The 60,948-nt window shown below is 38.8% G+C and overlaps 4 protein-coding genes across 5 annotated transcripts; 2 read left to right on the top strand and 2 right to left on the bottom strand.

Annotated features, from left to right (window-relative positions):
- Positions 1-231: 231 nt before the first annotated feature.
- Positions 232-23,908, top strand: LOC122667575 (zinc protease PQQL-like). Its single transcript, XM_043863906.1, has 22 exons — positions 232-337; positions 371-624; positions 1,652-1,898; positions 1,985-2,110; positions 2,786-2,923; positions 3,024-3,158; positions 3,266-3,523; positions 3,592-3,729; positions 3,965-4,034; positions 4,142-4,355; positions 6,674-6,779; positions 8,682-8,915; positions 19,889-20,053; positions 20,168-20,317; positions 20,402-20,493; positions 20,589-20,670; positions 20,789-20,872; positions 20,983-21,099; positions 21,253-21,363; positions 21,480-21,560; positions 22,800-22,991; positions 23,794-23,908. Exons 2-22 carry the CDS (start codon positions 416-418, stop codon positions 23,869-23,871), a joined length of 3,027 nt encoding a protein of 1,008 aa, XP_043719841.1. The 5' UTR covers positions 232-337; positions 371-415; the 3' UTR covers positions 23,872-23,908.
- A 5,291-nt stretch (positions 23,909-29,199) lies between these two features.
- LOC122669498 lies at positions 29,200-39,999 on the top strand. Its single transcript, XM_043866269.1, has 3 exons — positions 29,200-29,495; positions 29,968-30,132; positions 39,425-39,999. Exons 1-3 carry the CDS (start codon positions 29,226-29,228, stop codon positions 39,779-39,781), a joined length of 792 nt encoding a protein of 263 aa, XP_043722204.1. The 5' UTR covers positions 29,200-29,225; the 3' UTR covers positions 39,782-39,999.
- A 3,426-nt stretch (positions 40,000-43,425) lies between these two features.
- LOC122669667 (60S ribosomal protein L31-like) lies at positions 43,426-46,085 on the bottom strand. Of its 2 annotated transcripts, XM_043866490.1 has the most exons (3): positions 46,027-46,085; positions 45,525-45,645; positions 43,426-43,865 (listed from the first exon to the last, which is right to left on the bottom strand). In XM_043866490.1, exons 2-3 carry the CDS (start codon positions 45,605-45,607, stop codon positions 43,586-43,588), a joined length of 363 nt encoding a protein of 120 aa, XP_043722425.1. In that variant the 5' UTR covers positions 45,608-45,645; positions 46,027-46,085; the 3' UTR covers positions 43,426-43,585. The 2 variants fall into 2 exon arrangements, with proteins under 2 accessions (XP_043722425.1, XP_043722426.1); XM_043866491.1 differs by lacking the exon at positions 46,027-46,085 and having other exon boundaries at positions 45,525-45,657.
- A 3,672-nt stretch (positions 46,086-49,757) lies between these two features.
- Positions 49,758-55,435, bottom strand: LOC122666821. Its single transcript, XM_043862898.1, has 4 exons — positions 55,089-55,435; positions 54,746-54,851; positions 50,829-50,972; positions 49,758-50,154 (listed from the first exon to the last, which is right to left on the bottom strand). The coding sequence occupies exons 1-4, from the start codon at positions 55,358-55,360 to the stop codon at positions 49,894-49,896; spliced, it is 783 nt and encodes a 260-aa protein (XP_043718833.1). The 5' UTR covers positions 55,361-55,435; the 3' UTR covers positions 49,758-49,893.
- Positions 55,436-60,948: the final 5,513 nt, after the last annotated feature.

The raw sequence follows: 60,948 nt of genomic DNA, 5'->3' as shown, positions 1-60,948 counted from the left end.
TTTTCCAATCCCTTAGTAATCCTTTCCTATATTTATTAGTAATAAGAGTTAAATTTATAAATGAAATGGAAAATAGTGTAAATTGTACAAGGATAATCTAGGTATTGTAAAATATAGGGGAGAAAAAGAAGTGAAAAGTTGCCTTATTGAAGAATCATCAAGGAATTATTCTATGGAGGAGTTTTAAAAAATATAAATTGAGTCTAATGGGCCGACAAAATTTATCCAACAGAAAACGTTTTCGATTGAACTGATCTTTATTTTTTTATTTTGATTTGCTCAGGAAGAGCGAAAGATTGGAAAGACACATTTTGAGATTAGCAAAGCTTCAGAGGAGGGCAGAGACGCAGAGTTAGATAGAGGGAAGTTTTAGCAGAGCAAGAAATATCTTGGAGAGCAATCGGGAGAAGCCATTATGGATTTGCTTCCAGCGGAGACTTCGCGAGTAACACAGAGGCATGGATTCAGGTCGCTGAAGCTGGTGAATGTATCGATGGACGATGTTCTCGGTGAAGAGCCCGTTGGAGTGGACTATGGTAGGCTAGACAATGGTCTATATTACTACGTTCGATCCAATCCTAAGCCCAGAATGCGTGCTGCTCTCGCTCTTGCTATCAAGGTCGGGTAAGTGCTTTGCTTCTCTTTTCTCTTGAAGTTCTGTGCTAGTACTTCTCCTGGCGATTGCTTGCTTTCTTCTTAGTTTTTTTTTTTTTCTCTCGTGTTGTTGAAATTTGAAAATGGTCCCTCTCAAACAATCGGTTTCCAATTGGTAGTTGGTAGGACAGTGTTTTTTTTTCCTTGTAATTCATTTCGATTGATTTTCTTTTACTTTTTTGAGTTTTGGGTTGTTTGTGAAAACCATGATTGGTTTTCCTCAAGTTATCTGTGGACATTAAAGCTAAATTTAAAGAAAAATAAAATAAATGTCAATATCCCTGATAACTACGTTGGGCATTTCTCTCTGTATCCTATCTCTTTGGTTTTCAAGAGCTAAGAATACCGGAGTGTTATTTCCTGGGATATATAACTCATCCTACCTGAATTCATTGTTGTTCATTGTTCTTCAATATATTCTGTAATTGAGTTTTTACATAAAGACTGGAGAACTTATTCTTAAATGGTTGATGGAAGGAAGCTCAGTTTAGTTTATCGGATTTTGTATTTCTCAATAGACTTAGTTTACTCTATTTTACCTTAAGGCTTGGGTATGTGGTGGTATCACTACTCTTGGACACAGCAGACCACCTGGTTTCTCCCGTGTGAACTGCAGTTTATTAATTTGGGTTCCTTTAAACGGGCAGTGATTAAGGAATTATGTTTCAAATTTTATATAAAAATCTATTGTGGTGTTTGTTTGTCTATACTGCCTGCATACTAGTACATACAGTGGTAGCTGCACTTAGTTGGAAGCATTGTTGTCACGGTGTTTTGGTGATTCAAGGCGTAGGAGGGGTCCTGGACGCAAGGCGACACCACTAAGGCACCCACCTAGGTGACCAAGGCGCCTGGACGCCTAAGGCATTGCCTAGACAACTATGGTTGGAAGTTGGAGACGAATTCTGTTTGGTCAAGCTAGAATCTATTTTCTTTGTTTTATGAAACACTTCTTATTTGATTGATTAAGCGGGCGATTTCATTTGGTTCATGGCAGTTCAGTTTTGGAAGAGGAGGATGAAAGGGGAGTTGCCCATATAGTCGAGCATCTTGCTTTCAGTGCCACTGAGAAATACACAAATCATGACATAGTCAAGTTTCTGGAAAGCATTGGGGCTGAATTTGGTGCTTGTCAGAATGCCTCAACATCGGCTGATGAAACCATATATGAGCTTCTTGTTCCTGTTGACAAGCCTGAGCTTTTGTCTCAGGCCTTATCAGTCTTGGCAGAATTTAGCTCTGAGGTAGCAACACTAATCTGATGCTAGCGACCCATTATGATTTCTACTTTGTGTTTGCTCAGAGCATCTGTACTCACCTGTAAACGTAGGTTCGAGTTTCAGCAGATGATCTGGAAAAAGAACGCGGAGCTGTTTTAGAAGAATATAGAGGAAGCCGCAATGCTAATGGGCGAATGCAGGATGCTCACTGGGTTTTAATGATGGAAGGTTCTAAGGTACTGCTAAAAATTCTCCATGTCTGTTGTACTCAATGTTTCAATTTTTTATGTGCTCATTTAATCTTATTTCCACAATTTCTGGATGCAAACAAATTAGTTTACTTGACCATTGGAGAAATAATGTCTCTCTTATGTTGTACTAGCGTCACCTGCTGAGAATCTGAAGCCTATTATCTAGCAGCTATCCATATTTGATCACCATTATCATTAAATTGACATCTTTTCAACTAGGATTCATCCCAGATAGGTATCTTTCAAATTGTCCATGTTAGCAAAGGAAGACAAAGGATGATTCTAATTTTTTATTTCGCAGCATATTGAGTTTTAGATTTTTTCGCATTGAGATCAGTTAGAATTTTGCAGTGTAGTGACCCCAAATAGTTGGGATGAAACTCTGGTTATGATGATAATAAAATTAAATTTCACTTTTGTGTCTTAGTTAAGATTAACCTGGATAATTAATATGCATTCATGCAGTATTTGAATGCTTCTTTATTTGGAATTATCAGTAAACGTCATCTTGGGTCATCATATACGATGTAGAATTGTACGGTGCTGTCTGTCATGGTGCATCTTTGTTTGGGCTAGGACTTCCCTTCCATGTTTGATGAGTGCTTTCTACTTTGCACCATGTTTTTTTCTTTTCATTTAGGACTTGCTAACTTATTGCAGTATGCTGAGCGTCTACCAATTGGACTCGAAAAGGTGATCCGGACGGTTTCGCCTGATACTGTCAAGCAATTTTATCGTAAGTGGTACCATTTACACCATATGGCAGTGGTGGCTGTTGGAGATTTTTCTGATACACAGGTTTATCTTTTTTTCTTTAGATTTGCCTTTTAAAATGCAATGGTAACAATTGTACCAATTCAGCTTTCTAAGCAGTTATCCTCTTCCTTTTTGGGTGCAGAGTGTAGTTGAATTGATTAAGACTCATTTTGGACAGAAAGTTTCTCCTTCTGACCCTCCAATTATACCTTATTTCCCTGTTCCATCCCATGATGAGCCGCGATTTTCATTTTTTGTTGAATCTGAAGCTGCTGGGGTCAGTAGTCAGGGGTTCCCTAAATATTTTAGTGTATCTGGCTGTGGACACAGTTACATATGCAAACATCACTTCTGACTTTTCTCCCTTGGATTGGCTTATAACAGTCTGCAGTGATGATCAGTTGTAAGATGCCAGTTGGAGAGCTGAAGACTGTGAAGGATTACAGGGATTCACTAGCAGAAGCAATGTTCCATTGTGCTCTAAATCAGAGATTCTTTAAAATATCTCGTAGAAAGGATCCACCATACTTCTCATGCTCTTCTGCTGCTGATGTTCTTGTTCGACCTATGAAGGCTTATATAATGACTTCAACTTGCAAAGAGAAAGGGACTATTGAAGCTTTGGAATCAATACTGATGGAGGTATAATGCTAGCAATACATGATGGTTAACTAGCTTCTCCTTTGTTCTTACTGTTGCGTTATGTTTAGGTTGCAAGGGTTCGGCTTCATGGGTTTTCAGATCGTGAAATATCAACTGTCCGAGCTTTAATGATGTCAGAGATTGAATCTGCCTATTTGGAGCGTGACCAAATGCAGTCAACAAGCCTGCGAGATGAATATCTGCAGGTAATTCAATGCCATCTTTTTTTTTCGTGTCATGTCCATGATTAGCAGATTTTACTCTTTTCACATTTAAAGATGCTGCATCCATCTTATTGCCTTTTCCCTCTCTCCTACTTCGTATCCTGATTTCCCGACAGATCCAGTATTGTTGTCTTCTTCTTTATTTGATTGATATAAAATTATGATTGTAGAGAATTAAAATCCTTCTATAATAAAATTATTATCTCTCATATGGCAGCATTTTCTCCATAATGAGCCTGTTGTTGGAATTGAGTATGAGGCACAGCTACAAAAGACTATCTTAACTCGTAAGCTTTTATTGTTATACTTTCTAGATCTATTTACAATTTGTTATCTTTCTATAGACACAAATTTTGCCATTTATTACTGTTTTTTTCTCTTTTTCTTAAAATAGAAATATCAGCGGCAGAGGTATCCAAGTATGCTGAGAACTTCCGCACATCATGCAGCTGTGTGATTAAGACAGTTGAACCTCGAGCTACTTCAACAGTTGATGATCTTAAAACTGCAGTGATGAAGGTCAATTCTCTTGAGGAACAAAGAAATATTTCCTTGTGGGATGATGAAAACATCCCAGACGAAATTGTCAGCACAAAACCAGATCCAGGGTAAACATTAACTGTAGAATTTTATCGCATACTGGGACTCCCATTTTTTAAATATTTAGACCCCTAACCACGTGATTTGAACTTCAATTATATTGGGAGGTGATAAGTTTAGTTATAACTAGTTACATCTGGTATCAATAACTAGTTGCTATGACAGACTTGGATGGACATTAGTGGGTCCATTAGATAGAGGACCCCCTCCCATCTCACAGGTCAAGGTTCAACTCAAAACCAATAGGAGAGGAAGTGCCTCAAAAGTGAGTTTAAAGTTTCATTAGATAAAGAGTATCCTTTTATTGTATCTGTAATTTTCGGAAGCTTTTAGTTTTGATCACTTCAGGCACTTGTTTTGAGCTAGAATTTGACCAGTGAGATTTGTGTGGGGTCCTATATCATATGGACCTATTTGACATCCATCCAAGTCTGCCACTTGGCTGGTAGTCACAAACACAAGCATAACTAGGCATTGCTACGTTTAGCTTTTCCCATTCGATCATCTTGTTCCACTTTTGTCTGTTTGCATTAGCCTATGGAACTTCATAGCCTTGTACCTTGTCAAAGTTGATGTTTGCGATTTTTATAAAGTGTGAGATTCCGCAATGATTCTATCTTGGTTTTGACCACAGCTCAAGTTGCTTTCTTCCCTAGACCTTACTTTGTGCCATGAATTATTGCCAGTTCATTTTTCTTCTTCTTAATTATATCTCCATCGACTGAAGGTACCTCCTGCATGTCTCTGACCCATTATTATCTTCTTCTTTTCTCGTTTTGTTTCACCAGGTTCCATGCCTTTCTCTGATAAGGCAAATTTTTTAAATTTGTTGCAGTTACTACTTTCCCTGGTTTCTGGTGGTTGAATTAGGTTTTAGAAAAGGAATGTAATGTAGTCCTAGATAGGTAGGAGACCTACTAGGAGCCAAACAACAGGATCAAATAACAAAAGGGGCTGCTGGTTCGAATGGACAACACTAGGATTTAGGTCAATTCCTAGGGTTTGGGTTGGATATTGGGAAAGGGGTTTATAGGGTATTAATGGGCAGGTCTAGGGGGTCAATATGGTATAAAAAGGTTAGGATTTGGATGAGTTTTGAAATTCTGTAATTTTGGGCAGAATTGAGTTTTAGGGTTTTGGGTTTGGGTTTTAATGGAGCAAGGAGATGAAGTGGTTAGAGTGGGTGTTTGGGGCTGAAATTTGAATCGAGTCTCTCTTAGGGTTTGAGGAAGACTTGATCAAATTTTTAGCAGGTTCTAATGGTTAGATTTGGCTGGGCAGAATTCTCACGAAAATCACCTTGTATGTGACCTTCTAGAAAGAAGAAGAATAGTTGCAGAATTTCTTACTTGTTACAGGTCTTCAATGGCAGCAACTTTGAAGATGAATAATGGGGTCTCCCGATCTTCACAATGCAAGGAGATAAGTAGCAGCCCTCCCGATCTTCACGATGCAAGGAGTCGATTGGAGATCCACCAATCCCTTCCACCTTGAGATCCACAAGGATATACACTCACAAGAACAGCAGCAATGGCAGCAAGCATAAAGCTAATTTTTATTAATCAAACTCGTGTTCTAGGCTTTGCCCCCTTACAACCTTATATGAAAGACTCAAAAATAGACTTCTACTCTAAAAAGGAAAGGCCTAACCCAATCCCTAACCTATTAGATAACTTAAACTGATTAGGAAACTAAAATAGACTCAAAATAGAGTCCTAATGACTTAAAAACAACTTAAACTACTTAAAATAAAGAAGATTCCCTACTAGCCAATAGGATATAAGAACCTCTTAGCCGATAGGATCACTTCACTTAAATTAGACCAATTGAACCAATTGGATGCAACCAATTCTAAACCGGTTCAATCTAAAAATAGGAAAATAAACTAAGTATTGGGCTAATCCCGTATGCAACCTATATGCCCCTAGTTTAGGCTCATTAAAGTGGCCTAATACATAAAAAACCCTTGGGAACAAAGGCCCAACATGTATATAACCCAACCCCAGGCCTATTTCTAAAGAAATAAGCCCTATTTGGTGCTCATTCTGCATCAGAAGGCTAATGAATGCTGTGAATCACATTTATTATGACTAGATTCACTCGATTTTTAGGATCTGTAATTTAGATTCTTTCTGCGGTGACTTACTCACCAGTTGTCATCGTCATCTCAGTCAGTAGCCTAGTTAAGCCTGTAGGATCTCAAATCAATTTTAGGTGCTTTCATTCTTTGTGTTTCATGTCTTCTTCATTTGACAGAATTTTCTCCTTATTCCCTGTAACCCCCCCCCCCCCCAAAAAAAAAAAAAAAAAAAAATCCCCACTTCAGAGGTATTTTGCAGCAGCATGAGTTTTCAAGTATTGGAGTCACAGAGTTACTTCTATCAAATGGCATGAGAGTCTGCTACAAGTGCACAGATTTTCTTGATGATCAGGTACTAATTTTGTTTATTTTAGAAAATATACATGGATACGTTTTATAATGCACCTCAGCAATAAATCATATGTTTGATTAAGATTACTCACCTAAAAAGAGAACTATTGAATAATGGAAGGATATGTTTTTTTGGTGTTATTGAATATACAGTGAGAATGGATACTTACATGATTTCTATAGCTTGCTTTGTTATTGCATGAAGATTAGCATGCACTTATTGTAAGGGACATACATCATATCTATATTGCCAGGACATAACTATTTCAGGTCCCAAAATATCATCTTCTGAGATTTGTAACGCTGCTTATTTAGTATTTCCTATCTCATTGATTTCCTTTCCTTTACTCTCTGAGTTAATGTATAGAAATCTAGCAAAAGTTATATGGAGTACATTTGAAATCATGTGAGGAACTCTTTATGGTAGTTACATAAGGGGTAAAAAAATAAAATAAAAGACAAAAATGAAAAAAAAAAATCCAGAATCTCTCTCTCTCTCTCTTGGGGTGGTTATTAAGGAACTACAACTAATGCCTAACTTACTGATGTTCATTCATTAACTCTTCATCTTTCCCTTCTCATGGCTTTTTGCATTGATACTTTGGTAACGAATGGCAGGTGGTATAAGCAAATCCAATTTCTAGTGCAGTTCTTATGGTTCACCATTTATGACGAGAACTTATGCAACACAATTTTTTTTGGGTTTATGAATTCCATTATCAAGGTTTACCAGACAGTGGTTAGTGGTATGATTGTGCATTTCAGAGGATTACATTAGTGAATGTGTAGAGTGCCTGGGATATAAATAGGTGAACTGTTAAGTGAACTTATTGAGGGAAAAGTCTTAGAGTCCACTGATTCAACCCCCCTCAGTGGCCATCACTGTTCACAATTAATAGATAGATGATCAACCAAATCAACTAAACAGAGAAGAAACCATCTGGCAGTAGCACACTATTTGATATAAGCTCAGCAGTACCAATCTGGCGGTAAAACAGAGGAAGTGGAAGAAAATCGAGCAGGGTAACCTCTCTCAGGTTCGGGTCTCTCGCTCACTCTGTATCTTACAGGTATTACGCCAAAGCACTCAGCAATATCAATATTCAGAATCGTCTCTGGTTAATGAGCCTTACAATGCTATTTATAATAACTGAAATCAAAATCCTAGTCTAAATAGGAGTCCTATCAACTAAGTAGCTGTTACAGCTTAAACATTAAATAAACTATCCTAATTGAACTAGGAATGAAACAAAGCAATTAAAACTATGAGGATTAAGCTCCACAAGCTGGCTGGCTTGATAATCCCAATGAACCTGGTCCACCTTAGGCCAAGGTTCTTGTTGGTTCGAGTGGTCCAATCTACATCAACAAGACAAAGACCATTACATGGTGTAAACCCAAAAGCAGCCAACAAGGTGTTCATCATTGTCATTAAAAGCTATATTTTAATCTAGATTGCCGTTTATACAAATAGATATCGGTTTTACATGGATTTGCCTTATGATGGCCTTTATTTATATAAAAAGTTGGTTGAATTAGTAAAATCAATCAAGTACTTGATCATGCAACCACATGTTTCTTTATGGTTGATGCTTAAAATATCAAAGGAGACATTCCTAGCATCTTTTCTTGTCTGTAGGGTGAAATTTTATTTTTTGTAATGTGCATGTTGTTTTTTGACACATTCAATGAAATCTTTCATCTTTTGCGGATCGGGTGAATAAACTTTTCTTCATTTTCTTTTTCAGAAAATAATTTCATGAGGTAGGTATCTTTTTTGGCTCTTTTTTTTTTTAATTCATATTTATCTCTTGATTGGTTTGCTTCATGGGGTTCACATATGGGCGTCTATCTGGCATCTCTCTTTTTTTTTCCCCCTTATTCATACTTATCGTTTGATTAGGTTCTCTTCACGGGTTTCACTTATGGAGGTTTATCTGAACTCTCAGAAAGTGAGTATTTCTCATGCTCAATGGGCTCCACCATTGCTGGAGAAATAGGGATATTTGGTCACAGACCATCTGTGCTCATGGATTTGCTTGCTGGTAAGAGAGCTGAAGTTGGCACTAAAGTTGGAGCATACATGAGAACCTTTTCTGGCGATTGCTCACCTTCTGACCTGGAAACTGCTTTGCAGGTTGGATGCTCTCTTCTCTCTCTCTCTCTCTCTCTCACTTTGTGTGTGTGTGTGTGCATGACACAGCACCGACATAAAATCCTTTTTAAGGCTTGTACTTATTAGATGACTTAATAAATTCCTTTCTTTTGCTCCCCCTCTTACATTCCTGATTATGTGCATCCTATCCTATGCAAATATCTTACTGATTTGTTACATTTGAAACAGCCTTTCTTAGATACTTTTGTGTTATCGCAATATGTACAACTGTCCTAGTACCAGATGAAGAGAACTGTCTTTTTTTTAGACCCAATATATGGGTTGGAACTGCTGGTGGAGCCGGTGCCGAACTCTTGTTTGAGTCTTCTGTAGCTAAGCCTGGCATTGAATTTTAAATTTTGAAAATGATCCTAAATGTAAATTTCACAGGCTGAAAAAGAGGCAAGTAAGACAACCAAGGTGTTTTGTTACCCAAAAAATTGTGAAGTTCATAGGGAATGGGAGGTGAGTCTGCATGATAACTTGCATCTTACAGAATTTTTAGAGAAATGAAAGAAAAAACTCTAATATGTGCAAACTCACTAACCTGAATCTGAGACATGCTCAGAATGTTTAAATAATCTATTGGTTGGGATGTCAATTGTCAAATTCCTTTTTTCAGATTTTTACATTTTTTACCATCAGGTTTGTAGATCTCTTGGGATTTCACAAGCCTGTTGATTATCACAATCGCTTGCTCACATGACTAGTGCTTTAGCTCTATCTTGTAGTTACATAACTGCATAATTGATCATTGAACAAATGCCTACTATGTCAAGGGGAATAAAAAAAATGCACAAGGGTAACCTGATATTGTTTTCCTGATGTCGACTGGAGTGTGTGGCAGTAGGTTCTAGCCTAGACACACTTGTCATTGTTGCTCTTTAATGGTTCCCTTCATATAAATTTAGACAATCTTTTTTACAATGTATCCATTGCTCATTTAGAAAGTACAACTTGGTAAACTTAAGGGCTATCTCGATGTGGTGGGCCTTTTTTTTTGATAATGAAGCCATCTTGACTTGTATACTATATATATCTCAATATGGCTGGGTTTAGAGAGTTGCTCGGTTGACCTGAATGTGCGATGGTTAGAAATTCCCTGTGGCAAGAGCAATCAAACCAGACAAAACGTATTGTCCTAACAAGTTACAACAACTCGAGTCTAGAATGGAATTATTTGGTCCACAGGCTAACAACAGCCTAGAAACTCTATGGTTAGCTGATCACCAATTGCATTAACTAATCTATTGGTCAACCTAAAAGAGATGTACATAGAATGAGCATGCAGGTGATTACATCTATAATGAAAGAGAACCTTTTGGTTTAGATCCTTCTTTGATTAATCATCCAAGAAGTGAATCACATACTAGTCCCTTCAACTGGGAAATTCTGCAGTCCAAGATGGCAGCAGTGTTGCATTGAGGCCTTGGAGAATGGAGAGTGCTTCTGATTATGTAGAAAACCAAATTCCATGAGGACTGTATAAGGCATATATCACTATACAAAACTATCCCTGAAGCACCTCAAGTACCAGATGGACACAGTTCCCCATCGAACACTTGCCTAAGTTAAGCTTGATGTAAAAATGATGTCAGAGGGAACCAAGTAGATGCTGCAATAGAGGGATATTGTCCAAGGCGGGATTGAAAAATTGAAGGCTCAATCCCTTATAATAACTTCAACATCTCCATATAGCTTTGAGAAATGGTACCATAAGGCAAACATGAGGGATGTTAAATAAAGTGGGAGAGGAGAGCCCATGAAATACCACTTGGGGATCCAACCCAAAAGCTTAATCTATTAGATGGAGATAGTCCAATGGTATATGAAAACACATCCAAGTCCTAGATAACTGATGTGGGACTATACCTCTATAACTCCCAACATATAAACAATCCCCTCACGTATAGCTTTGGCATACACGTGGATATATATTTTAAGGACGACTACAAATGGACATAGCTCTTATACAATGTGACAAAATAAATAAGAGAAACCAGCAAGAGGGAGAAGAAGAAGAAGACGAAGACGAGAGATGGAGATCCACTATTGGTTATTGTATGTTTGTTGGTGATAATCTTGTCTAGTAAAATCTGTTTTAAGAGTTCTTAAAGAGGTTTTGTTGTAATATGGGGTATAAGGATAGATTTGTCATTAGGGTTTCTTAATTGTTGCCCTAGGGGCATTACTGTACTTGTACTCTCTATTACTTTATTATAGATAAAGATGGCTAGTGTCAAAGTGATACAAGTCAGTTTTCTCCCAAATCTCAACATGGTATCAGAGTGGAGATCCATACTGGGATCAGTGCCCTAATACCAAAACCATAGCAGTCAATCCACCTCCCTCCACCCATCTCTCTCTCTCTCTCTCTCTCGCGTCTTTCTCGCCTCTCTCACCTCCTTCCCACGACTTGCCTTCTTCCATCCTCGGTGGAGATTTTTTCCCGAGGGTCTTTGTCTTGGTTGTTTCCCATGATTTAAATGAGATCTCTAGTGTTTTAGTTTCAAGTCTGGTTTTTTGGTTGCTGCAGTTGATGTAGCATGTGTTTGTGATTACTTTGAGATCAGTAGTCATGGCTGACACAGAAACTTCTGCTACAGCAATTGTTTTGGAACGAGGGTGTTACGTGTGTGGATGCCATGTGTTCCATATTCCATATTAAGACATGTGTCAGATGGTTATAGTAAGTTGTATTGATGTGGGAAGGTTAGTAAGTGGGTTAGTGGGATTGGTTACATTAGACGTGTGATAGGAGTAGTTGTATCCTATTAGAAGTGATAACGTTGTAACGGCTAAGGAGCCTATTTATTAGTAATCCATAGAAAAGAGAAGAAGCTGTTGAATCCCCTAATTTATCTCTTAGAGATGAGGTTTGCTTCCTCACCCAAGCTAGACGCCCTTGCTTCGTCCGTAAAGCAAACTCCAAATCCCTATTTCCTCTCTCTTTGTCTCTCCCTATTATTTCTTTTTTTCTTATTTATTTGTAGATTATCCTTGCATGTAATAGAGGGAGTCGTAGATCTCATGGTGACTTTCCCTCATTTTCTGTTACCTCCATCAAGTTGGATGGGAGCAGTTACTTGATGTGGTCGAGATCCTGCTTTATATCCATCAATTCTCGATGTTGTTCCAGGTATCTTATAGGTGAATCTGAGTAGCCTACGACTGCTGGTGCACCCCAGAAGAAATGGAGTTCTGACAACTCCCTACTTATGTCTTTCCTATTGAATTTGATGACCCCTACTATTGCACGGGGATATCTCTTGATGGATACGACAACCAAGATCTGGAAGGCTGCCAAGGACACATATTCTCAGGTAGGGAATGATGCGCAAGATTTTGAGTTGAGAAAGAAGATCCATGAGACAAAGCAGAAGGAGATGTCTCTTTCTCCATATTATTCTGAGTTAAGAGGTATGTGGCAAGAGCTGGATTTTTATGATGACTTTCAGGCTGTTTGTTCTGATGCTACTGCTTTTAAGAAACGTGAAGACAAGCTCAGAGTATACCTGGCTGGTCTAAATGTGGAGTTTGATCAGATACGGGCACATGTCCTTATCAATGATCCATTCCCATCATTAGAACAAGCTTATTCGATGGTTCAGTTTGAAGACAGCCGCTATTTTATCATGCTGCAACCTGTCACTTAGGAGTGATCTGGCTCTTTATTCTGGTTTGGCACTCAGCCCCGTGGCAGTTCTACACATTCAGGTGACCGCCCTACTACTGGTAAAGAGTTTGTGAAGTGTGAGTATTATGGTAAGGAGCGTCATACTAAGGAGTATTGCTGGAAACTTCATGGGAGACCCAACAATCCTTGTGGACGAGGTCGTGGTCGGTCCGATCAGTCACATGCACATCACGCTGAGTCTTCTGATGCCACTGCCCCTACTGGTGCCTCTTTATCACAGGATGAGTTACTGATGCTACGTCGTCTAATAACTAAGTTAGAGCCCTCATCCTTTGCTGCCTCTATACCAGTGACATCTGACTCTCATTCTGCTAATTCAGGTATCTTCTTTGGTGGTCATTGTGCATCTGTTGCTTCCATTCCTTGGATAATCGACTCAGGGCTAATAGATCACATTATTGGTTCTTCCATCCATTTTTTCCAGTATTCTCCATCCTCAGGTAAAGATAAGGTTAGGGTTGTTGATGGTTCCCTCTCCTATATTTCAGGAAATGGTACCGTTCAATGTTCTTTCCTGCTGTCCCTATCATCAGTATTACGTGTTCCCAATTTCTCTACTAACCTTTATCTATTAGTAGCATTACTAGGGACCTGAATTGCAAAGGCACTTTTTTCCTTCATGTTGTGTTGTTTAGGACTTGGTGACGGGGGCAACGATTGGCAGTGGTAAAGTGAGTGGTGGTCTCTACCTGCTTGACAATGGTTCCTCTTCTGCAGTTTCTCTTGAGGCACATCACACTGATTCCATTTCTACATTGTCTGAGATATACCAGTGGCACAAGCATTTGGGTCATCCTCCACTAGGCACATTAGCTAGAGTTTTTTCCTGATTTGTTTAAACGGTGTAATTTAAACAATTTCTTTTGTGATGCTTGTGTCTTTGCCAAGCAAACTAGAAGTGTTTATTCTCTTTTAGATAATATAAGTGCCGTTCCTTTTGCTTTGATTCACTCTGATGTGTGGGGTCCTGCCTGCTATATTTTTTTCATGGGATATCGATGGTTTGTTACTTTTATCGACTGTCATACTAAACTTACTCGGGTATATCTGTTGCAACATAAGAATGAAGTCTTTCATTGTTTTCAATTATTTCATAATTGGTTCAGACACAATATGATGCCAAGATCAAGATCCTTCGTACTGATAATGAGGAGTATGTAGATGGTTCATTCTAGTCCTATCTTGCTGGTTATGGCATTATCTATCAGACCAACTGTGTGGATACTCTTGCGCAGAATGGGGTAGCCGAACGCAAGAATAGGCACTTGTTAGAAGTGGCCCGATCCCTTATGTTTGAGATGCATGTACCAGCTCAATATAGGAGTGAAGCGGTTCTTACAGTAGCATACCTTGTCAATAGGATGCCATCTAGAGTACTGGAGTCTTGCTGTCCTATTGAGGTGCTTACTGGATCATCTTCTTTTGTGCTTCCTCTTAAAGTTTTTGGTTATGTCTATTTTGCTCGCAACCATTAGCTTCATGGGAAACTTGATCCACGCGGTCTTCAGTGTATTTTCATTGGGTATTCCACTACATAGAAGGATTACAAGTGTTACCACCCACCCAAGGTTTAAAGTATCAGTATCGGGTATCGTATTGGAAAGGTGATTTTAAGAGACGTATCGTATCGTATTGGAGAGTATTAACCATATCGGGTCACGTATCGACCCTATACAGTTGATACTTTTTAAGTATCGTATCTGTGTCGTATCGTATCGATACCCTAAAAATAAGATACGCATCGACTAGTATCAGTGGATACGTTAAGATACTTAAAACTTTGCACCCACCATCTCGTCGTGTGTTGGTAATAATGAATGTTGTCTTTGTGAAACCAAGGCTTATTACCCTATGTCGGCACCTCTTTAGCGGGAGTCTGCAACTCTAAGGGAAGATGTGCCTTTGGTGGCTTCTCTTGATAGCAGCCCAATATTCCAGGAGAAGGATAGTTTGGTTGAGGGAAATGACAGACAATGTTGGAATTGACTCTTCGCTTTAGGGGGGGCCAATTAGCCAAAACCTCTTCAGTTTTTTCTCACTCTCGTTCTTGGTGGCAAGTTGATGCCTTGATGGTAGTGCTGGTACCATTGCACCACCTATGCAAGTTGACACCACTACCATCACTATGCGTGGCCAATCGTTTTCTTCTGATCAAGGATCCAACACTCAGTCAGGTAATTCTCTTCTTCCTAGTAATATTACCCCTTTTCTTGATCTTACTCTCGAGTTACCCATTGTTGTTCACAAGGGACGTAGGACTTGTACCCAACATCCTTTTTCTCATGTTGTGTCATATAACTATTTATCTCCTTCCTAGTTCCTATCGTGCTTTTTTGGTCCTTTGTTTCTATCCCTCAAAATTGGCAAGAGGCTTTATCAGATCCTTAATGGAAGGAGACAATGAATGAAGAAATGAGGGTGTTTGGAAAGAATGGCATATGGGATTTAGCAACTCTTCCACCTCATAAGAAACCTGTTGGGTGCAAATGGGTGTTTACAGTTAAACATAAGGCTGACGACATCGTGGACAGGTACAAAGCTAGGTTGGTTGCTAAAAGATTTACCCAAATTTATGGGATTGACTACCAGGAGACCTTTGCTCCAGTTACCAAGATGAACATCTTCAGAGTTATCATGTCTTGTGCGGTTTAACCTAGGATGGGCGCTACAACAACTAGATGTTAAGAATGCCTTCCTCCATGGTGATATTGAGGAGGAAGTCTATATGGCTATCCCTCTTTGTTACTCTGATAAAGCAACTCAAGGAAAGGTCTGCAAGCTGAAACATGCATTGTATGGGCTGAAGCAATCTCCCAGGGCCTGGTTTGGTCGTTTTTACAGGGCTATGGTGTCAATGGAATACAAACAGAGCATGCTGATCACACTCTATTTATCTGGCGTGTTGGTGATCGTATCACTATTCTCATAGTATATGTTGATGACATTGTGGTCACAAAGAGTGATCCTACTGAAATAGCTAGACTGAAAGCATACCTGGGTTACTGGGTAAGGAGTTGGAGATTAAGGATCTGAGCAAGCTATTGTACTTCCTTGGCATTGAAGTAGCTCAATCTACTAGGGGTGTTTTTCTTTCTCAACGGGAGTACACTCTTGACCTTTTTTCAGAGATCGGGATGTTAGGGCGTAAGCCTGTTGACTCCCCTCTAGAGGCTAATACACACTTCAAGGGCAAAGATGGTGAACCGGTTGATAAAGGTAGATATCAGAGATTGGTTAGCCGTCTCATTTATCTATCCAATACTCGCCCGAACATAGCCTATGCGGTCAGTTTGGTTAGTCACTTAATGCATGATCCCTACTCCTCTCACATGGAGGCAGTGTACCGATATTTGAAGTTTGCTCTAGGGAAGGCATTCTTTCTTTGCCCCATGATCACATGCGTGTGGAGGCATTCACAGATGCCGGCTGGGCTGGGTCTATAGTTGTCAAGGGCGACGCCTAGGCTTCTAGGTGCCTTGGTTACCTAGTTGGTGTTGCCTTGATTTTTTACCCTCTCCAACGCCTTGGGTCGCCTAGACGCCGTGACAACTATGGCTGGGTCACCGGATGATCTACGCTCCACATCAGGCTACTGCACTTTTTTTAGTGGCAATCTTGTCACCTAGCGTAGCAGGAAACAGACTGTGGTTGCAAGGTCTAGTGCTGAAGCTGAGTTTAGAGCCATGACACATGGCATTTGTGAGTTATTATGGCTTCAGGGTCTTCTCCATGATTTGAGAGTTCCAGTTTAGGTGCTAATGATGTTGTACTGCGATAGTAAGTCAACTATTAGTTCAACATGATTGTATGAAACATGTGGAGATTGATCGACACTTTATCAAGGAGAAGTTGGAGTAAGGTCTTATTTGCATCCCTTTTGTTAAATCTGGTGATCAATTAGCAGATTTTTTACAAAAAGACCTTAGTAGTAAAGTTTTTCATCCAATTTTGAGCAAGTTGGGCATGTGTGACATGCATGCACCAACTTGAGGGGGCGTGTTGTAACAAGGGGTAAAAGGGTAGATTTGTCATTAGGTTTTCTTTATTGTTGCTCTAGGCAAGGTTTAAAGTATCGGTATCGGATATCGTATCGGTCGGGTGATTTTAAGAGGCGTATCGTATTGTATCGTATCGTTTTGGAGATACGTATCGAACAATACAGATACGCATAGAAATGGTCAAGATACACATGGAAATACACTTTTGGAACAAAAAACAATATAAATAAGCAATATATAATAAGTGTCATGCATAAAACCTAAAATGGTGAATAATGTATAACCAAACAAGTGCATTAAATTGAAATTGTTATAAAAGATGAAATTTTTTACATGTTGTAATCGTCTATAGCCATGAAGAGTATTGGATGATGCAAAGGATGATGTTGTAGCACTCCTTGATTCGCTTTTTTAGTTTACAAGTGTGAAAAACCAAGATTAAATGCAAGATTTTAAATTCTTGGTTGAGAGTTTTCCTTCATTTTTTCGTTAGATTAAGAGTTGTATCGAGTCTGTAAAATGGCTTTTTTTTTTTATGGAATGTAACGATGGTATCGGTACGTATTAGTATGTATCGGTAATGTATCGATATGTATCGAGCCGTATCAGTCGATATGTATCAATACATATCGATACGTATTAAACCACCCACAAAACCTTTTACTGGACATATCGGTCGTATCGTATCGTATCGGTCTGTATCAGTCGATTCATTTCGATACAATTCGAGATAGATCATTTTTTAAACAAAGGAGATGTATCGGTATCGATCGATACCGATACGTAGCGGTCCGTATTGTATCATATCGGTCGATACTTTAAACCATGGCTCTAGGGGCATTACTGTACTTTACTCTCTATTATTTTATTATAAATAAAGGTGGCTAGTATCAAAGTGACACAAGTCAGTTTTCTCCCACTCAACAAATCTTCTTTGTAGCAATATTGCTGCTTGGTTTCTGTTTTTGATTGACCATGAGATCTGAACATTAAGAATGAAGGTTGATCTACACCTCAATCATCATACCTCTCTTCTACAAATTGTTCTTGAAGTCTGCTGAAGATTAAAGGACTTGCGGCTTCTGGTTCTTTCAATCAACTTATCTATTTAGATTGAGATTTCGATCGAGCACTCCTTATAGAGCTGAGAACATCTTATCAAAAGAATAGAGATAGAAGGGTTTGATTCCCAGATATGATGTTTCCTAGTGGCAGCAGGAATACATCAAAAACAACATCCCCAAATCGATTTGAGGAGATCAAAGATCAAGAACCAGCAGCTGCAGGTCCTTTAATTTTCAACAGACTTTAAAAAAACTTGTTGAAGAGACATCTGGTGATCAAGGAGTAGATCAACCTTCATTCTTTATGTTCAGATCTCATGATCAATCAAAAATGGCAACCAAGTAGCAATAGTGCTGCAGAGAAGATTTAAGGATTAAACCTCTTTAAGGACTCTCAAAACAGCTAGACAAGATATATGAGTTAAACCTGCTCTGATACGATGTTAAATAAAGCGGGATAGCCCATGAAGTACCACTTGGTGGTCCAACCCAAACGCCTAAGCTATTAGGTCATTAGGTGTATTACCCAATGGTATCTGAAGACACATCAACAGCTCAGCCTTATCCCAACTAAATGGGGTTGGCTATATATGAAGACAAATCCAAGGTCCCAAATAACCGATGTAGTACTGTACCTCTATAACTCCCATCATCTCAACAGGGGACAATATTCAGCACATTCAGAATGCATGAAGAGGTGGTTATCAGATTCCCTGTCTTCCTTATCAGATTAGGTGAGCATGGGAAATAATCTGCCAGTTATTTCACCTCCTATCTCACTCTAACTTCAAGGGAGCTCCAAAGCTGGATTGAACCTTGTCATCTTACAAAGGACCATAGCAATTCATCTCCACACTCATCTACTCGAGAGGTGATCCTCTTACAATCAATCATTCAAAAGTCTGACCTGAAGAGGCACTACCTACAGCATATCTCAAATGGTGCAAGAATATGTATACAGGGCAATTTTTCTGCCTCATATGGTAGAGAAACTATGTTTTCCAGTGAGTCTTAGTTATGTTTAAATCTTAAATGTGTTTTATATTGGGGAGTCATAATTGTACTAGATTATTTGGTAGAGGCTTATGCTAACTTTTGATGTGCCATTAATAGGTTTCCTGGTCAATCAATTTTATTTATTTATTTATGCGATTTTCTTATTGGCACCCCCTAAGGTGTCAATAGATTTGTAACCTTACTTTTTTGCCCCTTGTTTCCCGAAAGTTATTTAACGTAGTATTTAATGAATGGGTAAAAGGGGTTTTCAAAAAGTTAAAGTCATTTAATGCATTAAATGTTTTTACCCTTGTTTTATTCCCAAAAGTTCCTATGTGAAATGAAAGATTTACCCTCATTGGAAAAACTACATTAAATGTTTTTGGAAATAAGACAGGGGGCAATAAAATGTAGGCATCAAGTTCTAAATACACCAATAGAGGTGTCATTTAGACACTTCCTTTATTTATTTATTATTGTTTTACCTATTTAGCAGTTAGTACTGATATTTTCCAGAAAGAAGAAGAAGAAGAAAGCCATGTGGCCAGATTTCATTAACATTAAACAAAGAGATTACAAGATAATAAATATTATAACTCTAGTGGTCCCAAAAATAAAACTACCCTTAATGAAATAATATAAAAGAAAAGACATAAAAACCCCTACACTCTAGTCTCGGTTACTGTCCACGCTACAGTACCATGAACAGTGATGCTACAGTACCGACTTCTGTAACAAGTACGTTCTTGTATCTGTTTTTGTTATTTTACCTGTTCTCCCATAATTAATACATTACCACTTTTCCCATATTGGTAACCAACGTGGACCAACTTGCAAATTCAGAAGCTACATGGAAGCATAGTGAAACTATCAGCTACAAATTGATTACCAGTTCCCACCCATGACTTTGGTAAAAATGTAACTTAGCATGCCATTCATGGATCCTTATTTAGTGAGGGATCTATTTTTTCTTTGATTTTGCCACTTTTCTTTTAGGTCCTGAAAGGTTTTATTAAGAGATTTGCATGAAGAGTTGATTATCTTTGTCTGTTAAATATTGACTGGCTAGAGAATAACATGTTTGGGGACCAATATGTTAATCTTGTCTAAAAAATACGGTAAGATGATTTCAACATTCATTTGGTTGTATCTTTTCCTTTCTGTTGTTTTCTAATATATTATTATATGGGGTACATGTAGCTCGTCTATCAACTATTCACAACAGATGTAGTCCCAGGAGGAGAAGAAGTCAAAATAGTGATGCAGATGTCTGAAGAAGCCATTCATGCTCAAGAGAGAGATCCCTATACTGCATTCGCAAATCGTGTACGGGAGCTGAACTATGGGAACTCCTACTTTTTTAGGGTAATCATGGTCTTGCATTTCTAATTGCCTTAGTTTCTACTTTATCTGTTGCTTGTTCAGTTTCTTGGTTAATTAACTGTTGCATTTTAATAGCTGGAGTTTCTATATATGCAGCCAATTAGGATTAGTGACCTTCGAAAAGTTGATCCTCGAAGAGCTTGCGAGTATTTCAACAACTGTTTTAAGGATCCTTCAACTTTCACTGTTGTGATTGTTGGAAATATTGATCCTGCTGTGTCCCGCCCTTTAATTTTGCAGTATTTGGTAATTTTTATCTCCCTTTTTAAGTTGATTCGGCCTTTAAACATTGATATTCCATGTTCACTTGGTTGAAGTTTGTCAATCTAGGGTGGGATACCAAAGCCTCCAGAACCGATCTTACATTTCAATCGTGATGACTTAAAAGGATTGCCCTTCACTTTTCCTGCAACCATCATTAGGTAGATAAGCATTTATTTCTCCATTTAAATGTTAACGCACACGTACACTCTCTCTCCCTCTCTCCTTTTTAATGCATTATTTGGTGAGCTTTTAGAGAAGTAGTTCGCAGTCCCATGGTGGAAGCGCAATGTTCGGTGCAGCTATGCTTCCCTGTGGAGCTGAAGAATGAAGCTATGGTATATGTGACACCTTATATGAGTGAGGAAAATCCCTTGTTATTAGTATGTTCAGTACGTCCACTGTGTTAATTTTTTTCTTTTTCTTCTGGTTATATTGTGTCAAACTAAATCCTAGATCGAAGAAATTCACTTTGTTGGGTTCCTGAGCAAACTTCTGGAAACAAAAATAATGCAAGTCCTTCGGTTCGAGCACGGTCAGGTGTGTTTCTATCCCTAATTTCTTTAGTTTTTGATTATTGAGAGTTAATGTGTTATAAAGTAATGTGATTCTGTAGCCTAATTTTTTTTTGGATTGCATTCTTTCCTCAGATATACGCAGTAGGTGTCTCAATATTCCTCGGGGGTAATAAACCATCAAGAACTGGGGATGTGCGTGGTGATATTAGCGTAAATTTTTCTTGTGACCCAGATATCTCCTCTATGTTGGTAGGTTTTGTAGTTGTGGAATGCAAGCTTGTGTTGATGTACTATTTAGAATGTTCTGTTATTGTACCCCCTCTCCATGGGGAATAACAAACATAAATCAGCCTTTTTCTGTTTGACCAAGCTATCTCTATACCCTTGCAATATTCATTGCAGGTTGACCTTGTTTTAGACGAAATATCACGTCTTCAGCAGGAAGGCCCTTCAGATGAGGATGTTTCAACGATCCTTGAAATTGAGCAACGAGCCCATGAAAATGGTTTGCAGGTGGTTTTTATATAGCTCTAGTAATTGTCTTTTATGTTACAGATGTTCATGACTTGTTCCATCAACCAGTGCTTCAATTTGCAGCCCTGGTCCTGATAAGTTTTGTAGTATTGCAGGAAAACTACTACTGGCTAGATAGAATTCTGCGCAGTTACCAGTCAAGGGTGTATGCTGGTGATGTCGGTGGTTCTTTTGAGGTTGGTACATGGAGCATGCTTTTCTACTACTCCAAAACTGCATTATTCCTCAAGTCTTAATAGTGTGTCCTTGGTCATTTTGTTGTGTTCAGTAGTACCATACCCGTCTTTTGGATTTATTATCAAAGTCTTCTAAAGGATCTGTTTTGGTCTGATTGTATGAACCTAGGTTTCTTATTTCAGGGGATATTTGTTTTTCTAGTTCGGTTTTAGGCTGCTTGTTGCTTTGCAAAAGAATCTTGACCAAGCATTTGAGCATATTCTTGAAAATTTTCCATGAAGTAGTTGAGTGTTGGTTTTGTAGATTTAATGATTAATTGGTTCAATAGTTGATGATACCACTGTTGCTAGCTAGTTTACCTTTAATTGCATTCACAACTCTATTATGTGGGTGGATGGTAGTGGTCTTTTTGCATTTTCAATAGGGATTCCCTTTCCCTGAGAACCTGTTCCCTTGCTTGCCTATTATAGTGCAAATGGTTGTTTTGATCTTTCATTTTAGTGCTCTGTCTATTCAATCTGTAAATGTGGGCTGAAGTTTTGGGATGTTTTCTCATGGACAATGGCAACTATTGAAATGACATAATTATAAGTCACTTTCAACTTATTTTGAAAATATCTTTTTACCTTGACTCGAATAACTTTTGAGAATAAGACAAGGGGCAATCAAAAGAAGGTTACAACTTCTAACTTCACCTTGGTGACAACAAGATGCACCTTATATATAAAGGTGCCAAATAATTTGTGACTTTACTTTTTTTTTTTTTCCCTCTTTTGAGGGCGGACCTTGGCGCAAAGGTAAGGGTGCTTCATTCGAGTCTGGAAACAGCCTCTCCATGAAGCCCGGGGGTGGTGGTGGTGGTAAGGCTGCATACATTATGACCCTCCCCAGACCCCGCAGTGGCTGGAAGCTCGTGCATTGGGTATGCCCTTTTTTAGTATTTTTTGCTTTTATTATAACATTTTTTTTTAATGAGGGTAAATTCTGTCATTTAACATGTTTAATCTAAAATGTGTGAGACAAATGACAGCTTTTGATAATGACATAATGATAAGTAACTTTCAAATTAATTTGAACCCCCTTTTTTACACCTTACTTCAAAGAACTTTTGAGAATAAGACAACGGACAACCAAAAGAAGGTGTCAAGTTCTAAATACACCTGTAGAGTGTCATTTATACGGTCCATATACATATATATATATATATATATATATGCTAATTTGTGCTCCTGTTTCAGATTCAAGATGAGGGACGCATCAAAGTAAGAGAATCCTTGAGACCATCAATAGCACAGTTGGCATTGCAACGGATATTACCTTTTCCATGCAGAAAACAGTATAGTGTAGTGATTCTCATGCCACGGACGTCTCGATTGAAATTTCTCAAATCTTTCATCCAATCTACCAACAACTCTGGTAAAGATGCAAAGGTTAGTCATACTCTATCTGCATTCATGTGTGCCCTGCATGTGTTAAATATGATGCGGTAAATATCTTTTAAGTTCCTGTTTGTTTCCAGGTAAAACCACGTAAATTAAATTTCTTAATAAAAGTCTATTCTTTTATACTGATTTTACAGGGTAGTTTTGCTTTATGTGGTTTTTACCTGCAAACAAACATAGCCTTGAGAAAAGGGTTAGGAAAGAAAAAAGAGAAAAACAAACCGAGTACTTTCTTGGTAGTTATATAGATTTTACTTATCAAAGGAAACAAAAAGAAGGGACTGACTTCAGTTTTAGAAGGCAATAAATTTTAGGGGCGCTGTTCTCTGTGCCGCAGCGCAGGCTGTGCCCAGGCACATGGGGGTGGGCGCAATGACCACCCTGCCCCCCTGAGTGGCAGGCCCATGTGCCTGAGCGCAGCCTGTGCTGCGGCACAGAGAACATTCTCCCTAAATTTTAATAGCCTAATTGTGTTTATCTCGCTTGAATCTTTGGTTCCCACCTGGCTTGTACAATCGTTACCTTTCTTCTTGTGGACGTAATATACGCATTGGGCAAAGGTTGGGCGCGCCACCCACTCCAGGTATGCGGGCAGCCTTGACCAATGAGCAGGCTGCGATGGGAGGAGTAGGGTGGTCCTTTCCATGGGGGTGGGAGAGAGACAGACATAGGGTGGGCACCTCAGTGGTGTACGCCGCATACCCACTCTTTTTCCATATGCATTAGACCAAAGTTTATCCATTTTTTCTATGTTCACATTTTGGTTTCTTGTGGTTCTTGTTTTTTGCAGATTTTGGCCAGCATTGCAGGTGTGGTTTTCTTGGCACTGACATTGTGGAGATATTCAAGAAGCACTGGGAAATCTTAGGACAAATTAATTGAACAGAGTTCTATATACTAGAAGAGAAATGGTAGTCTAAGAGAAAGAGAGAGGGGGGGGGGGGTTAGAAAATTAATTTATTGACTAGGGAAATTGAAGGTTCATACAGAGCAAAAAACTGGAGACCCACAAAATGTCACATATGATGATATGAGTTTATAATTTAGTAATCAATTATTTTGCCATTATGGGTCTCACCATTCTGTATCATACACCATTATTATTTTTTCATAATGAAAATGCATTCCATTTGGGAACAGAGCATTGGGTACTTCGATGTGAATCCTTGGGTCAGTATGGACAGAGACCCAATTACATGAGGTGCTTAGGTTTTTTATTTTTTATTTTTTATGAATAGGTGCTCATCAAGTTGATATACCACATTGAATGTCCTAATCTGATTGAATTCTTAAACATACAACCCTAAGCTCAATAAAATCCCTCCACTGAATGAGTAACCTCGAATTAGTCACCTTTCAAATAAGGAAATTTTTTTTTTTCCTTTTTTAAAAGAACACTCGTACTAATGTTGGAGAAAGTTGGGGAAACAGTAACTTCAGTGGTAATATTTGATTAAATCTGCATATTTAGGCTGTGTTTGGTATACATTCTTGGAATGCATTCTAGGTCGATTTTGCATTCTCGAACGATAAAATCAACTATTTTTATCATCCGAGAATGCAAAATAAACTTGGAATGCATACCAAACGCTGCCTTAATTAGGTTTCAAGTTAAAGTTTCAAATAATTTAACATTCAGAAGAAAAATTAAGTGTATAATATAAAAACCAAAAATACAAGTTTTTAATATGAAATGATTTTCTACCCAAAAAAAAAAAAATGAAATGATTAAAATCCAGTTAATGGCTAAATAAATGTATTGCAGTGAATTGCCCAAGTAAATATGATTAATATGAAAATAAAATCATTTTTTCTGATCCTTAAGCAACCTTTTGTATTTGTTTAAAATATATTTTGAACTGCGATCGTGAATGCATGCCATCTCTCTATCTCTCTCAAAGAAGATGTAGGACGGCAAGAAGCCCATGATTGAATGCTCACTCCTTGTCAAACAGAACACACGCAAACCCTGAGAGGTGTCATGCGGCTCACGCCACAATAATCGTACAGTCTCATGTACTCATGGTTCATAATCTCGGATTGGATCGGTATCGGCTGAGGCCGATTCCGAGATTAGACCGATTCTGTTTAGGTTTTGTGAATCGGTACTTGGATCGCATAACCCGTTCGAATTGGACGATCCGATTCAATACACATGACTCCCAAATCCTATATTGTTTCCTTTGTTCTTTGTCCCAAGCCTTTCAAGTCGCGATTCACATATTTGGAAATCCCAGATCCGCAAGAAAAAAGAGGGGATCTTTCCATTTTCGAATGGGGAATCAATTAAGGTAATTTTACAGATTTGGGAGCTTTAAATCCGCGACAAAGGAGGGGGGGAGATCTTTCCGTTTTTGAATGGGGAATTGATTAAGGGAATATTTCATTCCATGTACATTGATCTGCTTAAGGTGATTAGGGTTTTAAAAACTAAATTTTCCAATTCTTCTTCATCCCTAAACCTTACACGCCGTGATTTAGAGATTTGGAGGGATCTTACCGTTGAGAGACTCATCGTGATTTAGTGATTTGGAGGAATCCTTACCGTTTTTAACTAAGAATTAAACTTGGATAATGGCAATAATGGCGGTAGTGGGTGAGGTTGATGAGGCACAAAAGTAAGCTCAACACAAAAATAGGAATTAGATAAGCTCAATAGAAAATTAGGGATTGGGAAAACTGAAAAAACAGTGATTACCATTTTTTTAGAGTTATTATTATTTTTTTTCTTAATTTTTTAATATTTTTTTGACCGATCCAGTAATTGATTTGATAAAGCTTGGATTTTACTCATTTTTTACTAATATACGACGATTTTGACCGATCCCGAGTCTGATACCTGGATTACGAACCTTGCATGTACAAGACCACACACTTTGTCATGAAATGTTATGTGGGTTGGAATTTTAGGCCATATTTCTATTCTATAAATGACTTTTGGTATTTCTATTTCTGAACAAAAAACGTGTTTGATAATGTCTATTTCTGGTTCAAAAAAGAAACATAAACTATATGCAGTAAATTCTGTTTCTGAAACTTTTATAAATATACAACACAACCATGCACACAACAAACAAATTTCTGTTTCTTTTTTGATAGAGGTGATGGCGACAATGATGGTGGTGGTGGTTGAAGTTACATTAGAAGTGGTATTTTATTTTTTAACATGAAAATATTTTTTCTCATCAAAGTACCAATGTGCTCATTAAAGAACAACTCTCCCCTTATTTCTCCTTTTTATGTTTGAAATTGAGAAGTTTCAAATTAAAATTTGGGGAAAGTTTTCATATATGGTCGTGTATGCATGCACGGTCATGTCCCCTTTCACAAAGATTTGGAAAAGTCATAAACCCCCACCCATTAATTAATGCCTTGAAAGGCTCACCCTCTCACATACATGGCTGTGTAAACTGTGTATGAAAATTTTTCTCAAAACATATGTTAAATTTTCTTTTTGTTCCCAAGAATAAAAACACAGAAATAGAAGTTTTATCATATTGAGCTTTGGTAATGAGAATGCCGGAAAGAGTATTCTAAATGATTGGATCTTTTACAGAAGGGCTTCTTTGAGTGGTTGGTAATGGTTGGTCCATACAGATTTGGGAGGACCCCAGGATTCTTGGGCTGGAAGGATATAAAGTGTCTCCAAGACCTCCTAATTGTCCTCAGTGGTGATGGGTGCCTGACATCATCAGTCCCAATGCTCTTCTCTCCATAGGAGGTGAGTGCTTTTCTCCAAAATCCCCTTAGTTCTAAAAGGGCTAAGGTTGCCTTAGATGGTCCCCCACCCTAAGGGCTTCTTCTCAGTAGAATCTGAATACATCTTAGGTGCATCAGTGGCTCCCACCTACTCCCAGTTAGCCGCCAGAATGACAACTATTCCCAAGCTAGTGTGGAAGATCCTATGAAATGTGTTGGAATTTTTTCAATAATTATGTGGACAGTTTTGGGTCATTCTTTGGTTTAATGTTGGTCTGATTTTTTGACGGTTTTGGGTCATTCTTTGATTCAATGTTGGTCTGATTTTTTGGCTAAGGGACATGCATTTTCAAAGAGATATATCCATTTGTATAGGTGCATTCATAACACTTGGATTAAAATCTTTTAATCTAATCCATTGAACCAAGAGACACACCTACACCATGGGGTATCTTCAAGAGACACTTACATATAAGTGTTTGGATTAGAATCTGTTAATCCTATCCACTCATGTCAATGGACACACCCATACCATGAGGTGTCTTGAATGGATATATTCACCACTATAAGTAGAGGTGAAATAGACAATCCAAATTATTCAATTTTTGTGGTACGAATTCAGTCAGTCAAGCATTAACAAATTCTCAATTCTCTGATAGTTTCAAGTGATTACTGTCTCTGCAAATCAGTAATCAGTCCAACCCATTTTATCTTGGGAGACAGATTTGCTACAACAAACTTATCATGTATGCATCAAAGGAATGGATTCTATATCTATTTATCTTGTGTCTTGATTTTATTTTTTTCTAAATAAAATATGTTATAACTTTAGATATTATTAATTTTAATTCTAATGAAATTACAGTCTCCTCCCCTATACTTTTTTCAATGGCACTTCCAAATTACCCTTATATAGTGTGATATTCTCAGATTACCTTCCCTTAAATTTGGCCATTGAGATATATGTGGGATCCTCTAAAATTTGGGTGTTTTGAGGACATTACCACATGCTAGACGCCTAGACACAAATTTGACTACGCTATCCTTCTTTTCTTTAGATTTATCATCACCTCGGTAGTTTGATGGCAAGCTTTCATTAGAAAGGATTTGACTTTGGGAGGTATTTTTGCATTTTATTAGAAAATTGATACAAAAAGGAGAGGACGGAGAGGTTGCCTGAGTCGAACAAGAACGCTCTGTTTAGTTTTTATTATTTCTTTTTAATTTTTTGGGACAGATTCTATCGATGGTCCATCAGTCCATGAGCCACTAGGGGTCTAGTGCCCAACTCAAGGAAGAGTGGGCAGGAGGTATGGGAGGGGGGGGGGGGGGAGAGGAGGAAGGGGAATAACACGATGTTTATTTTTTGAGAGAATGAAAGATTATATTAAGTAGATAAAGAATAGATTGATTTAAATCTTAAAGAATTTCTTTCCATTGGCATAACCCCATATAAGAGCGGAAAGTACCTCTGGGAGACTATCTATACATAAGTGTATTCTTGACAATTATGAAGAAACCCCGCCAAAAAAATCAGCACACAATTGATCTCCCTCACATGACGTGTAAAGATGCAACTCCGAAAGTGAACGGGCAACTCATGAATATCACTTGTTAATCCAATGACAAACCACGGGATAGGAAACTTGCCCATGATTATTGTATTGCCACCAAAGAGTTGGATCAGACATGGATTTGAGAGAGATTCAAGGCCTTGGCTTTCAAGAGACTGCACTTAATCGCCAATATTTCCGTATGCAAGATATTGTCATCTCTTGTCGTCCCTGCAATTGCAAAAATTGGGTTTCTCATCGCATCATAGTCGATTGTGCCATAGTCACCCAAAAGCCCTCGCATTGATCCATCACAATTAATCGCCACCCATCCAGGCTAAGGGGCAGACCACGTATAAGGTAGTGAACTGCAGTGAGAGGAAGACACTCAGATCTTCCAACGGTGAAAGAACTGATGTTATACAGCTGATGGGGAAAGGGGGGAGACTCGTTCAACTAATCTCTCCTTGAATTTAGATCATCACTCTATTGCAACAAGAGGCGCTTCCCATTTTGGTTATATTTAAGGAGAAAAGTTCTCTATTGGGTGTGTACCGCCCATGCTAGACGTAGTAGGGGTGAAATAATCGTCTCACCCCTATAAAAGGTGAAAATCTTGCCCCCAAGATACTTTTGCGCACGCTCATTGGCCCCGCACATGCATCAGGGCCACGCTCTCCTGTAGAGAATGTTCCTTCACTTTATTTCTAGCCAATCAGATTCGTAAGAATAGCTTCGCATATAATTTGATCCCAACCGTCGGATCTTAGATATCCCAGGCCATTTGTTACTCAGTATCCTACTCCATCGCCCACCGTAGCTGCCATCTGCCATGGCCTTGCATTGTTTGAGGCTTTAGTCCTTGAGCAGTAGTACTGGGGCGATAAAGGTCCTTGAGCCTTGAGCAGGGAGTGAGCCAGAGAGGTTTTTTTTTTTTTGGTAAGAAGGGCCCGAGAGGCTAGAGAGATCGATGAGCGTGATGGAAGGAGTAGAGGGCGGGAGCCCATTAACTTGTGCTTACACGCTGCAACCGTCTTCTTTCTGCAACGAGGATATACTGTTCTGCATCGATGTCGACCATGAATCTCTGGTGGATATGAAAGTTTCGGGCCCAAAAGGTCGACCCATCACGAGATTGGATTCAATAAAAAATGCAGTCCTCCTTTTCGTCCATGCCAAACTCGCCATCAATCCTGAGCACCGTTTCGCCTTCGCTGCTCTTGGCCAATCTGCTTCTTGGGTATCCCCGAATTCAAATTATGTTTGCTCTTATTTTGTTCCATTAGAAATTTGGTGTGATTTTGGCATAATTTCGTGGAGGTTGAATGGGGTTCTACTAGATTATGTGAAAGGTTGGGGGTTCTGGCATTTGGGTTTTCTGCAATCGTGACCCTGATGTTTTGTTTTTGTCTTATTTACTATATTCTTGGTTAGTTGGTTGTCAATAGCATGATTTGAACTAAAGATTAGAGCATTTGATGTGAATCACTGGATTCTTTCTTCATTTGTCGGGCGTTTCTCAATGTATCTGAAGTTTGATGAACTTGTCGGTTCTCTGCCATGGTATATTTTTTGAGTTCATGTGAACTCCAGCTGCGGAGATGTTCCTGCTCTTTACTGCAAATAGACAGATTGATGCTCCCTTAACTCCTCCTTGTATCCCTTTGGTATCTTGGAAAAATTTCTAATCATTATTTTTCATAATATTGAAGCTTCGGAAGGAGTTTAGGAGCGACGCTGAGTCCGCTATTGCTGCGCTTCGTATGATCTCCATCGCTCCTGATTCTTCATATGGTCAGGCTGATCTCACCCACCTCTTCCGAGTAGCAGCTCATGAAGCAAAGAAATCTCGTGCACAGAATCGGATTTTCAGACTAGTAAGTACTGAGTTATTGCATTTTATTGTTGCCTCTGGAAGGCAGCTCTTGATCCACATTTACTTACTAGTAAGAAAACATAATAAATCTTAATGATTGCTGAGGCTTCTACTTCCACATAGATTGCTTGAGTTGGGAGAGAAAAGCCAAGCCACCTAAACCGATAAATATAGACAGCAACAGAAAAGGACATGAGCTACATCAAACCACTCAGTAGGCTAAGAACATAAAAATACTGAGGATTCTGATCACTATCATTCTTGGCGAGCTCATTAACCACATAGATACGAAGATCCTAGAACTGAGGAGGATAGCATCCAATCACTACAGAGAAATCCCTTTAATATCAAGAGACTCAACATCTAGAGAAAAATATGGTTCAAAATCAAAGCTTTAAACTCCGTAACAGCTGAATTTGCTTCTCCGATAGGCCATGAGTAGATGCAAAACACATTGTGAAAACAGTCACTGGAAAATAGTCTAGGTGAAATAAGATGGCTGCCGAACTTATGGATCCTTGCTAATTTGGTCCTTCAAGTTAACTTATAGTAGATTGTTACTTTATGCTAATGTATATGTAGATACTCTGAGAGCAAATGCTTTTGCATGGCTATGTGGGAATACTACATTTCGCGAACTGAAGTGATGCAGCTAATGGTGTCCAATCGGGCTAATTGGGCCTCAGAAGACTTTATGTTGGCACATGGTTCGATTCTATGGGCCTTAGGCATTTTACTTTTGGGTTTATTAATGTAATGGGTCTCTTTTATAAAGCCCAAAAGTTAGGATTTAAGGAGGTACACGGATTAAGTATACAGATAAGATTGTGTGGGTCCCATTCTGTTAATTTAGTCCAGAAAGCATAGTTAACAAGGTGGCAAAGCGACCATGGCGTGGGGGAGGGTCTAAAATCAAGGCGGCACCAACAAGGCGGCAAGGCGCCTGCCTAGGCGCCCAAGGGGACCAAGGAGCCTGGACGCCTTGATAACTATGCCAGAAAGAGTCCATTTTATTTAAGTATTTTGTGTCTTAATGATTAGGTCAGTTTCCTTTTAGCTAATGTGTGCATTCTCTTTTGATTTGTTTCTGTTTTGGAATCGTTTGTATATTCTGTTTTCTAGAAGATTTAGGTTAGATTGGGTCTATATTGAGTTAGTAATTTGGGTTTTGGGTCTAGCAGGGTACTTAGTATTTATTTCCATTTTTGGATAATCATGTAATCTTTCATTTTGTTTGGGTAGATTGTGTAGGAAATTGGGTTTCCCTGTTTGGGCTGATTTCAGTTTCCTAGTTTAAGAGTTACTATTTTTTAGGAGTTTTATTTTCCTATTAATATGCATGTAACCTTTACATTGGAGTTTAGTTTTGAATAATGGAATGGAGTAGGTTTAAGTTAAGTTACCTAGTGGTGTTAGGTGTGTGAGTGCTGGCTGTGTGGCCTTCTCCTCCCTTTCCCTTTCTCTTCTCTCCTCTCTCTTTACTATTCACGAGTATAGTTCACAGCCTCGGAACAGCCCCTTATCTTCTCTTGTTCCCTCTCTTAAGCCCACTAAAGCAAAATTTTCTTTTCATCTATATTATTTGGTATCAGAGCCTACCCTAAACTGTTCATGGATACCTTATCTTTCCAAACCAAAGTTTGTTTTCCCAATGGAAAGGCTTCTTCTCTATTCATAGTTGAAGGGCTTAATGAAAGTCTAGTTTCAATATCAGTGGTAGATATGTTGTCTACAGCTGGTGAAATTATTATTCATTCTGATGATAATATTTTTGTTGAGTTCTCTATTTGCTCTTATTTCGATAGGGCTCAATATTGCTTGTTTCCTTTTGCTCAACATGTCATTATAGTGGGTCAATTTGGCTTCAGCTTGACAAGGTATTCTCGATCTTGAAGCAAATTTATGTACATTAAAGCCCTTTCATCTACAACAAACTATTGTATTGAAAGGGCTGCAATGTGCTAACTCTTTAAAGCCGATCGAAGCAACATCAACAGTGCAGTCACAAAAGGAGTTGGAAGAGATCAAACAAGATGGAGAGTTGTTTCTACTGAGCTTAATGAGGAAGTTAAGTCCCTTCGAGCAAAAACAAGCTTGTGAAAGATCCTATTGCGAAGAAAGTTGTTCCATATCATGAGTTCGTTCTTCCTCACATTTCAAGACATGGACATTCAGTTGAAGCATCATATTTTGGATTTTGTTAGAGTTGAAGACAATGAGCTACAACCACCCATTAAGGTGTTTTTATTCCTGCCATTCTACAAAACTCGTGGGCGAGCTCTTCTCAACACTGAAGGAATTGATGTAGTTAATGGTATTCAATTGTTCCAATTTGACTCAGAAGACTTTATTTTGGCCCATGGTTTGATTTTATGGGCCTTATGGCCCTTATAGGCCTTTTTTATTTTTTTGGTTAATTAATATAATGGGCCTCTTTTATGAGCCCAAAAGTTAGGATTTAAGGGGGGATTAAGTATATAGAAAAGATTGTTTGGGTCCCATTAGTTGTTAATTTAGCCTAGAAAAAAAATCCTTTTTAGTCAAGTGTTTTGTGTCTTAGTTTTGGTCAGTTTCCTTGTAGTTAGCGTCCTTAGACTGGGTCCATTTTGAGTTACTAATTTAGGTTTTGGGTCTAGTAGGATACTCATAATTTATTTCTAATTTTGAATAATCAAATAATCTTTCATTTTATTTGGTAGATTACGTAAGATATTGAGTTTCCTTGTTTGAGTTGATTTCAATTTCCTAGTTTATGAGTAACTATTTTTTGGAAGTTTTATTTTCCTATTAATATGAATGTAACCCTATATTGGAGTTTAGTTTTGAATAATGGAATGAAGTTTGAGTTAACAATGTGGTGTGTGAGTGCTGGCCATGCTGGCCATGTTGTCATGGCCATTCTGTTGGCATGGCCATAGCACTTGAGGAGGCATGCCTGTGCATGTTTAGGGGCTTGATGATTGCTTTTGTGTGGCATGAGGTAGGGCATGCAAGTGCATTGAGGGGAAATCATTGCCTAGTGGCGTTTCGTAATACTACAGTTTGACGGGGTCCATGTCCGCTTCTTGAAAGGTGTGAAAGTCTTAAGAGCTATTTTGAGGAAGGGTGGTGTGCCGCACCCTCCTTGGTGCTATTGCATTGGGCGAGGCATCGGGGCATGCCATAAGCAAAGCTTGGTGGGCATAGTCATAGTGGCTGTCACAGGCAAGGCATTGTGTATGGGGTTGACCTTACCGTGCATGCATTACAGCACAAGTATTCCATGGACTGATCCCATGGGTGGGCACTCGGAGCCGAAGTGGGTGACGAGTGTTTCTTCTATAGGTTTGGTTATTGATGGAGATTATGTTCAACAGAAGGCGCTAGCTTGGCGTGCTGCCTGGAAGGCAAAGGCTTGGGTTTATGGATGCTACTAGCACTGACTATGTATACAAGCTCGAGTGAGTGGGCTATCTTGTGTCATGCATGCAGGTGTGCCCGTCTTGGGCTTGCTATGGGATCGACGTGCCTAGGACTTTTCCATGTTGGTGTCAGTTACTAGCATGCATTGTACAATGATGATCAACATGGGAGAGTGTGTCGTAGGTCTGGCAAGCCTTCAGTATGCATTGTACCATTCGAGTGGGGCTACTATTGCACCTTGGGCACCTGCATGATGGTTGGCTTGGAGGTAGCCTTCAGTTGGAATGGCACTAATGATGGGCTACAATGACGAGGAATTGTTGGGTGAGCAGTGAAGTATCAGTGTGGCCTAGGTTGAGCAAGCCTCGGCATAGCGTTATTGCATAAGCCATGTCCCGTCGATCATGGTGAAATCAGTTTGGATGAATATTAGATGGCTTTAATGGCCTTAGGCTTGCCTTGGTCAAGGGGCAGATTGATTTTGCTAGAAATTTGTCTGTGACAGTGTGGCCTTCTCCCTCCTTTCCCTCTCTCTTCTCTTTACAGGTGCTGTTCACAGCCCGGAAACGACCCCTTGTCTGCTCTTCTTTTATTCTCTCTCTTAAGCCCACCATAGTAAATCTTTCTTTTGATCTGCAATATTTGGTATTAGAGCCTACCCTACACTGTCCCTGAATACATTTGCTTTTCAAACTAGAGTTCGTTTGCCCAATGGAAGACGACTTCTCTATTCATAGTTGAAGGACTTAATTAAAGTCTAGTTTCAATATCGGTGGTAAATATGTTGTCTACAACTGGTGAAATCGTCATTAATTCTGATAATGATATATCTGTTGAGTTACTCTATTCGCTCTTATGTCGATGGGGTACAATGTCACATGTTTCCTTCTGCTAAACATACCATTGTAGTGGGTCAATCATTGCTTGAAGCTGGACAAGGTGTTCTTGATCTTGAAACAAATTGAAGTACGTTAAAGCCCTCTCATCTATTATTGTCTTGCAAGGGCTGCAATGTGTGAGCTCTTTAAAGCTGATGGAAGCAACATTAACAATGCAGTCACAAAAGGAGTTGGAAGAGATCAAACAAGATGAAGAACTTGTTTCTACTGAGCTTGCTGAGGAATTTCTGTCCCTTAGAGCAGAAAATGAGCTTGTGAAAGATCCTATTGTTAAGAAAGTTGTACCATATCATGAGTTTGTTCTTCCTCACACGTTTTAAGACATAGACATTAAGGCGAAGCTTCATATTTTGGATTTTGTTCGAGTTGAAGACAATGAGCTACAAACACCCATTAAAGTGTTCTTGTTCCTACCGTTCTACAAAACTCGTGGGTGAGTTTTCCCAGCATTGGGTTTGGGCCTCAGAAAACTTTATTTTGACCCATGGTTCAATTCTATGGGCCTTAGGCCTTTTATTTTTGGGTTTATTAATGTAATGAGCTTCTTTTATAAGCCAAAAAGCTGGGATTTAAGGGTGATGCAGCAGTGGTACATCAATTGAGCTCCAAAGCTGGTTCTTGTTTAGCCCATATTATGGGTTTGGTTAAGCCCATTGACCCATCATTCCCCAGTCAACAATCTGCTTATATAACAGGATTGACCAACAGCTTATTTGTGGAAGATATTAGCTATAGGCCAGCAGTTGAACAGGATTAATTTCCAGAATATTCATGTGGGACCATGGCCAATACATGGAGAAGAGTATAGAAGATTTGACAGCTTGTATTAGTGCTATATTTTAGGGAAGTTTTGTTCCTTGCGGGCCTTGGTGCAGTGGTAAAGGTTGCTCCATTGTGATCAAGTGGTCACGGGTTCGAGTCTGGAAACAGCCTCTCTGCGAAAGCAGGGGTAAGGCTGTGGACAATATGACCCTCCCCAGAACCTGCAGTGGCGGGAGCCTCGTGCACTGGGTATGCCCTTTTTATTCCAAAGACTTTCTATTTTTGTTAAGTAGATAGATTGGATTTGATTTGTAAATAGTTTCTAATTAGGACAATGTCCAGCTTGGGAGAAGAGGGGGGGGTGGGTTCCTTTCCATGCAAGGAAGGATTCAATTGCTGTAACCAATTGGAATTTATAAATAAAAGATAGCTGCTGGATTTCACTAGCCAACGAGTTAGTGAAAAGAGAGAATTCTGGTTTGATAGCCATGAATGCTGTGAGATGCAGTGAGGGGAGATATTCCTTGAGAGGGTGAGATGCCTATGAGTGGGTGAGAGGCTCAATCCAAATCTATCCATCTTCTTCTTTTCTTTCTTTTCCCTACTGATTTCTGTATGTGCGAGATGGTTCAGGTCTGAAGTTCAATCAACTGTCCATTACTGCTTCCAAAACAGTAATTGATTAATACTGGGTTACTGGAGAATCTGCTGCTGGAAATTTCTGATCGAAGACCCTTCTAACAATCCATGTGATCTGTGTTTTTGGAGAGAATTTTCTGCAACCCAAGAGTGCATCAATCTCAGTGATCATTCATCGACTGTTGCCTAGTTTTTGGAGGATCTAATCAGACATCACAACAGTGAGGTTTGACTGGGGTTTGGAGGTGATCTGATTTCTGATTTTATTTATTTATGCAATTCTCCAGATTTAAACCCTAATTCAAGAACTCATATATCTCAGCATTTTGGGTTGTTGGATTAGACTGCAATTTTAGAGATAATTCAACCCTATAAAAGCTCCCAATCAATGGGGGTTTAGAGGTCATTGGGTGCTGTTCTGGAATTCTGGGTTTTGACCTAGTTTGTGCCACTCGGCTTATTAGACTTGGTTTACAATTGTTCGCGTGGTTAAGGTTTAGATCTATCATATTATCATCCTTGTTAGCTTTGTATGAGATCCTGCCAATGACCCAACCTTACATTAAAGAGGGGGGGGGGTTTACACGGGATTAATTATATAGATAAGATTGTGTTGGTCCCATTAGCTGTTTAATTTTGTCTAGAAAGAGTCTTTTTTAGTTAAGTATTTTGTGTCTTACTTGTTAGGTCAGTTTCCTTTTAGTTAGCATCCTTTTTTGATATGTTTATATTTTGAAATTGTTTTATTTTCAGTTTTCTAGATGATTTAGGTTAGATTGGGTCTATTTTGAGTTACTAATTTGGGTTTTGGGTCTAGTAGGATAAAAAAAAAGTGTCCCAGTGCACGAGGCTCCCACTACGCCAGGGTCTGGGAGGGGCAAATGTACACAGCCTTAACCCCCTGCTTAGTAGGAGAGGCTGTTTCCAAGTTTTGATTTGCAACCAACAGGTTGCAATAATGCAAATGTCTAGTAGGATACTTGGATTTTATTTCTATTTTGGGAGTCATGTATTTTTTCATTTTATTTGGGTAGATTACGTAGGATATTGGTTCCCTGTTTGAGCTGATTTCAGTTTCATAGTTTAAGAGTTACTATTTTTTAGGCGTTTTATTTTCCTATTAATATGCATGTATCCCTACATTGGAGTTTAGTTTTGAATAATGGAATGAATTAAGTTTGAGTTATTGAGTTTCCAGTATGGTGTGTGACTGCTTGATGTAGATTCATCACCAAATAGGGCTTGTTTGCTTAGGAATAAGTCTAGGGTTGGGTTATATACATGTTGGCCCTTTGATCCCCTAGGTTTTCTATGTAATAGGCCACTTTCTAAAATATGGGTAATTAGGTTACATACGGGATTAGTTGTTTTAGTTCCATACTTAGTTTTATTTTGGTGTTTTTGTTCATAAATTGAACCAGTTCAACCCATGGTTCAATGTAAGTGCTTTTTGTAATTTTCTTTTTAGTGTTTCGTGGGGCTGGATTAGGGCTCTGTTTTGAGTTTATTTCAGTTTCGTAGTCAGTTTAAGTTACCTAATATAAGTATTGGGTTAGGCTTTCCTTTTTAGTGTAGGAGTCTATTTTTGAGTCTTTTATATAAAGTTGTAAGGGGGGCAAGTATTGAACACGAATTTTGATAATGAAAAAGCTTTTTGCTGCTCTCTTCCATTAAAGATTTGTATTGTGTTTGATCAAGGCTAGTGGGATTGGTGTTTGAATCAATCGACACCTTGCAGTGTGAACCCGAGTGGTTCATTGTTGGGATTGTTGTTTGATCCAATCGACACTCTGCGGTGTGAAGCCCGAGTGGTTCTCTTTAAGTTCTACTTTCTAGTTTCAGTCAAAGATTCAATTTTTATTCAAGTTTCACCATCAACAAGCTGATGCCAATAATTTTCTGCAATCACAAGAATACAAGTAAGTTGGAAGCATCCCCATCTCCATCCTTCTAATCCTCTAAACAACCAAGCCCTAGTATCCTTTCTGTCACTGAACAACATTCCCATAACCTAAATTCTGCCCAGACCAAACCAGCCAGCAAAATCCCTCCTTTTTTTAATTCAAACTCTCCACCCCTGCCCCAATAGCACTTGATCCAAACCCTAGCCCCATCCTCCCACTCTAAACCCTAGATTCCCCTATTTTACACTTTTCAAAAACTTGAAACCCTAACTCTAAATTGATGTTAATTCAAATCAGAATACTTCCCTCCATTATAACATCTCAGGAGGCTTCACTGTTAGACTCCCCTACCTTGACTTGGCATAACCCTAACACCAAACCCTAACCCTAATTTCACCAAAGACCCTATTTTTGACCTAGACGATTCTCCTGTTCAGAACAGATCCTGGTTTACTGGCTCCTAGTTGGTCTCCTACCAATCTAGGACTACATTACTGTTGGCCGTGTTGCCTTCTCCCTCCTTTAGCTTTCTCTTTACTGTTCTCGGGTACTGTTCACAGCCCTGGAAACCCCTTATCTTCTCTTATTCTCTCTCTTAGGCCCACCATAGCAGATCTTTCTTTTGATCTGCATTATAAAGTTTTAGCTTTTGATATCCAAATTTGAAATATCCTTGATTCTTCTACGGAGAATTCCTCTTCAGAGTGGGGTTTCAGATATTGTCACCATGCATCGTCTTGTTCGAGGGTAACACTTCTCAAAAGATCAGACAATCCTGTTGAGGATAAATGTTATTCATGTTGATCATTGGTCTGCCCAGTACCGGATGATGATCCTCGATTGCTGGACCCATGTACAAATCTGCCTATCCAGATGATGTGATACCAATTTGTGAAACAGTGCTCCAGAGAGTAATATCTACAAAGTTGTGAGCTGTGCTTATAGTTGGAATTCCTTTTTATCATATCAATGTCCCAACAGTTTCCTAACTTCTGTCGCAACAAAATTGGGTTTCAGAGCCAGTAGTTTTGGAAAGCTGTGATGTTTAAGAACTTGGTGATATTTTTCCTTGGATTCTTTATTGTGGCTTTATGTAGAAGTTGACAAAATCGAAGGGTTGGCTGGGTTAGGTTGAAATTTATAGGAGTTCTGCTGATAACCAGGTGGTTGAAAACACCATTAGATGATGGGTTTATAGCTGGATGGACTGAACAGCTAGGGCTTACATTAAAAGAAAAAAAAAAAATAAATAACGAGCCTGGACAATTGCACCTTGCAAAGGACTCCTTATATTCATAAAATCAACCATAATTAGAGCAGACCACTTCAACTAGACCCTGGATGACCTAAGACATGAAATAGAAGCAGATCCTACATCTGGATTCAAACAAAGATTAATTTTCAGTGAATTGAAGAAAATTTTCTCACTAGTAACTGATAAAATTTGAAATCCTTTATATTTTCTTTTTAAAAAAAAGGATAAAATAAGAAAACAGAAACAGCAGTTGTGTACTGCAATAATATCCAACTGAGAAGCACCAATGGAACTCCATGCTGATGTGTTTGAACCTCCCTACCCTCATTGTAATTGTACACAGGACTTGATACCCTAGTTTATGTGTTTTGAGGAACTGTATATGATTCTCATCAACCTGACAAAGCAGTCTAGTAATACAACATTTTTTAGATTCTCATATACTGCAGATCATCTGTTCAACCCCAATATCAGTGGCCTGCAAACCTGAAACTATTCACCTTGGATGTCGTCTACCTCCATGACAAGCCTGGGCCAGATAACTGCCCCCAAAAGGTATATGATTCACTTGTGGATGCCCTTGAGCATGTCAGTGAGCATGAGGGTTACATTTTTGAGACTGGCCAGGGGCTTTCTCGTGTTCTCTTCCGTCACATGTGTGTGCTGCTTTCACACCCACAGCAACGTTGTGCCCAAGATGACATTGACATTCCCAAGTCCCTTGCGAAAAAGTCACCCGCGGCCGACTCCACACCTGGTGAAGAGAATGTGCCTGCATCCAGCCAATAAAGCAATCTACATTGCAGTGCTGACTTAATATTATTGTCTTATTGTTTTTGCGTCTATGCTTTTTTTGTGTAGTTTGTGGAGAACATCTGATGGTCCTCTGCACTTTTCCTTCCTGTATAGATTATGAAAACACTTTCTGATACCTTGATGAATCATAGGTTGCATCTGACTTGATATGGTTGCAGTATTTAAATGTTATGCTCTTGTTCTTTTATCCATCATATAGCCAAAGTTATTGAATTTGATTCTGACTGTCTGTACTCTGTACCCGTGTCCACTCAGGACAGGTATTATACCTGCACTAATGCAACATAACCTCCATATAAATGTTGAATTATTCTTCTTTCAGATGGATGTTTTAGTGTCACTAAATTCTCTCAAAATTGTGGATAAAAGCAACAAGTTTGATTAAAGTGGTGGTTATGTTGGAGGTGTGGTGGTTGTGATTTGCTTGCAATTTTGAGTGTACAAGATTTTGTTTCGCAACAGGAAAGATCTAGGAAACAGGGATGAGATTCAGAATATTCAGTTTTCAGCATGAGTAGATGCTTCACTGATAAGTTTGGAGCTTAATGTCGGTACAGTGCTTGGATCTGGTGAGGTTGCCCAAGCCCAAGCAGCAGAACTAAATTTTGGAGGCTCAGGTTGATCAGAACACTGCACCTTCTTTGTGTCTTTCAATTAAATGCTTCCAAGTATTAGGTTGAGAATTTCTTGTGCAGTTTCTCAATCTCTATCTGTAAAGTGCTTCAAGTTAACCACCCACTGCATTTAAACAAGCTTTAGGCTGACATGGATGATCTGTGAAGCCATTGTTGCAGTATGCAAAGATGCTAACATCACATGTGAGAGGGCACTCTGCTGGAGCTCAGCTTGAAATTTTAAGTTATAGTATATTTGATCCTTCATGGGTACATCATTTGCCTTTTAAGTGAAAAGAAAAAGAACGTAGGTAAGGGCACGGCGTGTACCTGCCCCTAGACGCAGCCCAGCACAAAAAGACCAGCGCACCTCTGGTCCTTCCCGCCGAGGCATAGCACCGGTTAGTGTTCTTTCTCCCAAATATAAATTATTGATCCAAGACATTTTCGGCTCATTGGAAGCCACTTTTACCACAGATTTCATATCTTTGCTGACTTGAGCTCCTTAGGTCCTTCCTTGAGTTCATGACCCTGGAGACGACTACACTAATAGTTGGATTATAGAAGTGTAAAAGTATGATGAGTGTATCACCGGCAGAGATGGGAAACTGAATCGCTGTTACTGAATCTCTGTTGTATCTTTAGACATTGATGAGGTTAAGGATGGCTATGAAAATGTGGTGCTAAGTCCAGGAGAGTCCAACATGATATGTCTGGAATTCCAAGAATATGATCACTCCATTCTTAAAGGGTCAAACAATGATGCCGCAATTCCTTACCAGGTTTATTCATTGGTTCTATCTGAATATGCTGCTTCGTCTGTCACTAGATTCTTCAGCATAAGGAAACCCAGTTTCTTCCAAAACCCGTCCTCCAAATCTTTCTGGATTTGTCTCCTTCTATATATTATCTTGGATAAAGTTTTCCTTCACCACACAGTGAAGGTTCACGAGGATGGATTCACAAACCTATATAAGGTTTCAGTATAAATTCTAAAATGCCCTCGTGATACACCCTTTCGCCCTCATCCTTCAGCCCGCAGCGAATGGATTCCCATTCACTGTATTTGGTGGCTACTGAGCATGATTATCCTAGTTTGGCAGTTGTTGGGAAAGCAATGAGCCAATGACCATTCGGCGAGGGCTCTCTCCGGCGTATAATTGTCAATTTGCCAGGTGCTTATCAGGTGACTTTTGGATAATTTCTCTCCACTGCCTGTAAAAGCCTCCGTTATTATGAGTGATATTAGGCTTCTTTTACCTTCTCTTGATTTTGTATCCTTTGCTTATCTATGTTGGAATGAGAATGCTTTTAACCAAAAACAGGAATGAGAATGCCTGTGCCCATGCTATTTCTAGATGGATTTTATCTTACCCTTACTAGGGTTGTGGAAGAACTTCTTTCTGGAGGATCTCCTCAATAATGTATCTATCTTTTTGCCCAATAAGGCTCTATAAAATTGATCCATTATGTCGAAAATTCTTGATGAAAAGTGGAGGTTCCCGCTTGTGCATTTGACCGAGAAGGATTAGTCACTAACAAAGGCGAGCCAGTTCATCGGTTCGAGGGCTGCCTTGCCACCTAGTTACTGTGCATCATTTTCAGCCCATTTTCAAGGGTAAAGATTAGGGATGTAAACGAATAGGATTAGGCTCAAATAGTGCTATATCCGCATTCGCATCCGATTAGCTTTCGAACGGATTCGGATGGTGCTAAACAGATACGGACATGGATAGGGATCAGATATTTTATCCGTTTACATGTAAATATAACTTTTCGGATAGCTATAGCCTATCCGTATCCGCATCCGTTTAGCTTTCGGACAGATTCGGATAGTGCTAAACGGATACGGACACAGATACAGATCGGATATTTTATTTGTTTACATGTAAATATAGCTTTTCGGATAACTATAGCCTATCCGCATCCGTTTAGCTTTCGAACGGATTCGGATAGTGCTAAACGGATACAGACACGGATACAAAAACGGATTTCAATTATTCATTTACACCCCTAATAAAGATGGTTAAGGGTGAATGTTTTGTTGATACACCCTGTATTCTTACTATTATGGAATGTAATTCCTTAACACATTACATTTTGTGGGTTATTTCCTAATGAAGGGATATGGAGGGGACGAAAGGGTCTTTTATTGTGTCTTTTGTGGGCATGAAAGGAATGGCCAGATAGTAAGATAGCAGAAATTAGTGAGGAATAGCTTGCCGCTGGTTGTTCTGGGCCTATAAGATTGCTCTCGGAGAAACGCTAATGCTGTTAATGACCATGACTACGAAGATGAACAGATTAACTATATGTACAGCTTGTGTGGCTTCCCAGGGAGGCCTTGCAACAGCACATTCCAGCTTAAAGATTATGGCATTACTAGTTTCTTTTTCTTGCAACTGATGGGATAAACATCACTTGGTCGTCACTATTAGTTCACTGGAAGATTAATTAATTTTCCTCTTGGTTGTGAGATTGATTAATATGGGTTGATGCAACCATGCAGGTCTGGGATTTGCTTAGTAACAAGCCAATTGTATGTTGCTGCAGAGCATGAAGAGGAAGCAGAGAAGGTCAATTTTGGATAAGTCCTGCAACCCTCTTTTGAATGACTCATAATTCATGATTATTCTTCATTTTTTACCATTGTTACCTTCATTTAGTCAGTAAAATAGCTTAAAATCAATGAAACTTAGCCTCTAGTAGCAAGATCCCCAAGTCTATTGAATAAAAATCTCCAAAAAATCACAGATTTTGGGAATTCTTAGCTTCTCAATTCAAATTTCTAGGAATCCAACCCACACTATTGTACAGATGTAGCTCAGGACATAATTCATTACTCTGATGTGGTCTGGTCCATAGGCCTTTCTATGTAACAGATCTTTATCCTCAGCTAAGTGCATGTGATTTTTCTTTCTTTTCATATATTCTCCCACACTTCTTACTCTGAAGTTAAGACATACTACAACCACACATGAAGAAGGGGAAATATAGGAAGGATAAGCAATTGAACCATATTCTAAACCATAATAGTAGTCACTACAAACCAAAGACATCAATATTGTTAATTTAAACTAGCTGATATCTGAATTCAGTCTTGTACAACAAAATTTCTCAAAATCTGTCGGGTTGAAAATCACTACCCTACCTCAAAACTGCCTCATTCCCCTTCTTCGATAACCTTTGTGCCCAATCCCTTCAGCCCTTCAGGTGGAATTTCTGTAACGGTAACAAGTGAGTAGAGCTCTTCTTTGGCATCTTCATCATCATTCCTCTTGCGAGCAATGCGAACCCTAACCCTCCTAGGGACACTTCGGATCCCCCTGCTCCAGATGTGCTTGTTAAGCTTCACATCCACCCTAACATCCTTAGTTCCCATGGCTTTCTGTGCAAACTTTCTGATCTCCTTTATGGCCTTGGGGGCCATTTTCTTGAAGGTGCTGTTATTCACAAAAGGTTAATAAAAGCTGTCATACTTTTACCATCACAACGATCATAAATTAAATGTGAATCACCACTCACATAATTGGCAGAAGTAAACCAATACATTATAATGTATACATACAAGAAGCTTTGTACCATTGGTACATCCCTATTCAGTCAACTTAAACCAAAACAACGATGCATCAAAATGAACATATTACCACAAAATTAACAGAGCTAAACAGCACCTAAGACAAAATTTGGGCCATATGTTTAACTACAATTGTAACAGTAGAAGACGAGTAAGACAAACAAAAGTAATATATGATGCACTCAAAAGTTCACTTCTTAAATTATTGATTTTTTATGTGGTAAAAGACAAGTCACCAAGATATTAGCATGCACAACCATAGGCAAACCCTCCCCCCCCCCCCCCCTCTCTTTCAACGCCCACCTCCACCCCCACCAGAACAAGGGCCCAAGAGACAAAAAGCCTATCAATTGCATGGAAAAAATTCAATGTAATTAGAAATGATAAAAAATGGCGCTCACTTAGTTCAAATCAGGAAAAAAAGAAAGTATACAGCATGTTTAAGCATTGTATATCAAACTTGCACAAAAAAAAGCCTTTCTATCAAACAAAACCATTTGTATCACACAGTTGACCTTCCATCTAGGGGTAAATGATGGAAGCATTTCTATTCTGTCTACACCGTGTTCAGTTCATATAAGGTACTAGACCCACATCTAAATGACTTCCCTACCAGGAAACCATTTGCATGACCAAACTCATTTGGGCAAAACAAAATATCAGAAGTTTGACATCCAGTTTCATCTCAAACGTCAATACATCACTGCAAGTTGGGTTACTCACCATGTGCATACAGAAAACTACAAGCACCTGAACTCCAGATAAGTAGGTGACTATTACTAGCTCATGACCAGATTTAGTGCCTAGTACTAATAGTAGTTTCTGCTGTTTTCATAATTTTGGTTCACATGCTTAGATTGGAAAATGATACTCAAACTTAGATACAAAGAACATATATTATCATAATTCTGGTTCATATACTTAACTAGTTTTGGAAAAAGATACTCAAACTTAGATATAAAGAGCATAGACAAAATACTATGGTTAATCACCTTAAGTTTCAGTCACTTGAAAATTATATAAGCTGACACAGTCTCGATCATGCTATTTTCAATATAAAACACCACAATTCCTGGATCCATTGTTAATTTGTATTTTGTGTAGTAAATAATGGAGTTAAGACAAAACAAAGGAACGCCCGAGACCTTAATTAATAGAATTACTCCCAAACTCTAACCAACAAGCATGCCTTGATCAATGCCAACTGAATTCTATTTCTTCACCCAAGTGTATCCTATGGGGAATCTCGAACCAAACACATTGGACTGACAGACATAATTGTACTCAATCATGTGCCAGTTCTCCCATTAAAACAGGGAAACAAACATCATCATGGTCTAAGTCGGGTATCTAATCGATCTTCATTCAGGTAATGGAACAAAAGAAATGAAAATAACTAATCTTTAACACTAAGAAAGAAGAAATACATTATCAAGTAAGATGATACGGAATGTGAATATCACACCAAGCATAACAAGAAAGACATTAATGGGGGGGGGGGGGGGAATAAAGCAACAAGGCTTACCAGCCATGCAACCGCTTGTGGAGGTTGATGGTGTACTCCCTGGTAACGACCTCTTCCTTTCTTCCCTTAGATTTCTCCACCATTTTCAAATACCCTCCTCAAGATATCCCTCCAACGATACCTGGATCCCTGGATCCAACAAGCCCTTTTAGTTCACATTCTCCACAGCATCATTAAACCAAAATATCAATCACAAACGATGATAATGACGGAAAGAGATTGGTGGGGGGTGGGGGAGGGGAGGAGTGGGGGCAGCAAAACCATGTGGGATAGAAATATTAATCTCATGGAATCAGTAGATACACTGCATCATCATCGACAATAGAAAAAAAAGCAATAAGAACAAATCAAATGGAGAGCAGAAGAGAGCTAAATTCCATAGAAATAAAATCAACAGGTTTTACTAATTCCCAAATCGAACGTTTTATTGAGCGATCTAATTAACGGTGTACAAGTTGAAAATATCTGACACAAAGTTGTTGCAGAGAGGGTGAGAGAATACCTTCACTGAGAGTCTGCGAGCGAGAAAGCGAGCGAGAGGGGAAAAAGAGGGACAATGAGTTCCGTAGTAGCTAAGAAGAAAAGAAGAGTCAGCAGAAATAAAACCCTAGCCGCTTGGTCCGTAGGTTATTTTTTTGGGTTTATTTAGTAGATTCCAATCCAACGTCGAAGACGTTCCTGATATTTACATTCCACTCTTTGTTTTATATTTTTGTGGATTTTTAGGGATGTAAACGGATCGGATTCGGTTCAGATAGTGCTATATCCGCATCCGCATCCGATTAGATTTCGGACGGATTCATATAGTGCTAAACGGATACAAACACGGATAAAGATCAGATTTTTTATCCGTTTACTTGTAAATATAGCTTTTCGGATAGCTATAGTTTATCCATATCCGTATCCATTTAGCTTTCGGATGGATTCAGATAATGCTAAACGGATACAAACACGGATACAGAAATGGATTTTGACTATTCATTCACACCCCTAGATTTCAATACAATTACAAACAAGGTTACTAAATTAAGAATCAGGGGTTGAATTGGTCCATGCCAGATCGCAATCAGCCATCAATATAATCGATCCGATATCGATATCAAAACCAATACCTGAAACCATGTGTACTATTACTTACAAAGTATACAAACAAGGTTAATAAAAATCAGAATCAGGAGTCGAATTGGTCGGCCAAAACCAGTCTCAAAAACCTTAGAATTAGTTCCATGAATCAGCCAATTCAACTAATTAAATTTCAATTTTTGAAACATACAATTTAGGTTCTTATGATGCCCTTCAATAGATAAAAGGTTTCACCAAAAAAAAATCACAGGGTTGGGGTGCAAGTCAGTGGAAGTAAGGGTGGACTCCCTTGAAATCATGCATTTTACTTTCTTGATCCGCAGGATGGAACTCAAGGAAGTGGCTGATGGAGTTATTTTGATGTTTTATTAAGCAAGCGTTTTGAGGTAACTTGGAAGGTACTCTTGGATGATTGTAAATATTTTGTTAATACGCTTTAGAGGTGTCAAAACTTAATCCGAACTGATAAAATTGATAGGAAAAACTTGGACTGAATCGAACTGATCTTTATCGGACTGGTTTTGAGGTGAAGTATGATGGGATTGATTGAAAATCGGATCGCATCAAACCGACCAATATCCAGATCAAGACTGAACTGAATGGAACTTATGAAAAACAACCATTGAGTATGAGTTGTGAATAGATGAATTGATTTCAATATTAGTTTTGGTTGTGGGGAATTTTTACAAATCAATGAATATGAAGTTATAAATACGAAAATTGATTTGTAACAATGTTTCCATGGATCTCCTTGTTCATTGTACAAAATTAGTTCGACAATTAAACGAATGATTTGATACTTGATAGTATGATTCATTTTGTGATTTTAATATTAGTTATTTTTCCCTTATAATGATAATTGAATTTGATTTGTAATAATGATTTTGCTACAAACTCTATTTATCCATTGATTTTAATAACTAAGTTATCTTGCCTTTACAATTTATTCTTCTTTGCTCCAATTACAACATGAACATGCCAAACCAATTTCTCTATTCCTTGTTGTATACTTGTTTGACTTTGGGAAGACTATTTAAATTGCTTTTACCAAAGCTTTCCTCAATTTAGTTATTTTCCCCTTATAATGATAATTGAATCAAGCCCGGAAACAAATCAATTTATATCGATATTGAAAAATTGAAATAAACCAAAACTGTCCCGGATCGAAATCGAAACCGACAAAAACCAAAGTTCATTACCGGTTTGGTTTTGGTCTCGCTCATTCCCAGACCGAAATCGGGTCAAACCGACCATTTGACACCCCTAATATGCTTGCTTTGAAAGCTAGATTCAAAAGTATTAAGACTATGGCGATGGAAGATGTACTAGAGTTTCTTGTTTCTCTTAGTTTTTCATTCATTAAAAAAAAAAACCGCATCAGGTGATAAAGCTCCTCACACTTGATGAGAAATTTGTCTTAATACATACCTTATGAATTGTGTATTTTGGTATATTCACTAAAAAAAAAGGGAAAAAGAACATTGTCCAACAATGTCACCTTGTGCCCTCTCACATGGGGTGATGAAATGACCACCCGCCCCTCCCCTTGGATGCCCATACGTATGATCCCATTGCTCCCTCCATTGGTGCAAGGGCCGTGTAGCTTGACAGCAAACCCCTTCCTAAAAAAAATTATGTATTCTCCTCTCCAATTCCGTAAAAGTACAATTCGGGGCAGAGAGCTCTGTGGAAGATGCTAAATCCAATGGTGCCAAACTTGATTGATCGAGTTTTTTTCTCTTCTTGAGCTCAACACCATTGGATTTAACATCTTCCATGTATTGAGCTCTCAGCCCCGAACACTGCACTTTTAGGGAATTGAAATTAAAGGGGATTTTGTTTCATAAACTACTATGTGACAAATGCTAGTTACACCAGTCACCAAGCTTGATGTAATGGGTACCTTATATACCAATCAAATGACAACTTATAGGTTTAATGGTACTCTTTTTTTTTTTACAGGGAAGGGGTAGGGAGTTGGAGTGGTTAAGCAAGCAAATACATATGTCACGTAGGGTTTGCCAATTATATTTGCAGATATTGATAACTTTGTCAGTCTTTCATATGTAAGCTTAATATTTTTTTTAAATAAAGGATAGTATAGCATGGTGAATGACTAAGCCTATTCAAAAATTCATTATATCGAGGATGAACAAAAGCATTTAGAACCTATTAATGAAACACGTTGAGTTGAATGTACGTAACAACTTAGAATTATTTTCACAAAAAAAGTATCTATTTTGTTGCATAAATAAAAAAATGTAGACTATAATGTAATATTATAGTGTACCAAAGAAAATGTCAAAATCAATAAATTTGTTCTTAGAAATAATAGAATAATCTGTATCCAACTAGACTTACAACGGAAGATAGTAGTGCAACATACAATTTAGGACTTAGTTTTACCATTATTAAATGGGAGAAAGAACACTAATCAGGCACGCACTACACGTTACCCCTATACCTAGATACAGGAGTGCACGAAATGACCACCATGCCCAATAGAAAGATGGAAATCTCTAGGGGTGCGACGGACAATTTGCATGCCTGTCTGTGTGCATCCGGTTAGCATTCTCTTTTCCTTATTAAATTCATCAAAATGTTATATACTCTATGAAGTCCAAGCCATACAACTATCTTAAACTAAGCGCAGTCGAGTCTAGCACACCAAATTTCATCACAGAGCTCACTAACTAGTGGTTGACTGATGGTAGCCAGGTTACAGTATATCCTCAAGCCTTTACAAAGGGCACATCCAGAGCACGAGGCTCCCATCGCTACGGGACTTGGGGAGGGTCATAATGTACGCAGCCTTACACCTGCTTCCGCAGATTATTTCCAGACTCGAACCCGTGACCACTTGGTCACAATGGAACAACCTTATCATTACACCAGGCCTTCCCTCTAGCCTATACAACCCGGTATGGGAGATCTTAAATGGAGCAACCCATTGTTAACCATTCTCAGTAACCTTAGTTTCCACTCAGCCACGGTAGCAGACGGGTGTTTACTAATTTGACTGTATTGAAAGCCACTTAAGCTTCAACCTCAGATCCAATGTCAAACATAGCCAAATAGATGATTTGTTTTTTTTTTTTATGGGAGGAGGGGGGTGGGGGGGGGCGCTGGAGGAGAGAGATGATGATGCTCACCAATGGATTACATGTGCATTTCAATTTGTCTGAGATGAAGTATACCAGTAAAAGAATTAAATTGCCAAAATTGAATACTGGGAACGGTGAGCCTGAGAGCCTCTATACACTCAAAATCCTTTGTTTTGTAACAATCAATTTGATTGATCTTTTGGTTCCTCTCCAACCAAGTCATCATATGTGACCGGTACACGTATCCTGTTCAAGACGGATATCCTCTTACCTTGAGAATCACTCTCTTTCGTTTCTTCACTTCGCGTTTGCGGTGAATGCTGCAAACTCTCTTTTGAGACTTGATTAGTGATACCATCAGAAGAATCACAGACAATTTTCTGAGAAGGCCCCTCTTTGTTTTGCTCTGACACTTGTTTTACTCTTTGATGCCTGAATTGCTTCTGCAATGCAACACAATCCAGAGATTGTCATTAGTCATGTTTTCAGACGGGCACCCCAAACTACCTACTCCCACCCCTCAACAACCCCCACCCCCCCCCCCCCCAAAAAAAAAAAAAGGTGGGGGGAAGGAGGGAGCTTACAATGAGAACTGTTACTGGCTTAATTGTCTTCTTGCCATAACCTATGCTGTTCACCATAAAACTCAACCCAAGCCACTAAAAATCAGCAGGAACAACAATAACCAGACCACCCAGAGGTACAGTGAGTGAAACCATGAAACATCAAACTTGGATGCTAGGGCAACGGTTCACAACAGGGACAAGTTTATGCATCAGGAGTTTTGAAGTGTCTAGTCTGTCTGAACCTTCTGAAATGTCACCATGTCCTAGTGGACAGTTGGTTTGTTAATAGGAAGTGTCAGGCAAGGAAGGAACCTTAGTTCCAATAATATATTCTCACTTTGATGTGTGTGTGTGTGTGAGAGAGAGAGAGAGAGAGAGCACAAGGCACCCGCTACTGCAGGGTCTGGAAGGGGCAAATGTACGCAGCCTTTAACCCCCGCTTTGCGGAGAGGCTGTTTCCAAGTTTTAAACCTGCAACCTGATGGTTGCAATAGTGCAACTTAACCATTGCCCCAAGGCTCGCCCATTAGAGAGAGAGAGAGAGAGATCACCTCAAATTCCTTCCCTTTCAACATTATCTCTTTGTAAGTCTTTGGTTCACGTGTTTTCAAAATGCTCCATAATATGCCACCCCCTGTACGAAAGCGCTTGCCATCAGCTGTCATCTGACCTCCACAAGCCTGAATTGCATCCACCTGTAATTTCAAAGAGTCGAAAGAAATCCTAACCAAGGACAAGTTCCAGGTAATCTAATTAACCACTACAACGAAAAATCACATTCTTGAAACCCATGCACATACCACGTCTTATGGCAGTATGAATTCTGTATAGACCATGAGGATGGAAGCAATTAAATTAAAAACTAAATTGAGCCCATCTAACACTCATCCCAACTAAATGGGATTGGTTACATGTATCCTGTTTCACTATTCAACTCCATCTAAAGTCGAAGCAATATAAAGTTCTTCACAAAAATAAATTGAGCAAAGCATAACTGGTCGGCCCAAAATCTGCCACATGGCATGTCAGATTGGACCCAAAATTTGTGGATTGGTAGATCCCTAGACCCCCAGGTCATATGTCTCAGCCCAAACAGAGCATACCACTTGGCACAATCAGGACTATGGGAGAGTACACAATAGTGGTCAGGATATCATAGGTGTGCATGGGCTTAAATGGGGATGCATGCCAATACATGGGGGAGTATATTGTTGAAATTGAGTCTAAAATTCGACAAATGACCTATCCAGACCGTCCACTATCTATCCAACTGTAGGAATTGCCACATCATTTTGCCATGTGGCTGAATTAGGTGGGCCACAAAGATAAGTTTATCTACACTGGACTGTGAAGTGGCAATTCTCCCAAATTGTAATGCTAATAAATTTCCCTTGCAAAGATAATGACAGCAGTCAGCAGGGGCCTTAATTTATTCACAGTTTAAAAGTACAGCTGTCATTATAGGACAAGCTTATCTTTTCCATGCCAAGAATAGAAATGAATCCAGCCACCCAATCAATAGAACTCGTGTACAAGTTTACAATGCAATAGCTGCAGTGGCCCAACTATCAAAGTTCAGCTACGTAGGCCTGGTTCTGCCATATTTCAGCTTAGAGATGGACCTCGGCACAAAGTAATGTAGCCTAGGTGAAATAAATCTCACTTAGGACCAGGTTCTGTTTTAGGGTTGGCCAAATGGGCAGTTTAGGGTAACTAGGGCAAAATTAGGGTTAGGAATGGGAGATTGAGTTAGGGTTTTATTGGGTAATGGTCTGCAGAATTTTAGGAGTCTATTAGAATAGGTTTTAATGAGGTTTGAATAAGAAATAGAAATTCAGAAATATTAGGGTTAGGGTTTTGGGTTTTCAGATTTAGGATCTAAGCTGAAACTAGGGTTTAGGAGCAGATTTAGGGGCTGGGCTTTAGGTCGAGTTTTCCTAGCAGGGAGGGGGTGGTTCGGCTGGACTTTGGTGGGGTTTTGATGGCTAGTTAGGTCTAGGCAGATCTTAGGGTTTCTGGGTTTTTATGTTGAGGGAGGGATTTAGGGTTTGTAGTGGATAGGTGAGGCTGCAACTGAGATCGAGTGGGAGGGTTACTGTGATGGACCTGTGGTTAGGTTTTGAGTGTAATCTGATGAGGGAATAGGGTTGTGATGAATGTAGATGAAGCTAGGGTTTGGGGAAGTCGATTAGGTTAGATGGAAATAAGAAGAAGAGATGATAAAGTTGCAGGAAATTGTAACTCTTACTGGAATTGCAGAATTTCAGCAGCAGCAACCTTGAAGAACTTGAAGGAAGAAGAAGACGAACCTCCCGATCTGCAAGATGCAAGGAGTCGCCGGATTACTCCAGCCCTAGCCCTTGATATTACTCACAAGGGGTCTTGATATGACACACAAGACAGAGAAGCAGCAGCAGTCATGGCGGCAGCAGCAAGAAGAAACAAAATTTCAAACATAATAGGTGGGGGAGCCTCCCACGATTCTACTATTTATAATAATAAAGGGGGGCCTAAAGGCCTTACAAATAATCAATCTAAAGCAATCCTAATCAGATTAGGAGTTGGGATTCCTAATCTGAATCCTAATTATAAAACATAGAATAGACTTATACTCTAAATAGGAGTATAAGTGTAAACAACTAAAACAAATAAAATAAAGTACTAATCCCTCTAAAATCGTGGAGGGGAACTAAGAAGATAAACCATGAAAAAGACTGTTTTAACCCTAGGCTAAAAGAACAAACAAATAATAAGGCTCCAACGAAAAATCAAAGAACAGCCAAATTAATCATGGTTTCGGCTTCTGCATCACAAAGTTAAAGGTGCTTCATTGCCACCTAGTGGTTGCGGGTTTGAGTCGGGAAACAGCCTCCCAGACCCCACAGTGGTGGGAGCCTCGTGTACTGGGTACATACCTTTTTTTTGGCAACCAGAAGAAGGTCAATTACCCCAAGCCACCATCTACCATGTGGAAGATTTCATCCCCAAATAGTTTCACCATGTGGCGGAATAATGCTTTGTAAACATGATTGAAAGGTCAATGTCTTAAGAAGTGGTGTGTAAGGTGATAAAGCAAGGTGGGGAAGCAACAAAACATGAGGCTATACAGTTGAGATCAGACAAAATTCATTCATGGAAATCCAAATGGTCTCATCCTATATTTCTCCACATGGCTCAAATAAAGGGTCACCAACCTTTTAAATAGTTTGGTTGAAGTGCAGAGGTAAGTACAGAGTACCGGCTATGATGGTGCAGAATGTTGGGCAGCTAAGAAGAAGCATATAGATAAACTAAGTGTAGAGGAAATGAGGATGTTGAGATGGATGTGTGGCAAAACTAGGAAGGACAAAGGAAGGAATGACCACATTAGAGCTGAGTTAAGAGTAGCTCCAATTCATGATAAGCTACAAAGTCGTTTGAGGTGGCATGGCAATATTCAACGGAGGCCTTCCGATGCTCCAGTTCGGAGGAGTGATTTGGTTCAGATTGAAAGATCTAAAAGAGCTAGGGGCACGCCTAAAATACTCTAGGAGAGATGGTGAGGCAAGACATGAATAGCTTAGGCCTTCTACCACGTATGACTTTGAATAGAGCTAAATGAAGAGCAAGGGTCCATGTAGCCGACTCCATTTAGTTAGGATAAGGCTATGTTGTTGTTGTTGAACCTAACCAGGCTACTGCTCAAGACCAACTATAGTCCGTTAAAAAACCACTAGACCCACCACATGCTTATATTTCTGAATTTAAAACAACATTTGGGAAGAAAATTCCTAGATGCTAATGGTGTAGCTTGGCCAGTCTCTCACAGATTTCACCAAATACATGATTCACCACCAATCCACCACCTCAAACTTGTGTCATGCAATAACTGGTTTAATACAAATTAGTTAATTTTTTTTCATACATCCAAGTATTTTAGACAAATCTAGATTTCATTAGCCCAACTTGGCTGGTCAAACTGGTGGCCCAGGAGCATTTGAGTAGGTGTGGCCAGTTTTCAGGAAAATTTGAATGGTATGCAAAAAAAAAACTCTACACTAGCTAGAAAATGCAAGGGACACTGAGTTACACTGGCACCATCAATCAGAATCAAGGGCAGTTTCAGATCCAAGTGTACCAACACCCCCCCCCCCCCCAACCCAAAAGAAAAGGTTCTAATTTACAATAATGACAAAATCACTCATTGCACAAATGCTGATAAAGCATCTCATATGAAAACTAAGTAACATTCAATTAATCTCAACTAGCATTGCCTTAAACCATTAGTTTCAGCAGAACTCATCTGACATTCATATCAGACAAAGATATGTAAAATAAGATTATTGACTTTCACCATCTTTTCTGAAAGAAAAAAGTGTCTAAAACAAGAATATAACCCTTAACCCTTGAATCAGAAATCAGGATTTAGTGATCTGTTGACCAACTCTCACAAATCACTATATTATGGGAGTGGGTAAAGATCTCATACCTCTTTGACAAGATCACTTAATGCACCAATACCAAGGCAACCAACAGCATTCCAAACTAGGTATGATTTCTTTTCTTTCAAACGTCTGCATGTGTCAATTACAAACCTGCAAAAGATATAATATAGAACTAATGAGAACCTCATAGTGGAGAAACAACTAAATCACGAATAGCCTTCCCATCCGGCCTGTGTGGGCTTTTAAATCCTCCATGTATAGATTTATCTCTTTCTTTTTGGTGAGAATGTTGAGCATATAGCAATAATAATATAATGATGACCACATCATCACGTTGCTGTCATCAGGGATTGGGAATCATATATCAGAAATGTAGCAGCATTTAACCTGTTTATATCTGTGATGCTAGACGTTGAGATGGCCTTCTTCTTGTTCTTGTTCTTGTTCTTCTTTTTTCTCTTCCTCTTCCCTCCGCGGTTTCTGTCCAGTGGATCTTGAGGAGCCATTTTATCATTTTCTCCACCAGCTTCTATTGGTTCAATGTTCTCATCATGCTCCACACACTCACCTTCTTCTACATCAACCATATCAACATCCTCTATGCTTACCTCATCGTTAATGGAATCTAAAATACTTTCTCCACCTTCCAGGAAAGCCATGGAGCTTATGGATATTTTGTGACTCTGGCTGTAAAATGTACGCAGAATAATAAAAAAGAAGAAGAAGAAGAAGAATCACATGTATCAGTAAAACTTTGCAATAAAATCATCACAAAAATAAATGCCCATGATAAAATTACGTTGAATTAAAAAGCACAACATAGAAGAGCAAAATAAAAGAATATTTTAACATAAAAGAGATAAAAGATTTCTCATTCCCAGCAACAGTTAGCTAATTTGGATTCAGGAACAGTTCAAGAGTGAAATTTGGATTTTATTTCTTTTGCTAACCTGAAAAATGCTTTCAAAATTCCTTTCAGAAAAGCGAACTACAGTAAGAACTCAGAAACAGATTAATTAGGGACTAAGACAATTACCTTTCAAAAGTTTGGAGCCAAAAATTCAGCTCTTTATTTTTTTTACCTGTACTTATTTTCACATAATCAGTCAATTATCATGTTCTAATAGTGTCCAACTGACATAAAAATTGAATGAAGTTGAAACAATATAAACCCTTTTACAGCGTTTTCTTACTGTACAAGGGGGGGGGGGGGATCACGAGTATGAAATAATATTGCTAGCAAAAAGCTTGGTACCTTGTTTCTGGCAATAGACAAACACACTGCAATGGTCTAGAGAGAGAAATATTCCAGAGTAATAAGCCAGATTCCAAAAAAAGGGCAACTAGTTTCCACGAGATAGAAAAACTGAGAATGGAAATCTTGCAGCAATAATCTGGTTTCATCATTTACAATTTATAAATGCAAGTATTCACAATCATTCAAGGTTTTTGTCAAAACTACCACAAAATCCTATAGGAGTGAGAGCAAGAGCCAGGGGAGTTGGAAATCGGATTATCACTTGCCGGAAACCATAGACAAGGGATTAACTGTCGTCCCCAATCCGAAACAGATATTAGCCCTTGCTCCAAGTTTAGAGCTCACTGCCGTCTAGGTCTAAATTATGGTCTTGTGACCTATGGGAGAGAAGAGCCAGAGAGGGTTGCGCAGTGGTGATTTTACGTGTTTTTTTTATTTTTTTGGGGGGAACAAGATGGGAAGTGTGACACTGCCAAATCCATCTCTAAGAGAGTTCAAAAACAAAATAATCAATCTTATTACAAATCAATACCCTAAACCTCAAAACAATATTAGATTACAGTAAAAAAAGGAACATGTAGAACACAGACGAAAATCCAGAACAAACATTCATGGAAATCCTACTCCTTGCATTCTACAAAGGATGAGAAACTGGAAACATTCATGGAAATCCTACTCCTTGCATTCTACAAAGGATGAGAAACTGGAAATTCTTGAAAACCAAAATCGAAGAACTAAATCTCTTAACTTACTGCGTAAAAAAATGGAACTCCGAGAGCCGCTGGGTAACACGGTAAGTGCTGGAAGAACAAATCACTCGTTTGGTCTCTCTGTATATGCTTGTGTCACTCTTTATTCGGTTACTTGCAAGGCAGAAGGGAGTCCTAAAGTTGCGTTTGGGATTTGTAGGATTTGGCGGTTTTGGGTTTGTAAATTTGGCTAAAAAATATTTAGGGTCGTTTGTTTGTAAGGTTTTTGGTGGGGGTGGAAATAAAAGGTGGAAAAGAGGTCAAATTTTCCAAAACAAAAAGATATGGGAAAGTAAAGATGTTTGGCTGCAATAGGATTGTTCAAAATCCAGTTATCGGACTTGGGATGGGTAAAAATTCGGCTTGGATTGGTAAAAAATGACAAAAATCCAGGTTTTTTGGAACGGACTTGGATCGGTCAAAATATTAAAAATCGGTATGAATTGATAAAAAATTGGTAAAAAAATACAAAATATTGGTAAAAAACCCCATAAAAATGGCAAGTATCGGATCGGATCAGCCGATCCAAGGAACGATCCAGGAATACCTTGATGGATCGGTCATGGCAGATACCAATCTGATCCGACCGATATCGACCGATCAAATTCGAGATTACGAATGATGAGACAGCCTAGTTTTGGGATTTGAGGAAAAAAAATCATCGAAAATCACATATCTCATGTAATTGAAATTAGTGTCTTATTATAATGTATATTTATACTAATAAACTTTCACGTGCAAATGCACATGTGTTAAAATACTTAAATACAAAATCTGATCTATTTAAGAATACTACTAACATTCACATATTGATTGCATTGCTTAAGAGCATATATTTCGCTCATAAAGGATTATCCTAAACTAACCATAGTACCATTACTTGCAGCTCTTAAAAATGGTATCTAAGCCATTGGAAAAGAAAATCTGACAGGGAAATCTCATTTTTCAAAAAGTGAAAATGACAAGGTTCGAAACTAAAATTTTTTTGGCCCTTGGCCAGATTACATATTCTAATGCAGGTGATTATGCACAATGTTTTAATATTCCATTGGTTGAACCTCAAGTGAAGGGAATCCATAATAGTCTAATAATTCAAGGGTACCTTGTTTTACTATTCCATTGTTTTACAACCTTTGTCTCAGCAATTTCTATTGTCTCGCATCACAACCACTATAGAGAAGGGAAATGGCAAACTTTTTGTGTATCTTTGCAATGGTCTCCACATCAAGAGAAAAGAATAGGGTAAATTACACGTCACCCCCTAGTTTTTAAACGAAACTCAGATCACCCCTTAGTTTTTGAAAAAACTCAAATCACCCCTTCTACAGTAACGGTGTTAGTCGGTTGTTAGTTATTGGTGTGAAAGAACTATTTTACCCTTATGCTAAAACATTATAATTAAATTTACAATACTACCATTCCTTCATCTTCAACATTGGTTAAGGGTAGTTTAGAAATTTAAATTTATTTAACTGGCCGACATCATCACTTAACAACATAAAACTAACGGTAGGGACTAATTTATCATATTGGGGTCTAAACCAAGGGGTGATTTGAGTTTTTTCAAAAACCAGGGGGTGATCTGAGTTTCGTTTGAAAATCAGGGGGTGACGTGTAATTTACCCAATAGAATATCTTTCCATAACTCCAAAGCAAGTCAACAAACATGTTTAGAGTCTCCAGCAATTTACAATCAGTACCAAAGTTTTCAGATACTATTCTGGAAATTTACAATCAGAATATCTCTGCAAGAGTGAGCATCTTCTTCAAAAATTGATTGGAAAGAAAGATTAGATCTGTAAAAATGGTTACAACTATAAATATTGTAGATATTGAGAGTATTCTCTGAGACAATAATGTCAATGAAAGACTTGCAGAGCAATGATTGTTTTTGTTGGAAGAAAACATACCACAGAGCCTAAGAAGGGTTATTAATGGAATATATACATGAAAAACACAGTACTCGAAAATTTGTGAGGAGTGTTCATATGGGAGGGGTAAGGCATATTTACTCAAGACAAGTAACAAGGTACTGAAGTAGGTCTATGGAAAAGTTATTGCAGACGAATGAAGAAAGAAATGCATTACAAGGTCTTTTTGGGCTGAACGACAACTAATCTTCGTGAACAACTCGTTGATCCTCTCCATGATCTGCTGATGTATAATGATAATCTATTGTTGCCTTATGATGAGAGAACCCACATTATTTTCTATCTTTTCCACTTGTTGATCCATGCCTGGCTCTGATACCAGATAATACGTGCACGGAAGGGAGTGGAGATAAAATTAAGGAAAAAAAAATGAGAGAGGATAGAAGATAGAAGAGATAGAGAAAAAATAGGAATTTTGGCTTTATCGACGAAGTCTGGCACCCTGGCACAATTGGGAAGCCACCAATCCTCTTCTTAAGATAGTCTCAATTAGAGATTCCAAAGTATATTTTCCTTCTTTATAACGCAATATATATAGTCGTACAATATTAACTACATAATTACCCACTTGATCACATCCTACAATATTTCTACTTCCACTAATTTCTCCTACTCCATTATTACTAACTCCTTCCCCATAAAACCACCCACAACGGGTGTGTGCAAAATCATTCACGTAACAAAATCCCCCTTAATCGGTCAAGGGTTTAAGGGATTTTTTATTAGTAGAAATATCTCACGCTCTCTCTCTCTCTCATGACACCTAGGGTACCTAACGTTTAGATAAATTGTAGTTTAGGTACTCAAAGTTTAACATTTGGAGTCCACAACAATAATTTCATAGCTTCAGATTGTTCAACAGATGTTTTGTTGAAGGAGCATGATTTCAGCAACTGGCCATGGTTGGAATTTTCAATACTATTAGACACTTTTAATGACTTAGCTACTCTTCCTTATGTTAATATCTAGGTAGAGAACTTGTGTTTCCGGTACATAACTTATCAAAGAAAGGAGAATAATGGCGACCCTATATACCGTTAGATATCGATCTTCGGAAGCTCTTCGATTCTGTTTGAGCGGTAAATGCTAAATCGCAGTAGGAAGGATCAATTAATTGCTTTGTAATCAAAGATGGCAAATGGGTAGAACACAAAAACTACACCTTTTAATGGTGAAAAAAGAAAATCGGTATGGTGAAGGCGTAGGGAAAATACCATCTTAGGCATAGAAAACCATCTAATTGTTACTTAAATGACCCAATTCTAATGCTGTAAAGAGTATGAAATATTAATCTCCAGAAAGTCTTCATTTAGACTTGATACAGAAACACATGGTTATTTTGACGTATTGTTATTAACATTCTCATGCTTTGCTGTTTAGTCCCACATCGGAAATACTAAAGAAAGTTTTCCTCTTTATAAAATCCTGGTTTGTATTTTATTACTGCCGAGCTGAGTAGCGCAAGCTTGAAACCAAGTGGAATAATAAAGTGATCGGATGCTGGTCCAGTTGTTGTTGGGTAGGGTTCAATGCTGCAACTTATTGTCTGGCCCATTTCAAGTGGGGAGTTGAGCCATGTGGGTTGGGCGAAGGCCCAGATTTTTTGGTTCTTAGAGTGGAGGGAACTGCGCCAGGCTGGTTTCACAGAGCAGCGACTGCCTCCCGCTCCCGTCGGTGGAAGGAAAACATACCAGTGTGCCTTGAGCCCACTGTGCCCCAAGAGATGTCCCCAGTCGGTCGGTCACTTTTTTAATTTATCTCTGATGAGTTTTGCCTTTTCTTTAAAAGAAACCATGGTGGTTCGATTGGTATCAGGTGTCATAGGCAGAAAAACTGAAAGTTTTGGATAAGCAGTTTGTGGATGTAATGTCTCATAGGATGCCCATAGTATTGAACTTATTGGAAAGCTTCTGTTTGGAATTGAGAAAGGTAGGTCCAGAGGTTCTGAAGTTTTTCTCCACCTGTTACAGTATAGTATATTTTGGTGAAAATTTTTCTCCACCTGTCTAGTAAAGTTCACCCACCATTGTACAAAGTCGATAATACCCTCCCATTGTTCCCGATACCCATCCAAATACACCTATTGGGCGAGATCTGAGCCGTCGTCCACCTGGCCGAGCTGACTTACACAGGTAAACAATACCAGACAAGAGAGTGCCGGTCCGAGCCAGTTAGTACACTCTGATGCCTAAGTCAAACCTCTGCAATGGATAACTCTCCAATTCTAAGAGCTTGAAATAAGCCAAGAGAGACCCCATACCTGAGATAGGTGTGTCTATTTATAGATTTGATTTACTGGATTGGTGTGT

Source organism: Telopea speciosissima, chromosome 7 (assembly GCF_018873765.1).
Source record: "Telopea speciosissima isolate NSW1024214 ecotype Mountain lineage chromosome 7, Tspe_v1, whole genome shotgun sequence".
Lineage (NCBI taxonomy): Eukaryota > Viridiplantae > Streptophyta > Magnoliopsida > Proteales > Proteaceae > Telopea > Telopea speciosissima.
The sequence above is the reverse complement of the archived record's forward strand: the minus strand, read 5'-3'. Positions and strand labels throughout refer to the sequence as shown.

What these genes read in the sequence shown, in the direction of transcription:
- LOC122667575 (XM_043863906.1), top strand. Translation starts at nt 416, where the DNA reads ATGGATTTGCTTCCAGCGGAGACTTCGCGAGTAACACAGAGGCATGGA. An exon ending in TTGAATCTGAAGCTGCTGGG is followed by an intron (nt 3,159 to 3,265) that starts GTCAGTAGTCAG and finishes GGCTTATAACAG; the next exon opens with TCTGCAGTGATGATCAGTTG. An exon ending in ACCTGGAAACTGCTTTGCAG is followed by an intron (nt 8,916 to 19,888) that starts GTTGGATGCTCT and finishes GGGTACATGTAG; the next exon opens with CTCGTCTATCAACTATTCAC.
- LOC122669498 (XM_043866269.1), top strand. Translation starts at nt 29,226, where the DNA reads ATGAGCGTGATGGAAGGAGTAGAGGGCGGGAGCCCATTAACTTGTGCT. An exon ending in TTGGCCAATCTGCTTCTTGG is followed by an intron (nt 29,496 to 29,967) that starts GTATCCCCGAAT and finishes ATAATATTGAAG; the next exon opens with CTTCGGAAGGAGTTTAGGAG. An exon ending in AGAATCGGATTTTCAGACTA is followed by an intron (nt 30,133 to 39,424) that starts GTAAGTACTGAG and finishes AACATTTTTTAG; the next exon opens with ATTCTCATATACTGCAGATC.
- LOC122669667 (XM_043866490.1), bottom strand. Translation starts at nt 45,607, where the DNA reads ATGGTGGAGAAATCTAAGGGAAGAAAGGAAGAGGTCGTTACCAGGGAG. An exon ending in CACAAGCGGTTGCATGGCTG is followed by an intron (nt 43,866 to 45,524) that starts GTAAGCCTTGTT and finishes TGTGAATAACAG; the next exon opens with CACCTTCAAGAAAATGGCCC.
- LOC122666821 (XM_043862898.1), bottom strand. Translation starts at nt 55,360, where the DNA reads ATGGCTTTCCTGGAAGGTGGAGAAAGTATTTTAGATTCCATTAACGAT. An exon ending in TAAGTGATCTTGTCAAAGAG is followed by an intron (nt 50,973 to 54,745) that starts GTATGAGATCTT and finishes TTGAAATTACAG; the next exon opens with GTGGATGCAATTCAGGCTTG. An exon ending in TGAAAGGGAAGGAATTTGAG is followed by an intron (nt 50,155 to 50,828) that starts GTGATCTCTCTC and finishes GTTGCATTGCAG; the next exon opens with AAGCAATTCAGGCATCAAAG.